The 68074-nt window shown below is 46.4% G+C and overlaps 1 protein-coding gene and 1 long non-coding RNA gene across 2 annotated transcripts; one reads left to right on the top strand and one right to left on the bottom strand.

Annotated features, from left to right (window-relative positions):
* Nucleotides 1-46793: 46793 nt before the first annotated feature.
* Nucleotides 46794-48219, bottom strand: LOC116982166 (zinc finger protein 239-like; the record flags this gene model as incomplete). The annotated part of the gene is made up of 1 exon (XM_033035476.1): nucleotides 46794-48219. A coding segment is annotated over exon 1 (1164 nt), but the record flags the coding sequence as incomplete, so codon positions are not given.
* Nucleotides 48220-55386: 7167 nt separating this feature from the next.
* On the top strand, nucleotides 55387-60448 carry LOC116982182. Its single transcript, XR_004414385.1, has 3 exons — nucleotides 55387-55398; nucleotides 57484-57486; nucleotides 60409-60448. It is a non-coding gene; the product is annotated as an uncharacterized LOC116982182 (long non-coding RNA).
* The last annotated feature ends 7626 nt before the right edge of the window (nucleotides 60449-68074 follow it).

The raw sequence follows: 68074 nt of genomic DNA on the forward strand, positions 1-68074 counted from the left end.
CTTTCATATGAAGAAAGACTGGATAGACTCGGCTTGTACTCGCTAGAATTTAGAAGATTGAGGGGGGATCTTATAGAAACTTACAAAATTCTTAAGGGGTTGGACAGGCTAGATGCAGTAAGATTGTTCCCGATGCTGGGGAAGTCCAGAACAAGGGGTCATAGTTTAAGGATAAGGGGGAAATCTTTTAGGATCGAGATGAGGAAAGCATTTTTCACACAGAGAGTGATGAATCTCTGGAATTCTCTGCCACAGAAGGTAGTTGAGGCCAATTCATTGGCTATATTTAAGAGGGAGTTAGATGTGGTCCTTGTGGCTAAAGGGATGGGGTATGGAGAGAAGGTAGGTACAGGATACGGAGTTGGATGATGAGCCATGATCATATTGAATGACGGTGCAGGCTCGAAGGGCCGAATGGCCTACTCCTGCTCCTATTGTCTATGTTTCTATGTTTCTATGTTCATTAACAACTGAAATTGTCTTTAGTCTGCTTTTTCGACATCATATCAGGAAAAGGGACAAAAAGAACTGCAGAATGGTCAAGGAAGCACGAAATGGAACTTCGAGAAGCAAAAAGAATGAGAAGGGAACGAGAGACAGAAGAAGAAACATCTCAACGCCGCGCAGATGACCAAGAAATAACACAAAGAAGAAAGGATCAAAAGGCGCAACCAAAAAGAACTGAACGTTTTGAGGATCAATGAGGAAGACCAGAAAGCACAAGGGATGATGAAGAGATGCCACGAAGAAGTGAGCGTATCAAGGATCGACAAGAAAGAGCACAAAGAAGGGATGAAGAGATACAACCAAAAATAACTCAATGTATGTATGATCAACAAGACCACAATGCTGTAGAGATGAAGACACACCACAAGGACAAAGTGTCCGTCTCAAGCATGAACGAGAAAGATCGCAAAGAAGAATGCTTCAAGAGACAGGAGATGAAAAAATTAAAAGACTGGCTGAACAGCAGGCCAGAGATACAAGATGACATGCACAACGGGGATGGAGACATATTTCTGCTGATGGTCAAATGACGAAGATTTGCCCTCAGTGTCGAGTGGACCGTTTCCCTGGAGAAACCATCAACTTTTGCTACATGAAGGGTCAGGTGAACATTGCTCCTGTGCAGGCACTGCCTGATGAACTCATGAGATTGTATACTGTTGACACTCCACAAGCAAACGAGTTCAGAAGGAATATTAGACAATACCAATGTCTTTTTCAAATGACATCATTCGTTGCCAAAGAAGTGGTGCCACCCAGATGGAATCCTTCAGTGATCATTTAAGGCCAGATTCATCATTAGATTGGTTCATTGATGCCTGACCCAGACCAACAAAGTCGATTCTTGCAGATCTATTTTATGGACCCCTAAGATTGCATTGAATTGCAAATGGGTATACTGCAAAATGCTGGGATTCAAAGGGAAATTGTTGCAATGCTTGAACGCTTGATAAGACAAAACAACCCTTACATTAAACACTTAAAATGGCGAAGGAAATAATTCGAGTAACATTAGCAAATTTGCAGATGGCACAAAGCTGGGTGGCAGTGTGAACTGTGAGGAGGATGCTGTGAGAATGCATGGTGACTTGGACAGGTTGGGGGAGTGGGCGGATGCATGGCAGATGACGTTTAATGTGGATAAATGTGAGGTTATCCACTTTGGTAGCAAAAACAGGAAGGCAGATTTCTATCTATATGGCGTCAAGTTGGGAAAAGGGAAAGTACAGCGGGATCTGGGGGGTCCTTGTTCATCAGTCTATTAAAGTAAGCATGCAGGTACAGCAGGCAGTGAAGTAAGCCAAAGCATGTTGGCCTTTATAACAAGAGGATTCGAGTATAGGAGCAAAGTGGTCCTTCTGCAGTTGTACAGAGCCCTAGTGAGACCACATCTGGAGTATTGTGTGCAGTTTTGGTCCCCTAATTTGAGATTAGATTTAGATTAGATATAATTTATTGCCACACAGCCAGGCTGGTGGAAATTTGGGTTGTCTGCAGCGATACAATAATAAAGAACACACAACCACAATAAAACTGTAACACAAACATCCACCACAGCATTCATCACTGTGGTGGAAGGCACAAAATTTGGCCAGTCCTCCTCCATTTCCCCCCCGTGGTCAGGACCAGAGTCCAGAGTCAGTCCATTATCGGCTCTTCCTCACCGGAGACCGCGGCTTTAAGTTGTTGTAGGCCGCAGGCCGGCGGTCAAGATTTAAAGTCCCCGCCGCAGCCAGAAGCACCGTAGACTGTAGGGCCGGCGGTCGAAGCTCCCCTCCAGGGGTGATGGTAAGTCCATGCCGGACCCACGGTAGAAGTCGGCCGCGGGCCGGCAGTGATGGCTTCTTCTTCCCCCGGGTCCCCAACGTGAGATCCCGGGCTGTAGACGCCGCACCAGCTGGAGCTCTGCAAACTTCAGGCTGCGACTTCAGGCTGCCGGCTGCCCCGGGTCAGTGAAACGGAGCGCTCCCCTCCAGCGAGCCCCAGCGAGGGCTCGCCCGCTCCACGCCGAGAGTCCACGCTGCGCCCGCCGCTGAAGCCCCGGGCGCGTCTCCGGGAAAGGCCGCGTCGATCCTTGATGTTAGGCCACGGGGGAGGCGACCTGGAAAAACTCGCCTCTCCGTGGAGGAGGCGACCGAAGCGGTTTCCCCCTCACCCCCCCACAACCCCCCCCCACATAAAACACACAAAGAAACATTAAATACAGACTTTAAAACATACTAAAAACATAAAAAAAGGTTGAAAAACTGACGAGCTGCATGACATGGCTGCTGCCAGAGCAGCGCCCCCTAATAGAGGAAGGACATTCTTGCTATTGAGGGAGGCAGGTTCTCTGGATGCTTTCAAGAGAGTGCTGGATAGTGCTCTTAAAGATAGCGGAGTCAGGGGATATGGGGAAAAGGCAGGAACGGGGTAATGATTGGGGATGATCAGCCATGATCACATTGAATGGTGGTGCTGGCTCGAAGGGCCGAATGGCCTAATCCTGCACCTATTGTCTATTGTCTGAAACGCTACCACGTATGGCTGTGATTTTTGGCCATCTTACTCGATGTCCCCCTCGCTCATCAGGTGCTGAGTATTTTTCCCATCGATGAAAAATATTTATAGTGTTACTAGTGTGTAAAAATGTTGAGATTCTCTCTCCTGTCATTCACGCCATGAAGGCCACGCCCCTTCTGATGGGAGGGACTATAAACCCACAAGTGTGGGCGTGGCTCTATTTCTGCAAGATAGAGGAGGGAGAGGTCACGACTCGCTGTCTTTAGTGGCCTTGCACCCCGCTTGAAATGGTATGAAACTGCACTTGAATTTGGAGGCCTTGCACCCTGCTTGAAATGGAATTTGAAGGTATAGCCGTGAGTCAACTGCCAGCCCACCAGCCGTGAGTGACTGAGCCGCCAGCCCAATAATCCATTCGGCCCACAATGTCCATACTAGCCCTTTGGAAACCAGCCCCTTCAGCCCACCACACCCATACTAGCGCTCCAGAAAGTCCCCCCCCCTCCACCAATATTGGATTTGGTGGAGAGGTGGAATATTGCGTTGGGAGACCAGCCCTCCCGTGTGAACATGGGATCCATTGGGTTGTATATATGTTTGAAAACCAGGACTTGAAGTTCCTTGTGCTTGTGCCTAATTCCCTCTGTGGTTTAATGAACTAAACTCAATGTGACCAATGAAACTGATGACACTTGAAAAGTATTATTATTTTTGATTCTGGTTTACAAGTTTACTGCTCCCTGACCGTTGTGCTAAGATGCATGTGTAGGAAGAACAGCTGGATCAGAAAGGACAATTCTCAGAAATCCCCAGGTCACAGGTTGAATTCCTGATACCAGATCTACAGGATTCAAACTGATCAGAGATCAGTGTCTTCATTGCGCTATTCAACTCAGCGTGTGAGTGGGACTGACATTGGTCACTCTTCCCCCTCGATGCCTTCAGTTCTGTGACATGAAATAGAAGTCACCGTGTTCCTTCCACTTACCCCATGTTCTTGTCCACTGAAATATCCCTGCTGTCTCATCATGAAGCCGAGACTTTCGACCCCTTCTTCAATCGCCGATTTCAGTCTCTCGCGATAGAATTTTGTCAGCTGGAACAATTGGTAGTCGTTCCACTGTGTCAGGAGCTCAAAGAATGCAAGAGTTAGATCTGTGTATTAAAAGAGAGAAACTAAACACCATCTATACGAGTCCCCTTGGCTCCCACTACAACAGCAACCCTCATCCTGACTGTTCCTGCCCCCTAATTACAATGATCAAAACAGAATATCGGAATAAGACAATGTGCTGGAGGAACTCAGTGGGTCAACCATCATCTCTGGAGAACATGGATAGGTGATATATCAAGCCTGGACCTTTCTTCATGCTGATTGTGGTGGAGGTGAGTGGGGTGAATGTGGACAACAGGAGGGACATGTCAAAGTCTGGTTAGCAAGGTGAATACAGGTGAAGGGAGTTTTTGATAGGCTGATAATTGGACAAAGGCCAGAGATGAAAAGACAGGTGTGAAGCAAAAGGAGTGAAGAGTTGCAAATTGTGAAACAAGGTGAATTAACGTATGTGGAAACGGAGGGAGAAGGGAGAAATCTGCGTGTGGAGTAAAAATCGTAAGTGTTTAGCAAAACAGTCGCTGAGTCAATGCTTTATCTAGCCAATTGCCATCCATTGTAACTCTCTTCCCATTCCCATAGCAACCTCTCTGTCCTTGGACACATGCTCACATACCAACATATAGCAAGACAACAACAATAAAAGAAAAACAAGACACCAAAATTAATCCCTCCCCAGTCACTGCCAGTGAGCATTTGCAAATATCAGCCTGTCACAGCAATAATCCCCGATAAATGAATGGGTAGACTGTTAATGTTAAACTGTGCTTGATGATCAAGCATTTACAAAGTCTGGAATGCATTTAAAAAAGGTCCCCACGCTTTCTGAAACCTTCCATTTGAATGTTGAAGTGAGTACCTAATTTTCTCGAGCTTTAGGCAGGACATACTATCTGTCAGCCATTGTGTATGAGTGGGCGGGGTAGGTTCCGTCCACCTGAGCAGGATTGTTCGCCGAGCCAGAAGAGAAGCAAAAGATATAGTGTGGCGTTTATCTGCAGTTAATCCAACCTCTTCACCAGTGACCCCAAAAAGAGCGATTAGAGGCCTTGATTCCAATTTAATGTTTAACACATGGGATAATGTATGAAAGACCTCTAGCCAGATCTTGTTAAGGCTGGGGCATGACCAATACATATGGATAAGAGAGGCTTCAGAAATGTTACATTTAACACAGAATGGACTAACCTCAGAGTAAATAGTAGATAATTTAGCTTTTGAGATATGGGCCCTATGTACCACTTTGAATTGAATCAGACAGTGACGAGCACATAGAGAGGTGGAATTAATCAGTTTAAGAATGGAACGCCATGTATCTTCTGAAAGAGAGGAGCCCAAGTTTTCCTCCCATGCTGCCTTGAGCTTGTCCATGGTGGCGCGCCTCAGATCCAACATCCTGCCATATAAAGTGTTCAAGAAGGAACTGCAGATGCTGGAAGATCGAAGGTACACAAAAATGCTGGAGAAACTCAGCGGGTGCAGCAGCATCTATGGAGCGAAGGAAATAGGCGACGTTTCGGGCCGAAACCCTTCTTCAGACTGATGGGGGGTGGGGGGGAGAAGGAAGGAAAAAGGGAGGAGGAGGAGCCCGAGGGCGGGGGGATGGGAGGAGACAGCTCGAGGGTTAAGGAAGGGGAGGAGACAGCAAGGGCTAGCAAAACTGGGAGAATTCATCGTTCATGCCATCCGGACGCAAGCAACCCAGGCGGAATATGAGGTGCTGTTCCTCCAATTTCCGGTGTTGCTCACTCTGGCAATGGAGGAGACCCAGGACAGTGAGGTCGGATTGGGAATGGGAGCAGGAGTTGAAGTGCTGAGCCACCGGGAGTTCAGGTAAGTTATTGCGGACTGAGCGGAGGTGTTCGGCGAAACGATCGCCCAACCTCCGCTTAGTCTCGCCGATGTAAATCAGCTGACATCTAGAGCAGCGGATGCAGTAGACGAGGTTGGACGAGATACAGGTGAACCTTTGTCGCACCTGGAACGACTGCTTGGGTCCTTGAATGGAGTCGAGGGGGGAGGTGAAGGGACAGGTGTTGCATTTCTTGCGGTTGCAACGGAAAGTGCCCGGGGAGGAGGTGGTACGGGAGGGAAGGGAAGAATTGACAAGGGAGTTGCGGAGGGAGCGGTCTTTGCAGAAGGCAGACATAGGGGGAGATGGGAAGATGTGGCGAGTGGTGGGGTCATGTTGGAGGTGGCGAAAATGGTGGAGGATTATGTGTTGTATTTGCCGGCTGGTGGGGTGAAAGGTGAGGACAAGGGGGACTCTGCCCTTGTTGCGAGTGCGGGGATGGGGAGAGAGAGCAGTGTTACGGGGTATGGATGAGACCCTGGTGTGAGCCTCATCTATGGTGGCGGAGGGGAATCCCCGTTCCCTGAAGAACGAGGACATTTCCGATGCCCTGGTGTGGAACGTCTCATCCTGGGAGCAGATGCGGCGTAGGCGGAGGAATTGGGAGTAGGGGATGGAGTCTTTACAGGGGGCAGGGTGGGAAGATGTGTAGTCCAGATAGCCATGTGAGTCAGTTGGTTTGTAGTGTATGTCGGTCAGAAGTCTGTCCCCTGGGATGGAGATGGTGAGGTCAAGGAATGGTAGGGAAGTGTCGGGAATGGTCCAGGTGTATTGGAGTGCCGGATGGAAGTTGGTGGTGAAGTGGATGAAGTCAGTCAGTTGTGTATGGGTGCAGGAGGTGGCCCCAAAGCAGTCGTCAATGTAACGGAGGTAGAGGTCGGGGATGGGGCACTGGTACGTATTGAACAAGGATTGTTCAACGTACCCGACAAAGAGGCAGGCGTAGCTGAGGCTCATGCGTGTGCCCATAGCTACGCCTTGTGTTTGGAGGAAATGGGAGGAGTCAAACGTAAAGTTGTTGAGGGTGAGTACCAACTCCGCTAGGCGGAGGAGAGTGTCAGTGGCTGGGTATAGGTTGCTCCTCTGGTCGAGGAAGAACCGGAGGGCTTTGAGGCCATCCTGGTGGGGATGGAGGTGTAGAGTGACTGGACATCCATGGTGAAGATGAGGGGGTGAGGGCCTAGAGAGTGGAATGCGCGGAGGCGGCGGAGAGTGTCTGAGGTGTCTAGAACATAGGTGGGAAGGGATTTGGCCAAGGGGGATAGGATGGAGTCAAGGTATGTGGAGATGAGTTCGGTGGTGCACGAATAAGCAGAGACAATGGGTCTGCCAGGAGAGCCGGGTTTGTGGATTTTGGGGAGAAGGTAAAAATGGGCCGTGCGGGGCTGGGGAACGATGAATTCCCACGCACTGCCTGACCAAGCTTCCAACCTCATCGTTCCCCAGCCCCGCTTGGACAACTGGGAATTAGTACGAACTGAGGCTGTGGGATGAGAGTATAGTAACCTGATCCATGAAATAAAGTTCGTTCCAAAACCAAATTTGTCCAGAACAGCCCATAGATTGACCCACTCAACGCGATCAAATGCTTTTTCTGCATCAATAGATACGACACACTCTGGGACATCCTCAGAAGCAGAGTAGACAATATCTAATAATCGACGTATGTTAAAGAAGGAATGCCTGCTCTTAACAAAGCCGGTTTGGTCCTCAGATATAACAGTAGGGAGGGCATTCTCTAGTCTACGTGCTAGAACCTTAGATAAAACTTTAGCATCCGTGTTTAGAAGGGAGACGGGTCTGTTGGAGGCGCATTCAGTTGGGTCTTTACCTTTTTTGGCGATAAGAGTAATACAGGCTTCGGCAAAGGATGGAGGAAGAGAGCCTTGTCTGTAGGATTCAGATAGAACGGAACACAACTGTGGGGAAAGGAGTAGAGATAACTTTTTATAAAACTCTGCCGGAAAGCCGTCAGGGCACGGACATTTGCCTGATTGCATTGAGGAAATAGCTGAAGCTATTTCTGCCTGTGATATGGGTTCATCCAATCTTTCCCTAAAATCTAATGAGAGTTCGGGAATATTTAGACTGTTCAGAAAGTCATGCATTACCTTATGATCCGGTTGAGATTCTGAAGTATAAAGCTGGGAATAAAAGTCTCTGAAGGCGTCATTAATTTGCAAGTGATCCGAAGTGAACTGGCCATTAATCGTGCGAATTTTAGAAATATTCTGTCTCGCTTTAGCACCTTTAAGTTGATTTGCAATAATTTGTCCGTTTTATCTCCATATGTATAAAACATGGCTTTATTTTTTAAAGTAGGTGTTCAATTGAGTGAGTAGTGAGTAGGTCAAATTTGATTTTGTGTTCCAATCGTCTTTTATAAAGAGTTGGATTTTGAGTTTGCGCATATTGCTTGTCAATTTCTCCAATTTGATGAGCCAGATCTAAACGCTCTTTATTGGATTTCCGCTTCATTTGAGCAGTGTAAGATATGATCTGCCCCCTAAGGTAAGCCTTAAGGGCATCCCAAACGATCAGGCTCGAGATTTCAGGGGATATATTAGTGGAAAGAAAAAAGGCTATCTCTCTTTCCATAAAATCTACAAACTTATCATCCGAGAGCAAAGTTGAATTGAATCGCCACTGTCTACTCTTTTGAGGGAGATCTGGAAGGGACAAGGCCAGAGCAATAGGGGCATGGTCAGAAATGACAATACTCTCATAGTCACAGGAATGAACCAGGGGTACAAGTTGGTTATCAAGAAATAAATAGTCAATTCTAGAATACGTATGATGGACATGTGGGAAAAATGAGTATTCCTTATCTTGTGGATGTAAAAAGCGCCACACTTCGCAGACACCATACTGGGAGAGAAAGGCTTGGATGAAACGAGCTGATTTACTTACAGTACTGGGGTTAGTAGAGAATCGGTCTAAAAGAGGATCTAAACAACAATTGAAATCACCACCGAGTATAAGAGAGTATGTATTCAGGTCTGGAAGTAATGAAAATAACCGCTCAAAAAAACTTACATCGTCTACATTAGGGGCATACACGTTGTCAAATACTACCAGTGTATTATATAATTTTCCAGTTACAATTACATACCGACCAAACTTATCAGAGATCACATTATGTGGCTCGAAGGAAATGTTCTGGCTGATAAGGATTGAAACTCCTCTGGCTTTAGCCTGAAAGGAAGAGTGGAACCCCTGCCCCACCCAACCTGACACGAGACGGCCGTTGTCTGAGCAAAGGATATGAGTTTCTTGCACAAAGGCTATTTCTGTTTTGAGTTGTTTAAGATGCGAAAAAAAACATTCTTCTTTTAACAGGATGGTTTAAACCTTTGACATTCCAGCTTACTAGCTTTATGTGTCTATCCATGTATAATAAAGAAAAGCGTTAAGTTGTAATGTAAATACAATGAACCAAATGGCCGGCTGAATACGAAGCAACAGGTCAGTGCAGGTTGAAAATGACTAGTGTGTAATGGTGTGTTTATATAAATTGTTAAAATGTTACTGGCAGTGACATAACCCCCCTCCCTACCCAAGAAAGCTGCTATGGAAAGAAGCAGCAAGCTCTTCCAAACAAACATTTTACAAATCGAATCTTCCTCTCTAACGCTGAACAATTTTTCCAGTATCATGTGCTAAAAAATAAATTTAAGCACCTCTATAATAACATTTTGGCTTATCCAAATAGCCCCCAAAACAGTATGGCTATGAAGACTGAATATCAACTTTGGAATAACTGAACAGTGCAAACCCAGAACTGTGTCAACAGTAAACTAAATGGTTAAATGTAACCGAAAACTCACATGGGTTAACATGTCCTTGAAAATATGATTGCAGCTTGAAAGTTATTTACTGGCCCATAAAAGCTTTTAAAGAGCCGAAGTTAGAACACAACAACATACAGATATAGGGCCAGGCCACATGTGGTAACAGCACACAAAAAAACAGCTGGAAAGCATTTCTAATTTATAGTGCACACATAGTAATATTTGGCTGTAGCCATTTTGTATAAGCATCTTAGCACAATAAGCAGCACACCCAGATGAATAAGCACGTTCAGCCATGTAAACAAACCACAGACGTTAGCTGACATGCTGCATTTCGTGCCAATAGGTAGAACTATACAGTGTTACCTCTCATCCAGTGGGTTCAAAGTCCCTAAACAGAATCTTCATTGGGGTTTAGGTGGCCGAGGGAGGCTGTACGTGTATTTCTGCGCCTCCTCGGCTGAGTTTATCAACTTTCTGGCTCCACCGAACAATGTGAGACGTAGTCGAGCTGGATATAGCAGAGCAGGCTTTAGTCCCAGTTTGTAAAGTTCTGCCATGACGTCTCTGTACTCTGCACGCTGGCTCTGAACTTCAGGGCTGTAATCCTCCACAATCCGAATTGGTTTGCCGCAAAATTCGAGATTCCCTCTCCGCCTTGCCTCTCTGATGAGGAGATCCTTTGTCTGGTACCGATGCAGGCGGAGAATGACTGGCCGCGGTCTCTGGCCGGAGGCAGGTTTAGCTTTTAGAGCGCGATGGGCTCTGTCAACTTCTGGAGGGTATGTCAACTTCTCGCTCCCGAAAACCTCTCGCAGCAAACTTGAGAAAAACTCAGTAGGCCGTCCGCGTTCAGTAGACCGAGGATGCGTATGTTTTGTCGGCGACTTCGGCCCTCCAAGTCGGCCACTTTAGCCTTTAGCTTAGTATTGTCACCACTCAGAGTGGAACAAATGTTCTCAAGGTCGACGACTCGCTGGTTAAGATCCTCTGCAGAAAGTTCCAGGGACGAGACATATTGAATATGATCCACCACTCTAAGCTTTATTTGGTCTTGCTTTGAGTCGAGCCGACCAAACAAAGTTCTAAACTCAGTGGCTAGTGCCTCTCGGTGTTGCTCGAACAGCGAGGTATTGGCCTCCAAGCTAACGTCAGCGTCCTCTTTTTTACTAGACCTTGTACCCTTTGAAGCCATCCAGAGAGACGGCCGCACTTGCTCTAAAAAAAAATGTCAGACGAGCAAAAGAGCTGACCTCGCCCCGGTGTAAAAGTTAAACGGTGGAATGTTGTGAAAAGTTTACTGGAGTTATGTAAACTTTACCGGAGCACTCGCTTGGTGCGTCTACTCAATCTACCTCTCAAACCGGAAGTCCCCGTAAATTCTCCAATTTAATGTAACAATCCAAACCACCCACCCGCCTTATTTCCCTCCCACTCTCTCCGCTGTCTCACACCCATTTCTCCCCTCCCCATTTCCTGCCTCCTATATTCTTTTCTTTATTTTCAATCTCCAATACTCAATCATTCTGTCTAACACCTTGATTTTTCATCTCTAGCCTTTGTTGAACCACCTACCTATCAAAAAAAACCTCTGCAATAATATCCATCTCACTTGCCAGGCTTTGTGGTGCCGCTCCTCTCGGTCAGTTTAGGGCAGCCCCCTACAATCAGTCTAAAGGATCGGGGAGGCTGAGGCAGTGTGTGAGCAGGGGAAACTTAGACACATAGAAACAGAAAATAGGTGCAGGAGGAGGCCATTCGGCCCTTCATGGCAGCACCGCCATTCATTGTGATCATGGCTGATCATCTCCTATCAATAACACGTGCCTGCCGTCTCCCCATATCCCTTGGCCCCACTCGCCCGTAGAGCTCTATCTTAACTCTCTCTTAAATCCATCCAGTGACTTTGCCTCCACTGCCCTCTGTGGCAGGGAGTCCATAAATTCGCAACACTCTGGGTGAAAAAGTTTCTTCTCATCTTAAATGACCTTCCTTTATTCTAAAACTGTGGCCCCTGGTTCTGGACTCACCCAACAATGGGAACATTTTTCCTGCATCTAGCTTGTACAGTCCTTTTATAATTTTATATGTTTCCATATGATCCCTCCTCATCCTTCTAAACTCCAGTGAATACAAGCCTAGTCTTTTCAATCTTTCCTCATATGACAGTCCCGCCATTCCAGGGAACAATCTCGTGAACCTATGCTGTACTGCCTCAATCACAAGGATGTCTTTCCTCAAATTAGGAGACCAAAACTGTACACAATACTCCAGATGTGGTCTCACCAGAGCCCTATACAACTGCAGAAGAACCTCCTTACTCCTATACTGAAATCCTCTTGTTATGAAGGCCAACATTCCATTAGCTTTCTTCACTGCCTGCTGTACCTGCATGCCAACTTTCAGTGACCGGTGTACAAGGACACCCAGGTCTCGCTGTATCTCCCCCTTACTTAACCTAAACCCATTGAGATAATAATCTGCCCCCTTGTTTTTGCCGCCAAAGTGGATAACCTCACATTTATCTATATTATACTGCATCTGTGTGTATAAATTTATATTATGGTATATGGAAAAACTGATCTGTTTTGTAGTAAATGCCTAATATGTTCTGTGTGCAGAAGCAAAGCAAGAATTTCATTGTCCTATCTGGGATACATGGCAATAAACTCAATTGACTTGACTTGATCTGCCATGCACTCTCACTCACTCAACCTGTCCAGGTCACCCTGCAAACTCCTAACATCCTCTTCACAGTTCACACTGTCACCTAGCTTTGTGTCATCCGCAAACTTGCTAGTGTTGCTCCTAATTCCCGCTTCCAAATCAATAATATATATGGTAAATAGTTGCGGCCCCAACACTGAGCCTTGCCACAATCCACTCGCCACTGCCTGCCATTCTGAAAAGGACCCGTTCACTCCCACTCTTTGCTTCCGGTCTGCCAACCAGTTTTCTATCCATGTCAACACCCTAACCCCAATACCATGTGCTCTAATTTTAGTCACCAGTCTCCCGTGCGGGACCTTATCAAAGGCTTTCTGAAAGTCTAGATACACTACATCCACTGGCACCATTTTACTTGTCACAACCTCAAAAAATTCCAGAAGATTAGTAAAGCATGATTTCTCTTTCATAAATCCATATTGACTTGGACTAATCCTTTTACTGCTATCCAAATGCCCCATTATTACCTCTTTAATAATTGACTCCAGTATCTTTCGCACCACCGAAGTCAGGCTAACTGGTCTGTAATTCCCCGTTTTCTCTCTCGCTCCTTTCTTGAAAAGTGGGATAACATTAGCTATCCTCCAATCTACAGGGACTGATCCTGAATCTATTGAACATTGGAAAATGATCACCAATGCGTCCAGTATTTCTAGGGCCACCTCCATGAGGACCCTGGGATGCAGACCATCAGGTCCAGGGGATTTATCATCCTTCAGTCCCATTAGCTGACCCAATACTATTTCTCACCTAATGAAAATTTATTTCAGTTCCTCTACCCCCTCTGTCATCTGTCCTCCAGTACTTCTGGGAGATTGTTTGTGTCTTCCTTAGTGAAGACAGATCCGAAGTACCCATTCAACTCTTCTGCCATTTCCTTGTTGCCCATAATAATTTCACCCGTGTCTGCCTTCAAGGGACCCACATTGACGTTGCTACTCTTTATCCCCTTAACATATCTAACTAAGCTTTTACTGTCCTTCTTCATATTCCTGGCCAGCTTCCCCTCGTACTTCATCTTGTCAGCCCGTATTGCCCGTTTTGTTTCCTTCTGTTGTCCTATGAAAGTTTCCCAATCCTCTGGCTTCCGGCTACTCTTTGCTGTGTTATACATCTTTTCTTTTAGTTTTATTCTATCCCTAACTTCTCTTGTCAGCCACGGTAGCCTCCTGCTCCCCTTAGAGTCTTTCTTCCTTTTTGGAATGAAATGATCCTGCATCTTCCGGATTATGCCCAGAAATTCCTGCCATTGCTGTTCCACCGTCATTCCTGCTAGGATCCCTTTCCAGTCTACATTGGCCAGCTGCTCTCTCATGCCTTCATAATCCCCTTTGTTCAACTGCATCACTGCCACTTCCGATTTAACCTTCTCCTTCTCAAATTGCAGATTATGATCGTTACCTCCAAGCGGTTCCTTTACCTCGAGTTCTCTTATCATATCTGGTTCATTGGACAACACTAAATCCAGAATTGCCTTTTCTCTGGTCGGCTCCATTACAAGCTGCTCTAAGTATCCATCTCGGAGGCATTCTACAAACTCTCTTTCTTGGGTTCCTGAATCAACCTGATTTTCCCAGTCTACCTGCAAATTGAAATCCCCCATCACCACAGTGGCATTACCTTTGTTACATGCCAGTTTTAACTCCTACTGCAACTTACACCCTACATCCGGGCTACTATTTGGGGGTCTGTAGATAACACCAATTAGTGTCTACTTGCCTTTGCAATTCCTCAACTCAATCCACAGTGACTCTACCTTGTCAGTCCCTATGTCTCCCCTCGCAAGGGACTGAATTCCATCCCTCACCAGCAGAGCTACCCCCCCTCCTCTGCCCACCTGCCTGTCCTTTCTATAGGATGTATTAACCTGAATATTAAGTTCCCAGGCCCGATCCTCCTGCAGCCACGTCTCAGTAATCCCCACAATGTCATATCTACCAACCTCTAACTGAGCCTCAAGCTCATCTACTTTACTTCTTATATGTTTACTTCTTATATGTCTTATATGTGACGTTGTGACCCAGGGAGCATGGGCCCCAGGGGATGGGACAGTGTGTGACCCGGGAAGGGTGGGCACTGGGGGAGTGTGATTATCTCAATAGCCGGTGTTCAGACAGATAACAAATCACAGCAAAAACACAGTAGACAAATGCACGGATGAAGAGGTGCAGATGCACTTATCACCCGAGGCAACACTGTAGTTGAAGCCAGCTAATCTTCCTAGGATTATCTTCTACATGCATGAACCACCCATCTTATTCATGTATAATGGACACACAATTGCTCTCCTTCAACCTAGTCTGTCCCACCCATCACCATCGCTCCACACTCTGTGGCCTCATGCTCCCTGGCTTTAATGATACTTTGTCATGTGTACACAAGTTCAATGACCATCCTCCTATACACAAGGATCAGGAGAGGAATAGTTACACTATCTGTTATATATAATAGATTCATGCACAGAGGAGGAGGAGAATCAAGAAACAAATGATAAAGGTTTCAGGTGGGGTCAGGGATTTTATGGTAAAATCAGTACTTGGATTGGATAGGTTTAGAGGGACATGGGCCTCACACAGGCTTGTGGGACTACAGTGGATCGGCCATATTTAGAAGGATGAGGGGGATCTTACAGAAACATATACAATTATAAAAGGTCTGGACAAGCTAGATGCAGGAAAATGTTCCCAATGTTGGAAAAATGTTCCCAATGTCCAGAACCAGGGGCCACAGTCTTAGAATAAAGGAGTGGTCATTTAAGACTGAGGTTGGAAACAACTTTTTCTACCCAGAGAGTTGTGAATTTATGAAATTCCTTGCCACAGAGGGCAGTGGAGGCCAAATCACTGGATGGATTTAAGAGAGTTATAAAGAGCTCTAGGGACCAGTAGAATCAAGGGATATGGGGAGAAGGCAGGCACGGGTTATTGATTGGGGCCGATCAGCCATGATCACAATGAATGGCGGTGCAGGCTCGAAGGGCCGCATGGCCTCCTCCTGCACCCATTTTCTATGTTTCTATGTTGTTTGGCATGTCCAAGGTGGGCCGAAGAGCCATATCCCATGCCTTGTGCCTCTATGACTCTGAGACACAACTTGGGCCATAATAACTCCAACAGTGCAGATTACACAGTCCAAACACAAGTCGCCACGATTCATTTTCCATTTCATACTCTTCACTTTCTCAGAAAGCCTCTCCCCAATCACTGCATTAATGCACATCTGAATCTTCAATGAGGATGATTCATCGCCTCCACGATCACTCCCTCTGTCCTTTCAACTACTGCCCGCAGATGTAGCATCTCTGACCCCTCTCACCCTGGCCACAAACTCTTTGCATCACTTCCCTCTGGAGACGACTCCGGATTATCAAAGCTGCCACAGCCAGACACAAAAACAGTTTTTATCCACGAGTAGTTGCTCTACTCAACAGCCAAAAATCTGTAGCCTCCCTTTGATATGGTATTTTGTTGGTTCGCATGCTTGATCAATGGCGTTTTATCATAAATATCTTATTATTATTAATGTTTAGTGTTTTCTGAGTCATTCGTAACTGTCACAGTATGTCATGTTGTTACCTGTGGGCGGAGCATCAAGGCAAATTCCTTATATGTGAATACTTGGCCAATAAAAGTACTTACTTTCTCAGTCCCTTCCTTAATCCCCAATCCTTCTGACCTGTGGACCATGCACTAGATGCAAACTAGATATCAAGACAACATTTATATCGTGAAGAATTCTGCAACACACCTGTGTTCGTCCTTGTAATTGAGGTCACTGGAGCCGCAGTGCTGTTTCCAACTTCAGCCGTGGTGTCGATAGGTGTTACCATATTCTGCTTCTCTGCAGTAAACTGAATAATAATAGTGGGATTAAACAATGACAAAGACAAGAAGGAAAAGATTGCCCAGTGAACTGTGAACCATTATCCACCACGTCAATCTCCCCGTGTTGGGGGTGGGGGGCGACTAGGTTTGGGGGTGGGGGAGGGATGTGGAATGTCAACATTGAACCAGAAACTAAACTGAATCACCCATTTCCATCCTGTAGCCTGGTGGTATAACAGTATTGAAATCTTGCACTGAGCAACTTGTTTCTTCACATTCAAACCATTCCCCATGGACCACAAGAGACAGCTCAAGGGATGTGACAGCTCCTACACCATCCAGGATAACACTGACCACTTGCCAGGCTGCCCATTCACTTGGATAAATGGGTCAATAACTAGACCGATGCTGCAAAGGCCAGTGCTGGGTCTCCATATTTTACAACCTATATAATTGACGCGGATAAAAGGGCTTCACATTTTAGCAGGCACTTGAAAATATGGCGCGCGGATTGTTTGGAGCATCAAAATAAGCTGATTGAGCAACTAATATAAAGGCAAGATAGAGAATTTACCATGAAAGGAAGCAGAAGGTGATGGTGGACAGTGTCTCAGACTGCAGGCCTGTGACTAGTGGTGTTCCCCATGTATTGTTGCTGGCCCCATTGCTGTTTGTGGATTATATCAAAGATTTGGATGAGTACACAGGCATGATTTATACGATGGTTATCAACTGTTGCAAAGGGGTCTTCTTCCGCTGGGTTGAGAAATGTTGAATGGAGTTTAAAACAGATAGGCACAAGGTGTTGCCTTTTGGAACGTCAAAGCAGGACAGGACCTCAGTGAATGACATCAATCAGAATATTGAGTATAGCAGTTGGAACGTTATGTAACAGATGTAAAATACTTTGGCGCGGTCAAAGTTAGAGTAGTGTGTTCAGTTCTAGACCCCTGTTATAGCAAATATGTTACTAAACTGGAATGGGTGCGGAGTTGATTGAAACATAGAAAATAGGTGCAGGAGTAGGCCATTCGGCCCTTCGAGCCTACACCCCCATTCAATATGATCATGGCTGATCATCCAACTCAGTATCCTGTACCTGCCTTCTCTCCATACCCCTGATCCCTTTAGCTACAAGGGCCACATCTAACTCCCTCTTAAATATAGCCAATGAACTGGCCTCAACTACCTTATGTGGCAGAGAATTCCACAGATTCACCACTCTCTGTGTGAAAAATGTTTTCCTCATCTCGGTCCTAGGAAAACATTTTTTATGTTTTATGATTGAAGAGCATGTTGCCAGGACTCGAGGGCCTGAGTAACATGGAGAGGTTGAGCACGCTGGCACTTTATCCTTGCTGTACGAGTCTATGACTTTATGATTTGGATTAATGAAGCCAAACCTGGAGATAATACATAGAACATAGAATAGTGCAGCATGGGAACTGGCCCTTTGATGCCCCATGTCTGCACCAGCAATATCACGACAATTAGATCTAATCCCATCTACCTGCTCATGGACTGGATCCCTCTGTTCCCGGACTGTGTCAGACATGTGTTAGCCTAAACAGCGTTTCCACTACCTCCTCATGTGGGACCTTCCAGCAAGCGACCAACGTCTGTGTAAAAAGCTAGTCCAGCCTGTCCCCTTTAAACATTCCTGTCTCCAGTCAGAGACATCCCCACCCTGGGAACAAGATTGACAATATCTATGCCCCTTATATTCTGTACTTCTATTAGGCCTCCACTCAGCCTTCATTACTCAGATAAAACAATCCAGTCTTTGTCTGCCTTAACAGACCATATTTCCAACTGATGTGTATTCTAGTGGATCATTTGACAGCTTTCCTCATGATCCACAATTCTGCAAATAGTTCTATTGTTTTTGAATTTACTAACTCGATCACCAACGTTTTTGTCCAAATCATGGACATGTTTAGAAATTGCAGAGGCTCCAGAACTGATCCTTGCAGAATACTATTGGTCACGAACCTAGTCAGAACAACACTCCTCCACCACTATTCCTCTCTCCTGTTTCCCCTCGCCCTAACCCCTTTGTTTTTTTCTCTTCCCAGTCCCTACAGTCTTCACCATTCTGCAGCATCCACTCCCCTCTCCTTTCACTCACCAGCTCCTTGGATGAGACTCAATGATTCCTTGTTTGGTGAATCTCGGTCATGATGTATTTCGCCACTTGGGTCAGTTCCAGGGCTGTGAACCAAGTCTCCTATTCCTCTCTCTCGGGACTGATATTGTTCACTTTCCTCTTCTGCGGCTTCACATTTCATTGAGGTTCCGCTCTCAATCCGACTGCTTTTCTGTCGGTGTTCCCGTGTTCCGACCATCTTACTTTGATGAGGTGCCAGGCCAAAGTCTTTTGAGGACCTTGCCCACTTGAGTAAATTTCCCACCTGAAAAAATAATAATGATTCCCGGTTGCAGAGTAATTTCAAATTGAGAAAACGACAGGTTGATAATAGCCGGCAGCAATCCGAGCTGACATTCTGGGGCAAGTGGAAGTTAATGGTCATCTTAAATACAGAGCAAGAATACAGGCCTTTGTTTCAACCTAACCAAAATCCCCCATCAATCCACGGTTTGACCATAATATCTCTAACCCACACTGTCCAAATGTATTTTGGTAAAAAGATTTAATAGGACATAATAACAGTTGAGGCTGGGACTTTCCCAACGTTTAAAAGACAGTTAGACAGGTACATGGATAGGACAGATTTGGCGGGGTATGTGCCAAAGGCGGGCAGGTGGGACAAGTGCTGCTGGGACATGTTGGCCTGTGTGGGCAAGTTGGACGGAAGGACCTGTTTCCACGCTGTATCACTCTATAACTCTATGACGCGTTATTATTGTACCCACTTTATTTGCCACACCGGACAGCTTGTTCCAGAAACCCACAATTCTGTGTGAAGATGTTAACCGCCAAGTTCCTATTAAATGATTCCCCTCTCACCTTCGCCATTTAGATTATTCTACTGTGAGGAAAGAAATACCTGTGCATACACACTTTCTATTTCCCCGCAGTGTTTTATGCATCTCTATAAGATCATCCTTCAATCACAATATTCAATGATTTTCTCATGTACCTAGGTGCAGTGAAATGCTTTGTTTTGCCCAAAACCTAGTGAAATCATACAGCAGACCTCACCTTGGCCGTACACAAGAGTTGCCGCGTTAATCAAATATTACCTGCCACGGCACGTTGCCACAACTCCCGCCCCCCCCCCCCCCAACCCCAACGCTTGTGTGTGTTCCTTTGTTTTCACCATCCACCTCTGGGCCCACCTTCGTTATCCGTGACCTCCCCTAGGTCCCCCTGTTTTTTGTTGGCCTTCTGTCTGGTCCCACATTTCTTCTAGGCGACCTCACCCACCCCAACCCCCACCGGACGCTCCTCTCCTATAGCCAACAGGAGGAAGAGAGATTCCAAGAGGAGAAAGGGGTGACTGTGGCTGACAAGGGACGTCAGGGTCAGTATAAAAATTAAAGCGAAGAAGTACATCGTAAAGATGAGCGGGTAGCAAGAGGACTGGGTAAAGTTTAAAGTGCAACATAAGATAACTAAAAATGCAATACGGGGAGAAAGGATGAGGTACGAAGGTAAGCTAGCCAAGAATATAAAGCAGGATAGTAAAAGCTTCTTTAGGTATGTGAAGAGGAAGAAAATATTTAAGACCAAAGTTGGACCCTTAAAGAATGAAAAGGGTGAATTTATTATAGGGAAAAAGGAAATGGCAGATGAGATGAACAGGTACTTTGGATCCGTCATCAGTAAGACGACACAAACAGTCGTCCTGATATAGTAGTGGCCAGAGGATCTGGGATCTTCAGAATTGAAGGAAATCAATATTAGGCAGGAAATGATGTTGGGTAGACTAATGGGACTGAAGGCTGATAAATCCCCAGGGCCTGATGGTCTGCATTCCAGGGTACGTAAGGATGTGGCTCCAGAATTCGTGGATGCATTGGTGATCATTTTCCAATGTTCTATAGATTCAGGATTCATTCCTGTGGATTGGATATAATAACCATATAACCATATAACAATTACAGCACGGAAACAGGCCATATCGGCCCTACAAGTCCGTGCGGAACAACTTTTTTCCCTTAGTCCCACCTGCCTGCACCCATACCATAACCCTTCATTCCCTTCTCATCCATATGCCTATCCAATTTATTTTTAAATGATACCAACGAACCTGCCGCCACCACTTCCACTGGAAGCTCATTCCACACCGCTACCACTCTCTGAGTAAAGAAGTTCCCCCTCATGTTACCCCTAAACTTCTGTCCCTTAATTCTGAAGTCATGTCCTCTTGTTAGAATCTTCCCTATTCTCAAAGGGAAAAGCTTGATCACATCAACTCTGTCTATCCCTCTCATCATTTTAAAGACCTCTATCAAGTCCCCCCTTAACCTTCTGCACTCCAGAGAATAAAGACCTAACTTATTCAACCTATCTCTGTAACTTAGTTGTTGAAACCCAGGCAACATTCTAGTAAATCTCCTCTGTACTCTCTCTATTTTGTTGACATCCTTCCTATAATTGGGCGACCAAAATTGTACACCATACTCCAGATTTGGTCTCACCAATGCCTTGTACAATTTCAACATTACATCCCAGCTTCTATACTCAATGCTCTGATTTATAAAGGCTAGCATACCAAAAGCTTTCTTTACCACTCTATCTATATGAGATTCCACCTTCAAGGAACTATGCACGGTTATTCCCAGATCCCTCTGTTCAACTGTATTCTTCAATTCCCTACCATTTATCATGTACGTCCTATTTTGATTTGTCCTGCCAAGGTGTAACACCTCACATTTATCAGCATTAAACTCCATCTGCCATCTTTCAGCCCTTTTCCAAATGGCCTAAATCACTCTGTAGACTTTGGAAATCCTCTTCATTATCCACAACACCCCCTATCTTGGTATCATCTGCATACTTACTAATCCAATTTACCACCCCTTCATCCAGATCATTGATGTACATGACAAACAACAAAGGACCCAACACAGATCCCTGAGGCACCCCACTAGTCACCTGCCTCCAACCCGACAAACAGCCATCCACCATTACCCTCTGGCTTCTCCCATTCAGCCACTGCTGAATCCATCTTGCTATTCCAACATTTATACCCAACAGTTTAACCTTCTTAACCAACCTTCCATGAGTCACCTTGTCAAAGGCCTTACTAAAGTCCATATAGACAACATCCACTGCTTTACCCTCGTCAATTTCCCTAGTAACCTCTTCAAAAAATTCAAGAAGATTAGTCAAACATGACCTTCCAGGCACAAATCCATGTTGACTGTTCCTAATCAGACCCTGTTTATCCAGATGCTTATATATATTATCTCTAAGTATCTTTTCCATTAATTTGCCCACCACTGAAGTCAAACTAACAGGTCTATAATTGCTAGGTTTACTCTTAGAACCCTTTTTAAACAATGGAACAACATGCGCAGTACGCCAATCCTCGGGACTATTCCCGTTTCTAATGACATTTGAAATATTTCTGTCATAGACCCGGCTATTTCTACACTAACTTCCCTCAATGTCCTAGGGAATATCCTGTCAGGACCTGGAGACTTATCCGCTTTTATATTTTTCAAAAGTGTAAGTACTTCTTTTACTTTGAAACTCATAGTATCCATAACTACTCTATTCGTTTCCCTTACCTCACATAATTCAAAATCCTTCTCCTTGGTGAATACCGAAGAAAATAAATTGTTCAATATCTCCCCCATCTCTTTTGGCTCTGCAGATAGCTGCCCACTCTGTTTCTCCAATGGACCAATTTTATCCCTCGTTATCCTTTTGCTATTAATATTGCTGTAGAAACCCTTTGGATTTACTTTCACCTTACTTGCCAAAGCAACCTCATATCTTCTTTTAGCTTTTCCAATTTCTTTCTTAAGATTCTTTTTACATTCCTTATACTCCACAAGCACCTCGTTTACTTCATGCTGCCTATAATTATTGTAGATCTCCCTCTTTTTCCGAACAAGATGTCCAATTTCCCTTGAAAACCAGGGCTCTTTCCAATTTTTACTGTTTCCTTTCAACCGAACAGGAACATAAAGATTCTGTACTCTTAAAATGTCCCATTTAAATGTCCACCATTTCTCTTCTACATCTTTCCCATAAAACAAAATGTCCCAGTCCACTCCTTTTAAATCATCTCGCATCTCATCAAAGTTAGCCTTTCTCCAATCAAAAATCTCAACCCTAGGTCCAGTTCTGACCTTCTCCATAATTATATTGAAACTAATGGTATTGTGATCACTGGACCCGAAGTGCTCCCCAACGCATACCTCCGCCACCTGATCAGTCCCATTTCCTAACAGGAGGTCCAGCACTGCCGCTCCTCTAGTAGGCACCTCTATGTATTGCTGCAAAAAACTATCCTGCACACATTTTACAAACTCCAAACCATCCAGCCCATTTACAGAATGTGTTTCCCAGTCTATGTGTGGAAAGTTGAAATCTCCCACAATCACTACCTTGTGCTTACTACTAATATCTGCTATCTCCTTACTTATTTGCTCTTCCAATTCTCGTTCCCCATTTGGCGGTCTATAATACACCCCTATAAGTGTTGCTACACCTTTCCCACTTCTCAGTTCCACCCAAATAGCCTCCCTAGATGAGCCCTCCAATCTATCCTGCCAAAGCACTGCTGTAATATCTTCCCTGACTAGCAATGCCACACCTCCACCTCTTGCCCCTCCAATTATATCACACCTGAAGCAACGAAATCCTGGAATATTTAGTTTCCAATCACAGCCCTCCTGCAACCATGTTTCACTGATCGCCACAACATCATACTTCCAGGTGTCTATCCAGACTCTAAGCTCATCCACCTTTCTTACAATGCTCCTAGCATTAAAATATGCACATTTAAGAAACCCCCCGTCTCTTCTTCTCTGTTTATTTCCTTTTTTTTCTTTCTCCTCTTGTGTCCGAGTGCTTCCCTTTTCTGCTTCCTGCCTCCCATTCTGTCTACTAGCTTTCTCTATTTGAGTCCCTCGCCCCAACCATTCTAGTTTAAAGTCTCCCCAGTGACCTTTGCAAATTTCCCCGCCAGGATATTGGTCCCCCTCGGGTTCAAGTGCAACCCATCCTTTCTGTACAGGTCCCACCTTCCCCAAAAGAAGTCCCAATGATCCAGAAACTTGAATCCCTGCCCTCTGCACCAGTCTTTCAACCACGCATTTATCCTCCACCTCGCTCCATTCCTACTCTCACTGTCGCGTGGTACAGGCAGTAATCCTGAGATTGTTACCTTTTTGGTCCTTTTCCTTTACTCTCCTCCCAACTCCCTAAATCCTCCCTTCAGGACCTCTTCACTTTTTTTACCTATGTCATTGGTACCTATATGTACCACGACCTCAGGCTCCTCTCCCTCTGATTTCAGGATATCTTGGATGCGTTGAGACACGTCCGAGACCTTGGCACCAGGGAGGCAGACCACCATCCTGGTCTCCCGACTGCGTCCACAGAATCGCCTATCCGACCCCCTAACAATAGAGTCCCCAATTACTATTGCCCTCTTCTTTTTTTCCCTACCTTTCGGAGGAACAGGGCCGGTCTCTGTGCTGGAGGCCCGTCCGCTGTTGCTACCCCCGGGTAGGCTGTCACCCTCATCCGTACTCAAACGGGAGTACTTATTTGCAAGGTGTACCGACATTGGAGTCGATAATGTTATCCCACTTTTCAAGAAAGGCGGGAGAGAAAAAACGGGGAATTATAGACCAGTTAGCCTGAAATCGGTGGTGGGAAGATGCTGGAGTCAATTATAAAAGATGAAATAGCGGCACGTTTGGATAGCAGTAACAGGATCGGTCCGAGTCAGCATGGATTTACAACAGGGAAATTATGCTTGATTAATCTTCTGGAATTTTTTGAGGATGCAATTGAGAAAATGGACAAGGGAGAGACAGTGGATATAGTGTACCTGGATTTTCAGAAAGCATTTGAGAATTTGACTACCAGAAAGCATTTGAGTGTAGAGGGACTGGCAGCTGGCAGACTCATCTTGGTTCAAAGAACAATTTCTGCACAGTATGACCCATGATTCTGGACACTGATATTCTGACTTAACCTTTGTGATAACATGAACCAAAATGTAGCGATTTATCACACAGTTCCTGCATCCGTCCACATGTGACTGTGCGGTCACTGCAGATGTAAATTGTCTGCTCAGCCCCTTCCCTATTTCCACTTCTTTTGTTAACCTCAGTGTTTGCAGCAACTCCACGCCCATTGTCAGGACAACATTTATATTTCACAGACGGTTCGACAAACCTTTATGTTGACTTGACGTAGATGTCCCTGTATCTCCTCTCCAATCGCCACCTTCAGCCATGATGATGACAAGCGTTCCAACATTCTGTGGTTCTGGAATGAACAATATTAAGATAATCGTCAAGCAACAATTGCATGCGAAGGAAAACTTTACTTGGTGAACCAACACACACAATATCTGATCCAATCAACCCGTCCTCCAAAGGTCATAGACAATCTGGGCTCACACAACGACCGGCAAAGCCATCTGAAATTGCAAATTCAACGCATCAACTAATTCCCGCTTTTTTATTCTAAATGTTATCTCCTCAGAGAACTGGAAGATGATTGCATCATTTTGCCTGAAAACCGACAGAAAGTGATTGTTTAATTCCTCTGCCAATTACTCACGGAGCTTTTTAAACACTTAATTTACGTTATGTTAGAGGGATCCAGGTTTTAGACTGGAACTGGAGTTACTGTGAGGAAGTGGCAGAATAATTTAATTATCACATGTCTTCAGAAGTGGAAAATGAAGTGAGTTCTGCATCCACTTTGGATACATTATCAACTGACGGAGTACATGATTATAATTGAATCGTGATTCCCAAAACATATTACAATGTTCCCACTTTCCTCCAAACACCATATTATTTACTGCCACTGACCTATCCACGTAAACCTTTCCCAGGCACAGTGTCCTGAATCCACAGTAAAGGTGCGGTGAATCATACCGTGGTAACAGGCCACAGCAACAACACGCATGTCACCAGTGGACGGAAATCATTGGGTGGGTGGGGGGGGGGGACGTCCCTCGTGCTTTGAGAGATGGGGGACAATTCCCCCCCACCCCCCCCATGTTTTGTAATCCGGACTTCATCAGACGCTGTCTAAGGGTTGAATCGGCCCGTTCGCGGGGCCTTTCAGCGTCCGGCGAGGCTTAAAATCAAACTGAGAAAGCTCCACATGAGAACTAAGAAAGCTTTTGGTGTGCTGGCCTTTAATAAAGCAGATCATTGAGTATAGAAATTGGGATGTAATGTTAAAATTGTACAAGGCATTGGTGAGGCCAATTCTGGAGTATGGTGTACAATTTTGGTTGCCAAATTATAGGAAAGATGTCAACAAAATAGAGAGTGTTCAGAGGAGATTTACTAGAATGTTGCCTGGGTTTCAGCTAAGTTACAGAGAAAGGTTGAATAAGTTAGGGCTTTATTCTTTGGAGCGCAGAAGGTTAAGGGGGGACTTGATAGAGGTCTATAAAATGATGAGAGGGATAGACAGAGTTGACGTGGATACGCTTTTTCCATTGAGAATAGGGAAGATTCAAACAAGAGGACATGAATTGAGAATTAAGGGACAGATGTTTAGGGGTATCATGAGGGGGGGGGACCTTTATTCAAAGAGTGGTAGCTGTGCGCAATGAGCTTCCAGTGGAAGTGCTGGAGGCAGGTTCGACTTTATCATTTAAAAATAAATTGGATAGGTATAAGGACGGGAAATGAATGGAGGGTTATGGTCTGAGTGCAGGTACATGGGCCTAGGGGAGAATAAGTGTTCGGCACGGACTAGTAGGGCCGAGCGTTGTGTGAGACTCACAGCTCAGTGTATGTGTGCAAGTACATCTACATTCCTTAGTTGCTGAGACCAAATCCAACCGGTTCGGCAACACAGTGTTAGTCAGCTGTAAATACAATGGATTTAAATATGTTCTTTAACATTTCTGAAGGACACACTTGGTGCCATTAATCACGTTTATTAGATAGAGTACATTTCCGATGGACCATTTTATTAAATTTCCGCTGTAATGCGGTTTTCTGTCGCGTTACAGGTGAGGGGTGTTTGAGGTGAAACTCGTACTGCGGCGGGCAGCACCATTCACACACAGGGCGGAGCTGAGAACCAAAGAACTTTGCTGACAACCTCCCAATGCCTCGGGCGGATCAGATTCACAGCTTGGGATTCGTTCAATTAAAACAAAGACACTCGCCCCATTGGCCCGAATGGAATAGCAAAGGCAGAAGTTGTGAGATCTACACGGAATGTGTAGATAGGATACGTTTGTCTTTGACGTCTTTGACGTTGCTGCCGATGTTTCAGACAGACTGGATAGACTCGGCTTGTACTCGCTAGAATTTAGAAGATTGAGGGGGGGATCTTATAGAAACGTACACAATTCTTAAGGGGTTGGACAGGCTAGATGCAGGAAAATTGTTCCCGAAGTTGGGGAACTCCAGAACAAGAGGTCACAGTTTAAGGATAAGGGTCTTTTAGGGCCGAGATGATAAATATAACGGGTATTTTAGGCCCGAGATGAGACAAAACATTTTTGACACAGAGAGTGGTGAATCTGTGGAATTCTCTGCCACAGAAGGCAGTTGAGGCCAGTTCATTGGCTATATTTAAGTGGGAGTTAGATGTGGCCCTTGTGGCTAAAGGGATCAGGGGGTATGGAGAGAATGCAGGTACATGATACTGAGTTGGATGATCAGCCATGATCACATTGAATGGCGGTGCAGGCTCGAAGGGCCGAATGGCCTACTCCTGCACCTATTTTCTATGTTTCTACGTTTCTTCCATTTGCCCCATTCCCCTTCTTCCCGCTTTCTGACCTGTCCTAGACCACTGGTCCGGTAGCTCTGTGAGAGTGGGTGGAACCTGAACCTCGGGGCGGAATCAATTCTAGTTAACCCTTTCTGCTGCTGGGAATGCTGGAACAGAGCCGGATGTTAACACAACCTGTTGGAATTCTGTCTGCGGCATCCCAGGCAACATGTTTTCGCACTCGCTCTGCCCACTGTTGCTGCCATTAGCCAGCAGTCAGCCAAGTCCGCGTATTCACCGCCTCCCACAGACATTACTAAGCAGTCACTGGACACCATGCGACTTGGATTACTGGGATTTAACCCATTCTATTCCATTGGTATTTTCCACTTACACTGTAATCCCAGCTGACCGGACTTGTGATCCGGTTCGATGAGTGGAGAGCGAACTCTTCGGATCATTGCCGGGTGAATACGCTGCGCGGGTCGGTTGTCCGTCTTCATCCCGCACACGGTTAATCAGCCCGAGATTACCCGACCGCAAATAAAACAACCCGCAAAGAGAAACGTGATCTCCGATACATCAGAACAGTTCATGTATGTGGCTTTAGCTGCGATCAGAGGTGAACACAGAAAGATAATGGTTCCGCGATAGACTCGCGTTAATGAAACCATTAAAAATATAGCAGGAAGAAGATTGCTGTACGCTTAAATTGTATCCATTGACATACTCCCTCACAAGGCTAGAGACGTCTGTACTGAACTCTGGAGAGCAGAGTTCTGTCACCAGTCTTTATGTAATAAATAAACATAGTGAGTAACTGCGGGCAGGAGGACGACGGAGACTTTTCCAGGAATGGCGCAGACAGAATTCCTACAGCCAGGTTATATTCAAATCCTCTCCGTGTTACTGCATTCCTGCCCGCAGAAAGGGTTAACAGGAATTTTAAAAGAACATTATTCACAGTATATAATAATAGATTGTCAAACCGGTTGGTCGTGGTTTCAGCAGCGAGACCGCTCCCAGTTCTGAGTAATGTGAGGATTAATGCACCTTGTGGACAGGCAGCTGCTTGCCCGCAGATACTGATCGCTGCATCTCACAGAACTACAGGCCGCACCTCACAAATCAATATTCACCTGTAGCTGGAATGAAGCAAGGAGGAAACGAATTTAATATAAATCCGTGCGGTCAACACATCCTTGCGGATTTGGGAGGTCAATACAAGTACGAGTTGGAAATCAATACTCAGGAACATTAGATATTGAAAATGGAACACCTCAAGGGAGCATAATAAGTCCTTTACTATTTTTAGTAATGATAAATGATGTATATGAAGAAATTGTAAATGAAATGGGAGTTTCACTGTTTGCGGATGATGGGGCAATCTGGGAAAGGGGGAGAAATGTGAAGTTTATTGTGCAGAAACTACAGAGGGCTATAATAAAGGTACAAGAGTGGTCATATAAATGGGGATTCAAATTTTCTGTGGAAAAGACAAAGATAATGTTTTTTACTAGGAAGAAAATTGGTAGTGAGGTTAAACTAAAATTATATAACCAGGAATTGGAGAGAGTAAAATACTATACATTTTTAGGTTGATGGTTTGATGAGAGGATTACATGGATGGTTCATATTCAGAAAGTAGTGGACAAATGTAAGAAGGTACTTAATATAATGAGATGTTTAGTTGGATGTGATTGGGGGGCAGATAGAACAGCTTTGAAGGCTATATACACTGGGTTAATTAGATCTGTGTTAGATTATGGTTGTGTGGTGTATGGGTCCGCATCAAGTACAATTCTTAAGAAAATAGACAACATTCAATATCGGGCATTGAGAATATGTACAGGTGCAATAAAAACAACTCCAACAGCAGCATTACAGGTTGAAATGGGGGAGATGCCTCTAGAGATGAGAAGGATGCAGCTTTCATTGAATTACTGGATTAACCTACAGGGCCACAGTCAAGAACACCCAGCACAAGTTACTATCAAACCATGCTGGGAAAAGGAGAGAAGGGAAACAAAAAGTTTTGGATGGACAGTGACCCAGAGAGCATTACAAATCAGCATAGCACAATTAAATATGGTTCCAACGGTTCCATTACCTTCAATTCCACCTTGGATACTTCCAGATGCAACAGTAGACTTTACACTATTAGATCAGAAAAACAAGGATAAACAACATATGTTTAATTCAGTCATCATACAGGAATACATTGACAGACACTACAGTTTTGTCCAAATTTATACAGATGCATCAAAAGATTCAGTAGATAAAGTAGGAGTAGCATTTATTGTACCAGAATTTCACATCAAAGTAGGGAAGAGGATCAATAATGAGGTCTCAGTATACACAGGTGAAATGATTGCAATATTGTTAGCGGTACAGTGGGTCGAGGATACTAGGCCTTTAAGGACAGTTATTTGTTCAGATTCAAGTTTAGCAATAAAGAGTTTACAGCACAGCCATTCAGACAGTAGACCAGACATTTTGAGTGAAATACAACAAACACTATTCAGAATTCAAATGATGGGGCTTACAGTCATATTTTTATGGGTACCAGCACACATTGGCATTAGAGGAAACGAAATGGCAGATAAGGTCGCAAAAGAGGTAACAAAAAGAAGTAAGATTGATTTAAGTATTAACATAGGTAAAACTGAAATCAAAGACATTATTAAGCAAAGACTGAAGGAAAGATGGCAAAAGCAATGGGAGGAAGAGCGGAAAGGATGGTGGTTCTACAGAGTCCAAAGGAAAGTGGGAAAAATGAGATGTGCAGGAAAAAACAGGAAAGAGGAGACAGGAATTTCAAGAATCAGATTTGGACACATTGGTCTGAACAGTACACTTTTTATAATAGGCAAGCATAATACAGGCAGATGTGAATACTGTGGGCAAGAAGAGACAATAGAGCATGTCATTATACATTGTGAGAGGTATGAGGAGGAGAGAGGACGGATGAGTGAGCAGTTCAGAAAAGAAAGAGTACAATTTGATTTGGTAGATATTTTGCAAGGGAGTTCATATAAGTGCTATCAAATCCTGTTGCTTTTTCTTAGGGTAACCAATTTGTTCAGAAAGATATAGGTTATTAGTATATGTAATGGTGTTGTTTGATCCACACTCCATGCCAGTTGGTGGCGGTAATGCACCAAAAAAGTTGTTTGCCAACCGCCAAAAAACACTACATAGAAGAAGTAGAAGTAGGACATCCTTGATCACACCCTCTATCGCAAGCAGTACTTGGAACAGCAAGTTGACAAAGCCCATCTGTCACAAACCATAGAAAACTGGGGACATTTGAAGATCTCCAAAGACCTTGGCACATCAACCAGAAACAAGTAGAATAACTGTAGAGGGAGAAACAGCAGCAGGCGAGAAGATTCTACATTCACCTCAAAATATCAAACACTGGATGGACAGGGCCTGGAAAAATAACTCTAGGCCCAATGTTTCAAGGTCAGTTTATCGTCACATGTACCAATTAAGGTCCAGTGAAATTCAAATGTGTCTGCAGTAGTGAATCCTACAGGGTAGAAGAATACATTGACTATTTTCATGATCAAACTGGCACAGCAACATGCCAGCTATATCAAAGACAACACTTCACACAAACAGTGAACTCCCTGACCGAGTTGCCCAATGGTGTAACTCTTACTATGGGCATCAAACCCTGTACACAAACAGTGAACTCACTGACTGAGCTGCTCAATGCTATACTTTTTATTATGGGCATCCTGCTTGACCCGCTGAGTTACTCCAGCACTCTGTGAAACGTCACCTATCCATGTTCTCAACAGATGCTGCCTGACCCACTGAGTTACTCCAGCACTCTGTGAAACGTCACCTATCCATGTTCTCCACAGATGCTGCCTGACCCGCTGAGTTACTCCAACACTATGTGAAACGTCACCTATCCCTGTTCTCCACAGATGCTGCCTGACCCGCTGAGTTACTCCAGCACTGTGTGTAGCATCACCTATCCATGTTCTCCACAGATGCTGCCCGACCCGCTGAGTTACTCCAGCATTTTGACTTTTGAGCAAGAGCATGCAAATATCTTCACAAAACTCTACAACATTCTGTCCAGTCCAAAGCTCAACCAATGACCACTCCACACATCACACACATTCCTTTCACCTGAAAGTCCTTCACAAGAACTCATAATAAACAAGCTTTGATTAGGGTAGTTAACATTAACCAGTTCACACTAGTGGCTAACAACGAGTTCACATTAACTTTCCTCAACCAAGTATAATGTGGATACAATTTAAATTCCTCGCTGTCTTCTTATTCATAAGAATTAGTCATCAAGTGAAAACCAGTCTTCATAAAGTGAATGCCCCAATTAAAACACAATTGGACAGCTATCCAGAAGACAAATTCATTCTTGCTACTGCCTTCATGAAGTAAACAGAACCACACCCAGAAATCAGTCTGAAGGCACCCGACCCAAAATCCCACCTGTCCATGTTCTCCACAGATGCTGCCTGACCCGCTGAGTTACTCCAGCACTTTGTGCCTTGTTTTGTAAACCTGCACATGCAGTTCCTTGATTTTCATCCCAAATCTTCCCTGGTTTCAGGGCTTTTATTAAGTTTGGCATCTGGACAATGGGTGCATTATGGGGAAAGGAAGGGGGTCACAGAGCAATAAAGAACCATTTTGCAGTGAAGAGCACAAGATCTAATTTGTAGACAGCGCTCCCAATGTGCTGTGAATTCACACAACAGGTCGCTCCAATTTGTGGTCAACCCTCCCACCGTGTGGTTTAAGAAAGAATTGCAGATGCTGGAAAAATCGAAGATAGACAAAAATGCTGGAGTAACTCAGCGGGTGAGGCAGCATCTATGGAGAGAAGGAATAGAAACATAGAAAATAGGTGCAGGAGTAGGCCATTCGGCCCTTCGACCCTGCACCGCCATTCAATATGATCATGGCTGATCATCCAACTCAGTATCCTGTATCTGCCTCCTCTCCATACCCCCTGATCCCTTTAGCCACAAGGGCCACATCTAACTCCCTCTTAAATATAGCCAATGAACTGGCCCCAACTACCTTCTGTGGCAGAGAATTCCAGAGATTCACCACTCTCTGTGGAAAAATGTTTTTCTCATCTCGGCCCTAAAAGATTTTACCCTCATCCTTAAGCTGTGACCCCTTGTTCTGGACTTCCCCAACATCGGGAACAATCTTCCTGCATCTGGACTGTCCAACCCCTTAAGAAGATGGGGAGTAAGAGCAGAGCTGCGGGATATAGAGGAGACCATGATAATAGTGCTGGAGAAACTCAGCAGGTCAGGCACCATCTCTGGAGGAAAAGGATGGGTGATATTTTGGGTAAGAACCCTTCTATTCCATCCCAAAATCACTTGTTTCTCCAGAGATGCTGCCTGGCCCACTGAGTTACTCCAGCAATGTATCTATCTTTGGTATAAACCAGCATCTACAGGTCTTTGTTTCTACATTTACATCAGCCAGATTCAATTTCAGTTGTGATAAGGTTAGGGTATCATCACTTTAGTAAAGATACATCCTTTTATTCTGAGACTGTGCCCTCTGGTCCGAGACTCTCCTACTAGTGGAAACATCCTTTTAGTTTGGAGATACAGCACAGAATCGGCATAATTCCAGTTGCACCAGAAAAAATAATCATTAAAATCCCTGGACACTTCAAATGACAACAATTAAAAGGAAAAGTCAGCAGAATTAATCAAAGAAACAAACACAATTCAGGAGAAAGCGATAGTGTTCTCACCGACCTCATGCCCTGGAGATATAGATCCACATCAGACACAAGGGGAGGCTCCCTGTCTCTACGCTGAGCTCTGCTCCCAACGACAGCCAAGGACCACTGCTCCCATCCACAGCCAAGGACCACTGCTCCCATCCACAGCCAAGGACCACCGCTCCCATCCCCAGCCCAGGACCACTGCTCCCATCCACAGCCCAGGACCACTGGTCCCATCCACAGCCCAGGACCACTGCTCCCATCCACAGCCCAGGACCACTGCTCCCATCCACAGCCCAGGACCACTGCTCCCATCCACAGCCAAGGACCACCGCTCCCATCCCCAGCCCAGGACCACTGCTCCCATCAACAGCCCAGGACCACTGGTCCCATCCACAGCCCAGGACCACTGGTCTCATCCACAGCCCAGGACCACTGGTCCCATCCACAGCCCAGGACCACTGTTCCCATCCACAGCCCAGGACCACAACTCCCATCCACAGCCCAGGACCACTGCTCCCATCCACAGCCCAGGACCACAGCTCCCATCCACAGCCCAGGACCACTGCTTCCATCCACAGCCCAGCACAACTGACACCCGCACTAATCAACAATCTATCTATCTCTGCCTTAAATATATCCACTGACTTGAGGCCTCCACCGCCGTCTGTGGCAACGAATCCCACAGATTCGCCACCCTCTGGCTAAAGAGATTCCTCCTCATCTCCTTCCTTTAATTCTGAGGCTGTGTCCTCTGGTCCTAGACTGTCCCACTAGTGGAAACATCCTCTCCACATCCACTCTATCCGGGGCCTTTCACTGTTCAATGAGCCCCCCCTCTCAACCTTCTAAACTCCAGCGAGTTCAGGCCCAGTGCTGACAAACGCTCATCGTACGTTAACCCACTCATTCCTGGGATTGTTCTTGTAAACGCTAACTCTTTTGTCTTGCTGATGTTGAGGGATGGATTGTTATCCTGACAATAGGCACAGGAGTAGGCCATTCGGCCCTTCAGGACAGAAGGTTCTCAATGTCTTTCCCATATTCTATCTCATCTTTGCTGCTCAAGTGGCTGAAATAGTATTCAGACCAGTGGACGGACGTCTGGATCCCATTGGCCTGAGACCTGGCCACTAGTTGTGGGTGGCAAGGTCATGACCCTGAGGGACATTGGTGTCAAGGGTCACGGTGGAGGGAATGTTCTGACCAATTCTAACGTATGAGAAGTGAATAGTGATGATTTGTTAATTCATCGTGGGTGAAGCAGGTGGGCTCACTTCTGACTATACTTTACTGTGGATTTAAACAGGAAAGGTCAACTGTCTTTATTAAAAATGAATGACCCAGAGAAAGGAGAATGTTGCTCCTGGAAGTTCATAGAGTCACAGCATGGAAACAGCCCAGCATGGAAAGAGGCCCTTCCTTCGGCCAAACCTGCCCCATCTACACTAGTCCCACCCCAGCCAACATGCCCCATCTACACTAGTCCCACCCTGGCCAACATGCCCCATCTACACTAGTCCCACCCCGGCCAACATGCCCCATCTACACTAGTCCCACACCGACCAACATGCCCCATCTACACTAGTCCCACCCTGGCCAACATGCCCCATCTACACTAGTCCCACCCCGGCCAACATACCCTATCTACACTAGTCCCACCCCGGCCAACATGCCCCATCTACACTAGTCCCACACCGACCAACATGCCCCATCTACACTAGTCCCACCCCGACCAACATGCCCCATCTACACTAATCCCACACCAACCAACATGCCCCATCTACACTAGTCCCACCCCGGCCAACATACCCCGACTACACTAGTCCCACCCTGATCAACATGCCCCATCAACACTAGCCCCACCCCGACCAACATGCCCCATCTGCACTGGTCCCACCCGAACATGCCCCATCTACACTAGTCCCACCCCGACCAACATGCCCCAGCTACACTAGTCCCACCCCGACCAACATGCCCCATCTACACTAGTCCCACCCCGACCAACATGCCCCATCTATACTAGTCCCACCTGCCCGCGTTTGGCCCATATCCCTCCAAACCTGTTCTATCCAAGTGTCTCTTAAACGTTGTGATAGCCCCTGCCTCAACTACCTCGTCCGGCAGCTCATTCCATACACACACCACCCTGTGTGGAAAAGTTGCCCCTCAGATTGACATCAATCCTGAATACGGGTGCTGTCTGTACGGAGTTTGCATGTTCTCCCCCTGACCTGTGTGGGTTCGCTCCAGGTGCTCCGGTTTCCTTCCGCATTCCAATGACCTGCTGGTTTGTAAGTTAATTGGCTTCTGTAAAATTGTCCCAAATGTGTGTAGGATGGAGCTAGTGTACGGGGTGATCACTGGTCAGCGATGACTAGTTGGGCCGAAGGGCCTGTTTCCGCGCATCTAAACAATACCCGGTGACTTGGCCTCCAACACCCTCTGTGGCAATGAATTCCACAGATTCACCACCCTCCGGCTAAAGAAATTCCTCCTCATCTCCTTTCTAAAGGCATGGGTGGGAAAGGAAGAGAGGGTGAGGGGCCAGACGCAGGCATGTGGGACTAGCTTCAATAGGCATGGCTATGTGTTTCTGTGCTGTGGGACTGACGGGGCTCAACAGGGTAGTAGTTTGATGCTTCAGCCTGCAGCAACCCAGGAGAACTGTGTTCCAGATGCTTCATTAGTTTGTTGTTCTGCACATCGACCGGGAGGTGATGAAATCTCCCGTTTACACGCAGCCGCCAGAGCAAACAGTGTACATACAGTGATGCCAAACACAATAAATGCAATATCTAGTGCAGAACAGTGTTGCAGAAAGCCTGGGGTAGCACGGACGAGAGGGGCCGAAGGGCCTGTCTCCGGGCAAGATGACCACCAACGCTGTCCGTGTGGAGTTTGCACGCTTCGTGGTGGACCGGGTCAGGGCAGCGGAGACAAACTCAGCCGTCCAAGCCTCAATCCAAGCTCAGCCGTCCAAGCCTCAATCCAAGCTCAGCCTTCCTCCCGCGCATCCTAGCCCCGATGGGCCGAGTGCTGCCGCCTTCCTCCCCGGACAACAACTGAGGTGAAAAACACAGACAAAACCTCTTCCAACCACCCGAACCCCTCAGGGAATGCCCCTGTCTTGTCTTTGAAATCAAGCCGTCACAATTGTGCACGATCAGTCAGCATTATCCTTTTTTTAATATATAGACGAAAGCTGATCAAGTTCAAGTTGGAATTTATTGTCACATTGTCACCAATAAGGTACAGTGATATTTGAGTTACTGTACAGCCATACTGAGTAAAAAGCAACAAGACACAGCCACATAAAATAAAATCTAACATAAACATCCACCACAGCGGAATCCACATTCCTCACTGTGTTGGAAGCTAATAAAGTTCAATCATCTTCCCCGTTTGTTCACCCGTGGTCGGGGCTGTTGAACCGTCCGCAGTCGCCACTCACTGCCAACACACTACATAAAAGTCCCTTTAAACATCCATGATCCAAAGACATCCTCATGAAGAAGGCCTACGCATGGACAGCTATCCAGCCAGAAGATGCGAAAGCATTGCGGGAGTTTGCGATATGTCTTAGAAGTATGAAAGAAATGACTACCCTCTTAGACCACATGCATGAAATGAATGTTGTTAGCAATATGAAAATGATCACTCTAAAACTGCCCTATAGACTTAGAGAAAAGATAAAGCTGGTCTGTTAGAGGAAAATGAGAATGGAGAGGCCATGCTTCCTGATCTGGTGACTTCATAGAAAAGGAAGTACGGTTCATGTCAAATTTACGCTATGGGAATATTCAAGATCCTAAACCAATCACAACTGTCAAAGGTTCTACCTTTACTAAAACAAAAGGAAGATCAGGACCTAAGGGAAGTAGTTTTGTTTCCGCTCTAAATACCTGCAGAAACGAAACGCCAAAAGGAAGTAGATTCATCTACTGTTAAACCAAGACGGTTCTGCTTGTCATCCAGCGAGAAGAAGACAGAGGAATGACAAAGAGATGGCCCCCGAGGGAAGGGACTGGTCAGCTCGGACCTTGCATCCCATCCCAAGAATGGACACAACATTCTTGACATGGCCAAGGAGAGCTTATAATAGGAACACTTCTCCATCCGTTTCCCACCACGGATGGCCGACCTGCTGAGTTCTACTGGCGCTTTGGTGGGGAATGGACAGGTGACGTGTCGGGTCTGGACCCTTCTTTGGGCTGATGGAGTCGGGGGAGAAAGCTGGAAAAAAGAGATGGGGTTGGGACAGACTCCAGGACTTGAGCAGGAAGAGGGAGTTTCCTGGGGAGGAGAGAAGTGAGTCAGTGCAGGGAAAACAGTTGAAAAGTAGAGGCAAATCACAGGCAGACTACTCAGAGCTGCTATAGATTTGGAAGCAACAGCAGGACAAGATTAGCAAGAGATAAGATGTCTGAAGAAGGGTTTCGGCCCGAAACGTCACCTATTTCCTTCGCTCCATAGATGCTGCTGCACCCGCTGAGTTTCTCCAGCATTTTTGTCTACCCAAGAGATAAGACTGATTGGCTCTAGCCCAAGTGGGAGGAGAGAAGTGAGTCAGTGCAGGGAAAACAGTTGAAAACTGAGGAATTTGGTTTGTAAATTGGTAAATTAGGCAATTTATCAGTCAATTATCAGTCAATTTATCAGCACGACTGCTCTTGGGGATTGGCAATGAGGAGCGGCCTTGTGAGGGAAATGCCCTGTGTGTAAAGTGTGAGTCTTTGGCGAGGAATCTGAGGCGAGGAGACTACGCAATACGCTTGAGAGGTAGAGACGAAAGAAGGAGATGTCAGGCAAGCTGATTCAGTGCGATGCTTGCAGTATGTGGGAGGTCAAGGACACCGCTGGTGCCTCTGGCTGCTACAAATGTGACAAGTGCATCCAGGTACAGCTCCTCAAGGACCGTGTTGGGGAACTGGAGAAGCAAGTGGATGACCTCAGGTTCGTCCGAGAAACTGAGGCGTTCCTCGACAAGTCCTACAGTAAGGTTGTTACACCTAAGGTATTGGAAGAGAGAAGGTGGGAGACAGTGAGAAAGGAAGGGAAGCATGGAATGCCAACGTCCCCGGGTGTTGTACCTCTTGTGAACAGGTTCACCCACTTAGAAGCTGTTGGGACAGAGGACGTTTTTACACTGAGCGGCGGACTGGCTTGCGAAGCGAATAGGGCTGTTGAGCCAAAACCAAAAAGGCCTAAGTCAGGCAACGCCATTGTAGTGGGAAACTCCATTGTGAGAGGTATGGACAAGGGTTTCTGCGGCAACAGACGGGATGCGAGGATGGTGTGCTGCCTTCCTGGTGCCAGGATCCAGGATGTCACGGACAGATTGCAGAAAATCCTCAAGGGCGAAGGTGAACAGCCGGAAGTGGTAGTGCATGTCGGCACAAACGATGTTGGAAAGAAAGGGATGAATATTCTGCAGCGTGACTTTAGAGAGCTCGGAAAAATGCTGAAAAGCAGGACCTCCAGGGTTGTTATCTCCGGTTTGCTTCCAGTTCCTCGTGCTGGCGAGAGCAGGAACAGGGAGATACGGGACCTGAACGTGTGGCTGAGGAACTGGTGCACGGGGCAGGAATTTAGATTCTTAGATCACTGGGATCTGTTTTGGGGTAAAGGGGAACTGTACAAAAGGGACGGATTGCATCTTAACATGTGTGGGACCAGCATTCTGGCAGGCAGGTTTGCCACTGCTCCACGGGTGGTTTTAAACTGAAGAAGGGGGGTGGAGTGTCGAATGGGATAGTTGAGGATGGAGTTAAAGGGAAAGGGTTTCTTAAATGTGTGAGCGTAGAGACAGAGGGGTGTAAAATGAGGGTAGAAGCAATAGGTAGCAAGGTGAAATGTGGCAGGCAGACAAATCCAGGGCAAAAATCATAAAGGGCCACTTTTCAACATAATAGTATAAGGGGTAAAAGTGTTGTAAAAACAAGCCTGAAGGCTTTGTGTCTCAATGCAAGGAGCATTCGTAATAAGGTGGATGAGTTGAATGTGCAGATAGCTATTAATGACTATGATATAGTTGGGATCACGGAGACATGGCTCCAGGGTGACCAAGGCTGGGAGCTGAACATCCAGGGATATTCAATATTCAGGAGGTATAGACAGAAAGGGAAAGGAGGTGGGGTAGCGTTGCTGGTTAGAGAGCAGATTAATGCAATAGAAAGGAAGGACATTAGCTTGTAGGATGTGGAATCGATATGGGTAGAGCTGCGAAACACTAAGGGGCAGAAAACTCTAGTGGTAGTTGTGTACAGGCCACCTAACAGTAGTAGTGGAGTTGGGGATGGCATCAAACAGGAAATTAGAAATGCGTGCAACAAAGGTAAAACAGTTATAATGGGTGACTTCAATCTACATATAGATTGGGTGAATCAAATTGGCAAGGGTGCTGAAGAAGAGGATTTCTTGGAATGTATGCGGGATAGTTTTCTAAACCAACATGTAGAGGAACCAACGAGAGAGCAGGCTATTCCAGATTGAGTAATGAGGAAGGGTTAGTTAGCAGTCTTGTTGTGCGTGGCCCCTTGGGCAAGAGTGACCATAATATGGTTGAGTTCTTCATTAGGATGGAGAGTGACATTGTTAAGTCAGAAACAAGGGTCCTGAACTTAAAGAAAGGTATCTTTGAGGGTATGAGACGTGAATTGGCCAAGATAGACTGGAAATTGATTCTTAATGGGTTGACGGTGGATATGCAATGGAAGACATTTAAAGACTGCATGGATGAACTACAATTGTTAATCCCAGTTTGGCAAAAAAATAAATCAGGGAAGGTAGTGCATCCGTGGATAACAAGGGAAATCAGGGATAGTATCAAAACAAAAGATGAAGCGTACAAATTAGCCAGAAAAAAGCAGCCCTACCAGAGGACTGGGAGAAATTCAGAGTCCAGCAGAGGAGGACAAAGGGCTTAATTAGGAAAGGGAAAATAGATTATGAAAGAAAACTGGCAGGGAACATAAACTGACTGCAAAAGCTTTTATAGATATGTGAAGAGAAAAAGATTAGTTAAAACAAATGTATGTCCCTTGCAGTCAGAAACAGGTGAATTGATCATGGGGAACAAGGACATGGCAGACCAATTGACTAACTACTTTGGTTTTGTCTTCACTAAGGCAGACATAAATAATCTGCCGGAAATAGCAGGGGACCGGGGGTCAAATTAGATGGAGGAACTGAGTGAAATCCAGGTTAGCTGGGAAGTGGTGTTGGGTAATTTGAATGGATTAAAGGCCGATAAATCCCCAGGGCCAGATGGGCTGCATCCCAGAGTACTTAAGGAAGTAGCCCCAGAAATAGTGGATGCATTAGTGATAATTTTTCAAAACTCTTTAGATTCTGGAGTAGTTCTTGAGGATTGGAGGGTAGCTAATGTAACCCCACTTTTTAAAAAGGGAGGGAGAGAGAAAACGGGGAATTACAGACCAGTTAGTTTAACGTCGGTAGTGGGGAAACTGCTAGAATCAGTTATTAAAGATGGGATGGCAGCACATTTGGAAAGTGGTGAAATCATTGGACAAAGTCAGCATGGATTTATGAAAGGTAAATCATTTCTGACGAATCTTATAGAATTTTTCGAGGATGTAACTAGTAGAGTGGATAAGGGAGAACCGGTGGATGTGTTATTTCTGGACTTTCAGAAGGCTTTCGACAAGGTCCCACATAAGAGATTAGTATACAAACTTAAAGCACACGGTATTGGGGGTTCAGTATTGATGTAGATAGAGACCTGGCTGGCAGACAGGAAGCAAAGAGTAGGAGTAAACAGGTCTTTCACAATGGCAGGCAGTGACTAGTGGGGTACCGCAAGGCTCAGTGCTAGGACCCCAGCTATTTACGATATATATTAATGATTTGGACGAGGGAATTGAAAGCAACATCTCCAAGTTTGCCGATGACACGAAGCTGGGGGGCAGTGTTAGCAGTGAGGAGGATGCTAGGAGGCTGCAAGGTGACTTGGATAGGCTGGGTGAGTGGGCAAATGCATGGCAGATGCAATATAATGTGGATAAATGTGAGGTTATCCACTTTGGTGGCAAAAACAGGGAAGTAGACTGTTGTCTGAATGGTGGCCGATTAGGAAAGGGGGAGATGCAACGAGACCTGGGTGTCATGGTACACCAGTCATTAAAAGTAGGCATGCAGGTGCAGCAGGCCGTGAAGAAGGCGAATGGTATGTTAGCATTCATAGCAAAAGGATTTGAGTATAGGAGCAGGGAGGTTCTACTGCAGTTGTACAGGGTCTTGGTGAGACCACACCTGGAGTATTGCGTACAGTTTTGATCTCCTAATCTGAGGAAAGACATTCTTGCCATAGAGGGAGTACAGAGAAGGTTCACCAGACTGATTCCTGGGATGTCAGGACTTTCATATGAAGAAAGACTGGATAGACTCGGTTTGTACTCGCTAGAATTTAGAAGCTTGAGGGGGGATCTTATAGAAACTTACAAAATTCTTAAGCGGTTGGACAGGCTAGATGCAGGAAGATTGTTTCCGATGTTGGGGAAGTCCAGAACAAGGGGTCACAGTTTAAGGATAAGGGGGAAATCTTTTAGGACCGAGATGAGGAAAACATTTTTCACACAGAGAGTGGTGAATCTCTGGAATTCTCTGCCACAGAAGGTAGTTGAGGCCAGTTCGTTGGCTATCTTTAAGAGGGAGTTAGATGTGGCCCTTGTGGCTAAAGGGATCAGGGGGTATGGAGAGAAGGCAGGTTCAGGATACTGAGTTGGATGATCAGCCATGATTATATTGAATGGCGGTGCAAGCTCGAAGGGCAGAATGGCCTACTCCTGCACCTATTTTCTATGTTTATTTGGAGAATTCAATGCTCATGTCATTGGGCTGTAAGCTATGAGGTGCTGTTCCTCCAGATTGCGTGTCACCTCACTCTGGCAATGTAGGAGGCCCAGGACAGAAACATCAGTGTGGGAGTGGGAAGGGGAGTTAAAATGGTTGGCAAACGGGAGATCCAGCAGGCCTTGGAGGACTGAGCACACGTGTAGGGTGAAATGCACGCCTAGTCCTGATACAATAGACATTAAACAAGAGACAATAGGTGCAGGAGTAGGCCATTTGGCCCTTGAACCAGCACCACCATTCAATGTGATCATGGCTGATCATCCACAATCAGTACCCCATTCCTGCCTTATCTCCATATCGCCTGACTCCGCTATCTTTAAGACCCCTATCTAGCTCTTCTTGAAAGTATCCAGAGAACCGGCCTTCACCGCCCTCTGAGGCAGAGAATTCCACAGACTCACAACTCACAAAAAGTGTTTCCTCATCTCCGTTCTAAATGGCATCCTCCTTATTCTTAAACTGTGGCCCCTGGTTCTGGACTCCCCCAACATCGGGACCATGTTTCCTGCCTCTAGCGTGTCTAAACCCTTAATAATCCTACATGTTTCAATGTGATGCCCTCTCATCCTTCTAAACTCCAGAGTGCACAAGCCCAGCCGCTCCATTCTCTCAGCATATGACTTCCCCATCCCAGGAATTAACCTTGTAAACCTACGCTGCACTCCCTCAATAGCAAGAATGTCCTTCCTCAAATCAAGGGACCAAAACTGTACACAATACTCCAGGTGTGGTCTCACTAGGATCCTATACAACTGCAGAAGGACCTCTTTGCTCCTAAACTCAACTGCTCTTGTTATGAAGACCAACATGACATTAGCTTTCTTCACTGCCTGCTGTACCTACATGCTTACTTTCAGTCACTGATGAACAAGGGCCCCCAGATCCCGTTGTACTTCCACATTTCCCAACTTGACACCATTTAGATAATAATCTGCCTTCCTGTTTCTGCTACCAAAGTGGATAACCTCACATTTATAACCATAACCATATAACAATTACAGCACGGAAACAGGCCATCTCGGCCCTACAAGTCCGTGCCGAACAATTATTTTCCCTTAGTCCCACCTGCCTGCACTCATACCATAACCCTCCATTCCCTTCTCATCCATATGCCTATCCAATTTATTTTTAAATTATACCAACGAACCTGCCTCCACCACTTCCACTGGAAGCTCATTCCACACCGCTACCACTCTCTGAGTAAAGAAGTTCCCTCTCATGTTACCCCTAAACTTCTGTCTCTTAATTCTGAAGTCATGTCCTCTTGTTTGAATCTTCCCTATTCTCAAAGGGAAAAGCTTGTCCACATCAACTCTGTCTATCCCTCTCATCATTTTAAAGACCTCTATCAAGTCCCCCCTTAACCTTCTGTACAACGGGATCTGGGGGCCCTTGTTCATCACAGACCTACAAGACTACAGTTAGTAAAAGAAGTACTGACACTTTTGAAAAATATAAAAGTGGATAAGTCTCCAGGTCCTGACAGGATATTCCCTAGGACATTGAAGGAAGTTAGTGTAGAAATAGCCGGGGCTATGACAGAAATATTTCAAATGTCATTAGAAACAGGAATAGTCCCCGAGGATTGGCGTACTGCGCATGTTGTTCCATTATTTAAAAAGGGTTCTAAGAGTAAACCTAGCAATTATAGGCCTGTTAGTTTGACTTCAGTGGTGGGCAAATTAATGGAAAAGATACTTAGAGATAATATATATAAGCATCTGGATAAACAGGGTCTGATTAGGAACAGTCAACATGGATTTGTGCCTGGAAGGTCATGTTTGACTAATCTTCTTGAATTTTTTGAAGAGGTTACTAGGGAAATTGACGAGGGTAAAGCAGTGGATGTTGTCTATATGGACTTTAGTAAGGCCTTTGACAAGGTTCCTCATGGAAGGTTGGTTAAGAAGGTTAAACTGTTGGGTATAAATGCAGGAATAGCAAGATGGATTCAGCAGTGGCTGAACGGGAGAAGCCAGAGGGTAATGGTGGATGGCTGTTTGTCGGGTTGGAGGCAGGTGACTAGTGGGGTGCCTCAGGGATCTGTGTTGGGTCCTTTGTTGTTTGTCATGTACATCAATGATCTGGATGAAGGGGTGGTAAATTGGATTAGTAAGTATGCAGATGATACCAAGATAGGGGGTGTTGTGGATAATGAAGAGGATTTCCAAAGTCTACAGAGTGATTTAGGCCATTTGGAAAAATGGGCTGAAAGATGGCAGATGGAGTTTAATGCTGATAAATGTGAGGTGTTACACCTTGGCAGGACAAATCAAAATAGGACGTACATGATAAATGGTAGGGAATTGAAGAATACAGTTGAACAGAGGGATCTGGGAATAACCGTGCATAGTTCCTTGAAGGTGGAATCTCATATAGATAGGGTGGTAAAGAAAGCTTTTGGTATGCTAGCCTTTATAAATCAGAGCATTGAGTATAGAAGCTGGGATGTAATGTTAAAATTGTACAAGGCATTGGTGAAACCAAATCTGGAGTATGGTGTACGATTTTGGTCGCCCAATTATAGGAAGGGTGTCAACAAAATAGAGAGAGTACAGAGGAGATTTACTAGAATGTTGCCTGGGTTTCAACAACTAAGTTACAGAGATAGGTTGAATAAGTTAGGTCTTTATTCTCTGGAGCGCAGAAGGTTAAGGGGGGACTTGATAGAGGTCTTTAAAATGATGAGAGGGATAGACAGAGTTGATGTGATCAAGCTTTTCCCTTTGAGAATAGGGAAGATTCAAACAAGAGGACATGACTTCAGAATTAAGGGACAGAAGTTTAGGGGTAACATGAGGGAGAACTTCTTTACTCAGAGAGTGGTAGCGGTGTGGAATGAGCTTCCAGTGGAAGTGGTGGCGGCAGGTTCGTTGGTATCATTTAAAAATAAATTGGATAGGCATATGGATGAGAAGGGAATGGAGGGTTATGGTATGAGTGCAGGCAGGTGGGACTAAGGGAAAAAGGTTGTTCGGCACGGAATTGTAATAATAATAATAAATTTTATTTAATGGGCGCCTTTCATACAAAATCTCAAGGACACCTTACATAGTAATCGGAATAAAAACATATAATCGGAGTAAAATCAGTAATTAAAGACATCACAATGACACAAATTAAAAACAGAATTCAATCCAAAAACAGAAAATCAAAAACACAGTGTGAAGAGAGAGCAGCGGCAACCAAATCGTGCCAGCGTCCACTCTCTCTTCACGGCAGCCATCTTGGACACAGACCTACAAGACTACAGTTAGACAAAAAAAATCATCCCCCCACAGTGGATAGCACTGTGGAGGAAGGCACAATGTCCAGTCCCCACCCCATGTTCACCCCAAAGTCAGGCCTATTGGGGCCACCGCAGTTGCCTCTACGGAGGCCCGATGTCCCTGGCCGTTCTCACCGGTTGGTCTTGCCCCGGCGTCGGGAGAGTCCTTTCGGCGGCTGGGCCACCTGGAACGGCCGCTTCTTGGTTGGAGCCCGCGGCTGCCGAAGCCGACAATTGTAGGGCCGAGATGGCCTGTTTCCGTGCTGTAATTGTTATATGTTATATGTTATTCAACCTTTCTCTGTAACTTAGTTGTTGAAACCCAGGCAACATTCTAGTAAGTCTCCTCTGTACTCTCTCTATTTTGTTGACATCCTTCCTATAATTGGGCGACCAAAATTGTACACCATACTCCAGATTTGGTCTCACCAATGCCTTGTACAATTTTAACATTACATCCCATCTTCTATACTCAGTGCTCTGATTTATAAAGGCTAGCATACCAAAAGCTTTCTTTACCACCCTATCTATATGAGATTCCACCTTCAAAAACTATGCACGGTTATTCTCAGATCCCTCTGTTCAACTGCATTCTTCAATACCCTACCATTTACCATGTACGTCCTATTTTGATTTGTCCTGCCAAGGTGTAGCACCTCACATTTATCAGCATTAAACTCCATCTGCCATCTTTCAGCCCATTCTTCGAAATGGCCTAGATCACTCTGTAGACTTTGGAAATCCTCTTCATTATCCACAACACCACCTATCCATCTTGCTACTCCTGCATTTATACCCAACAGTTGAACCTTCTTAACCAACCTTCCATGAGGAACCTTGTCAAGGGCCTTACTAAAGTCCATATAGACAACATCCACTGCTTTACCCTCGTCAATTTCCCTAGTAACCTCTTCAAAAAATACAATTTAGTTAGATGCACAGAATCTCTTGCCCAGAGTTGAGGAATTGAGGACCAGAGGACACGGGTTCAAGGTGAAGGGGAAAAGATTTAAAAGGAAACTGAGGGGTAACGTTTTCACACAGATGGTGGTGGGAGTATGGAACAAACTGTCAAGAGGAGGTAGTTGAGGCTGTGACTATCCCAAGAAACAGTTAGACAGTTACATGGATAGGACAAGTTTGGAGGGATATGGACCAAACACAGGCAGGTGGGACTAGTGTAGCTGGGACATGTTGGTCGGTGTGGGCAAGTTGGGCTGAAGGGCCTGTTTCCACACTGTATCACTCTATGTCTAACACAAAGTGCTGGATTAACTCAGCGGGTCAGGCAGCATCTGTGGAGAACATGGATAGGTGACATTTCAGAATGCCAGAATAATTCAGCAGGACAGGCAGCATCTCTGGAGAGAAGAAATGGGTGACGTTTCGGGTCGACACTGAAGAAGGGTCTCGACCCTGAAACATTACCCATTCCTTCCAGCATTTTTGTGTCTACCTAAACAGTGCCTATCCACATGGCGGTGTGCCAGCAGGGTGGAGGAGCGGGCAAAGGCCTTGCCGCAGAGTGGGCAGGTGAAGGGGCACTGGCCGGTGAGGACTCGCCGGTGCTCAGCAGGTGGTCAAGCTGGGTGTAACACTTGCCACACTCAGCACACACAAAGGGTCTCTCTCCGGTATGCATCCGCTGGTGCTCCTGCAGCCCCCATGCTCTCTTGTCACAGTGGGAGCAGCTGCTCGCTGGCATGGGTCCTCCGGTGCTGCCGCAACCCCCGCGAGCTGTCAAACTCCTCACCGCAGTACGGGCAGTCGTAGGGCTGGCCACTGGTGTGCACGCGTTGGTGAGACAGGGCGAGGGAGGCCATGGCAAAGCTCTCTCCACACACCGGGCTGGAGATGGGACGATCGCCGGTGTGGGTGCGCTGGTGGGACAGCAGCTTGGTGGAGCTGGTGAAGCCCTTGCCACACTGGACGCAGGTAAAGGGGCGCTCGCGGGTGTGGGTGCGCTGGTGCTCCAGCAGGCTGCTGGACTGAGTGAAGCCCTTGCCGCACTGGGCGCAGGTGTAGGGACGCTCGCCGGTGTGGGTGCGCTGGTGGGACAGCAGGCCAGTGGAGCGGGTGAAGCCCTTGCCGCACCGGGCGCAGGTGTGGGGGCGCTCGCCGGTGTGGATGTGCTGGTGGGACAGCAGGTGACTGGACTTAGAGAAGCCCTTGCCGCACTGGGCGCAGGTGTAGGGGCGCTCGCCGGTGTGGGTGCGCTGGTGGTACAGCAGGGTGTCGGAGCGGCTGAAGCTCTTGCCGCAGTCGCTGCAGGTGTAGGGCCGCTCCCCGGTGTGGGTGCGCTGGTGGGACAGCAGGCTGGTGGACTGGGTGAAGCCCTTACCGCACTGGGTGCAGGTGTAGGGACGCTCGCCAGTGTGGGTGTGTTGATGCCCCAGCAGGTTTCTGAAGCGGGTGAAGCCCTTGCCACATTCGCTGCAGGTATAGGGCCACTCCCCTGTGTGCAAGCCCTTGTGCACCTTCAGGTCTGGCGACGACTTGAAGCCTTTTCCGCAGTCAGAGCAGGTGAAGGGCAGCTCACTGCTGTGCACCCGCTGGTGCACCTGCAGCCCATACAACTGGGTAAAGCTCTTGCCGCAGGTGGAGCAGCCATAGGGCTTCTCGCCCGTGTGTAGTTGTCGGTGTCTCTTCAGGTTATTCAAAATCTTGAAGCTCTTGCCGCAGACGGAGCAGGTGAAGGGCCTCTGGCCAGAGTGCACGCTCTTGTGCCGCTGCAGGTTTTCATAGCGGGAGAAGCTCTTGCCGCACTCCGAGCAGTCGAAGGGGCGTTCTCCTGTGTGCACCCGCTGGTGGATCTCCAGCAGACTCGGGCTCCGCCAGGCCTTGCCACACACGTCGCACTCATAAAGCTTCTCCTTGTTGTGACCCGTCATGTGGTCCTCCATCGAAGCTCAGCCGCACTCCGAGCAGATGGGTGGGGGTGGGTGGGGCTCACCGGCACCCTGGCCGCCTTCAATGGCCGCTCGCGTCCCTGTCTCTCCGTCCACAGCAACGGCTCCTAAACCCTGCAGGAGGGGAACACAGAGGGTCAACAAGCTGGCAAACAGGACATTACTAGCACATATTGGGTGCGTTTATGACGGAGGAAACTTATATAATTATGCGCGGCACAGTGACGCAGCGGTACAGTTGCTGCCTCACCGCCAGAGACCCGGGTACGATCCTGACTATGGGTGCTGTCTGTGCGGAGTTTGCACGTTTGATGAAGCTGAATTTTAGTTAAAATATAAGAAGATATTAAATTCGTTTCTGGTCTAGCTTACAGCTTATATTTGGTCTCAAATTAGGCTTGCCTCAGGTTGCGGGTGTGTGGGATAATAAATCCTATAACATTGTCTCCCAAGTGAGGAAGTGACAGAGAAAGAAACAGCTAGTCACATCTTTGAAGTAAGATGCCATAAACCAAATGGCCTATGTTTATGAGGGACCAAATGACAGCGATGAAGCAGCGAAAGAGCTAGGGTGATCTCTGTGAAGATAAAATGGCATTATCCAAATAGCCAATGTTTATGAAGGACGAGAGAGGAACAGGGAAGTGGAAAGATAAAATGTCGTAAACCAAATGGCCAATGTTATCTTGTAACATGTAAACAAAAGGCCTTTGATGTGATGCATTCTGTGGAAACCTTTTCCTGTACCTCTGACCATGACTAATGTCTGTGAAATGTGCTAAGGGGACAAAAAAAACCCTATTTAATGCAATGTAATTCTGTTGTTCAGCGAAGTGGACAGAAGACGGTCAAGTGTCTGTATTGGTCACTTGACTGGAATTCTCGCTCCCTTCCATCGGCCGATGTTAAGTAAAGTTTTGAACTGGTCTACCAAACAGTTTGTGTGGTGTCTGTTTATTAGATTAGATTAGATTATTCCTTTAATAATCCTTTTCAGGAAATTACAGTGCCACGACAGCTTCAAGACAAACATAACACCACGCTTTCATACATAACAAGTTAAAATACGTTAAAATACAAGTTAAAATACAATTAATTTTTAAAAAAGTGCAGTTATTTATTAAGAAGCGAACCTGGTTTAGTAGTTAAGAAAGTAGCTTTTTCATTGGCGTAGTTATGCAGGCCTCGCTGGGACCACATCAACGGCTGACTGTGCAAGAGGTTGCAGAGGTTGCCGGGATTGGAAGGGAGATAACTGAGCTCTATCGGCCCCCTTGTCAGACCGACTCCCTAGAAACTCCCGGGAACATCTGTGATCCTTCATCAGACATTGAAATGGTTCCCTGCCGAGGTTCTTAGAAACAGACAAAGGTAAGACCAGTTGGGCTTTATATGGGTTTTTTTTAAGAAGGGATTGTGTATGTATTTTTAAGACAGAATTGTGTATGTATTTTTAAGAAGGAATGGTGTATCTTTTTAAGAAGGACTTGAGCGGTTTCTCTTTCTCTCTCTCTGTCTATCTCTCTTTGTTTTCTTTTTTTATCTCTCTCTACTAAGGGCTCATCGGCCTCGTTGAGACATCCGTGATTTGTCGGGTTGAGATACGGGGGTTGAGGTTTGCGTCTGGCTTATTGAGACATCCGAAGAGTTGTCGGATTGAGAAATAAGTGGCGTTGTATATTAAAGAGTTAAGAAGTCTGCCAGGTTGAGAAACGGGGGTCCCGGATAGCGGGTCTGCTTCGTTGAGACACCTGGGGCTTATTTTAAGAGTTAAGGAGTCTGCCAGGTTGAGAAACGGGGGTCACGGATAGCGGGTCTGCTTCGTTGAGACACTTGGGGCTTATTTTAAGGGATAAAACGTCTGCCAGGTTGAGAAACGGGGGTCTTGGTTAGCGAGTCGGCTTCGTTGAGACACTTGGGTCGTATATTAAAGAGTTAAAAAGTCAGCCAAATTGAGAAACTGGGGTCTCGAGTAGCGAGTCGGCCTGGTTGATATATTTGGAACGATTCGGAATTAAGAAGTCTGCTTTCTTTTTCTCTTTCTTTCTATCTATCTATGGGGAATGCTCTGGATAACAGTCCAACATATGTGTTATTTGAATCGTAAGTATAATAAGATATTTAGAATGTTAAGTTACAAGTTGACCAAACGGTTAGGGGATGAAGCCTGGCCAGTAAGGGGAACATGGAATGTAGAGACATTTATATGGGAAAGGAAGGCGGGAAAGAAATGGAAGAAAGGAATTAAAACATGGGACGCAGAAGCAGTGAAGAAGCATGAGGAGAGTATAGAGTTTGAAGTTGGATGGATGTTGCATGTCAGAAGGGGATAGAGTTAAGAAACAAGGATAGAACTCGGAAAGGATGGAACGTATTGCAACTAGAATGCCAGTGGGCAGAGGAACAAGAGGAAATAATTAAAAGACAGACAGGAGGTGAGAAACAGGTGATGGTTAGTAAAAATAAACCCAGTACTGGTAAATCCTCTGGAGGAGACTTCATGTCTGGCACGACGACCCTATTTGGTAGTGAAGATGAGGAGTTAGATAATTTTGGGAGATGTCCACATGTCCACCTATGCCCTACCAGTAGCAATGGCATCTTTACCTGGGACAGTTCCGTCAGTAACATCCCTATACCTTGATGTTCTGACCTTACAAAGCTCCCCAGGATTGGGAGCACGGGAATGCCTTTCTGTGCGTAATTTGTTTAATGCATTGATGCTACCAGAACAGCTGGTCATTGTTAAATGTACTGCACACACTGGTGCTGGGGACCCTATAGCAAAAGGCAATGAGTTGCTGATAATGTATCCAAGCAAGCAGCCTGTACATCCAAATGCGTAGTGACAGCACGTAAACAGATGCTAGCAAATAGAACGGTCCTGCCAAACATGAAGGAGGTATGTACATTACAGAGGGACGCCTCTCATATATAATAATAACTATGGAAACAAGAGGGCTGTGCCATTGATTCAGCACACCCCGCTTGGACAAGTTGGTGTATTCGATACATTTTTACTCGTCTTACCCATGCTGGTAAGGAGGGAATGATAGGATAACAAAGGAAACGTGGTGGCAGGCCTCTGAATGTAAAATTTGCCAACGAAATAATCCAGGCAAATCAATTAAGATACCCTCAGCGGTGACGCCAATGCCATCACGACCGTTTGAATGCATACAGATTGATTTTATTGAAATACCAAGGGCCCAGTGTTATAAATATTGCTTAGTGATTTTAGATTTATTTAGCAGGTGGAGTGAAGCTCTACCAACCACTAATAATACTGCTGAAACTATGGTAACATTGTTGTTAAGAGAAGTTATTCCCAGGTTTGGCCTAGCTAATGTCATAAGCTCAGACAATGGTCTTCATTTTATTGCCACTATTAATAAGGAAAAATGTGCACATTTTAATATTCGACTGCAATTTCACTGTGTACACCACCCACAGGCATCTGGGATGGTGGAAAGAGTCAATGAGGATTGCAAAACAAAATTACCCCGGAGGTAAATCCTTTTTCTGACAGGCAACTATGTTATAAAAAAATTGGGGATGAAGGGAAATTTGATGGAGAAATGAGGAAAGAGCTAGGGAGACTGAAAAGTCAAGGGGAGTCTGACTAATCATGATCTGGATCAATGTCCAATTAGGGTTAGGTAACCAGGATTTTGGTAAACAGAAGTCTTGTCAGAAAAAGGGAAAGTAAATTACAAAGAGATGTCTTTGAAGATGAAATATTATATACTGCTGGTAAAACAATGTTTTTGTATATATACTGCTGGTAAAACAATGTTTTTGTATATGTACTGCTTGTAAAACAATGTTTTTTATGTGGAATGTGTGAAATTCGAAGCAATGAGCAAAGTTGTGTGTCGCTTTAAGAAGTTTGTCCTTTAAAATGCAAATGGGACAGGCAGTTTATGGTGTGCTCCGTTAAGAAACAGGCATGAATGGGGGGCGGAGCTATACTCGAATGATAAAATGTGTTGGTTGATTATAAATCTTTTGAACCAAGTTTAAAAAAGACTCATCCCGATTAAAGTGTTAAATGAGATTGGCAATGACAAAATTACAGAGAAAAAGAAAATGTATTATTGATTACTGATTCTGAGTGAGTTCTTTTGGGAAAGGTTGTTTTGATATGATAACAGAGGTTTTCTTTTAAAACGCAAATGAAGCAAGTTTACTGTTTGCAAGCAAACAAAAAGATGTTGAAGCATGTGCTGTGTGAGGGAAATTAGGTAGATGAAAAATTGTCTTATGACTTACAAAAGGGGGTTTGAGGGAAGTAGATTGGGGAAGAGAACATATTTGGAGAATTGAATATTTAGGTGGGGAGAGCCTCTTCGGATATAATCGAATTAAAGAATAAATTCAAAGGGAAGTGTTAGGAAGGAACTGGAGATGCTGGCAGATCAAAGGAGGCCAAAAGTGCTGGAGAAACTCAGCTGGGAACAAGATTTACAACTTTTTATTGATACAGGAAAAGCTGTTTGATCCACCCCCTGGAGAGTGGGGGGAAGCCACTTACAGGCCCTGGGCAATTAACTAATTATGTATGGTCGGCAATTAACCCATGTCTTGCCAGATCTACATTCCCAGGTTGGAGGAGTTTTTGCTGGAAACCAGTGACCAAGGCCATAAAAGCTATACGATGATGGTGCTGGGACAAGAAAAAATTGAGACTGTGTTGAAAAGAACAACCAAGTGTTGCTAACAACATGAACTGCTGTAAAGATTGAAGATCATCGTCGCTGGATACATTTGATTGACTGTGAAGTTTGTGGAAACAAGGACGATGGGCTATTGATACTCCCTTTATTCTGGGGTGGCCCAGCCCACATGGACTGAACTTTCTTCAGAATGGCAAGCTTGTGGACTAACCCACATTCAAAGGATGGTACACACCTTTTAAACAAGATTGAAGTCAAACATGACAAGCGCAGCAAAGATAACCTGACTACAGACAGTAAGAGGTCTGCAAAGGCCAGTTAAATCTACCTGTTTTTGCCACAACCAAGGCACTGGTGTATTTTTAGGAAACAGTATATTTGTGACAGGTATTGTTATGTTGCAAATGCAGTGCCACACAAGAGAAGCATGAACCAGTTACACCAGCACACGGGGAGTTCCAAGCGAAGCCGAATAAAGGCTGAGCAATTTTTATGATCCTTTTCCTGTCCTATGGTAGTATCTTAGTGTCACGTTCGGGGGAGGTTGGTGGCCATTTAAAATGTTTGGAGGGACTTGTGGAACGATTGTCCACTATGAAATTATTGTGTTACCAGTGTACTATTAATTTGTCTGATGAGATGCTTATGGTCTTTCGTATGTACTCAGCAAGGACTGTAGTTGTAATCAAAAATGTTATAAAAGGATGGAATGATGAAGCTGAATTTTAGTTAAAATATAAGAAGATATTAAATTGGTTTCTGGGCTAGTTTACAGCTTATATTTGGTCTCAAATTAGGCTTGCCTCAGGTTGCGGGTGTGTGGGATAATAAATCCTATAACATTGTCTCCCAAGTGAGGAAGTGACAGAGAAAGAAACAGCTAGTCACATCTTTGAAGTAAGATGCCATAAACCAAATGGCCTATGTTTATGAGGGACCAAATGACAGCGATGAAGCAGCGAAAGAGCTAGGGTGATCTCTGTGAAGATAAAATGGCATTATCCAAATAGCCAATGTTTATGAAGGACGAGAGAGGAACAGGGAAGTGGAAAGATAAAATGTCGTAAACCAAATGGCCAATGTTATCTTGTAACATGTAAACAAAAGGCCTTTGATGTGATGCATTCTGTGGAAACCTTTTCCTGTACCTCTGACCATGACTAATGTCTGTGAAATGTGCTAAGGGGACAAAAAAAAACCTATTTAATGCAATGTAATTCTGTTGTTCAGCGAAGTGGACAGAAGACGGTCAAGTGTCTGTATTGGTCACTTGACTGGAATTCTCGCTCCCTTCCATCGGCCGATGTTAAGTAAAGTTTTGAACTGGTCTACCAAACAGTTTGTGTGGTGTCTGTTTATTAAGAAGCGAACCTGGTTTAGTAGTTAAGAAAGTAGCTTTTTCACGTTCTCCCCTTGACCTGCGTGGGGTTTTACTCTGGGCGCTCCGGTTTCCTCCAACATTTCAAAGACGTTCAAGGTTGTAGATTACTCGGCCTCCGAAAAATTGTTAAATTGTTCCTAATGTGCGTAAGATAGTGCTAGTGTACGGGGTGATCACTGGTCAGCGCGGACTAAACCAAACAAGGGTCTCGTCCCAAAACGTCACCCATTCATTCTCTCCACAGATGCTGCCTGACCCGCTGAGTTACTCCAGCACTTTGTATCTATCTTCTCCACAGATGCTGCCTGACCCTTTGAGTTACGCCAGCACTCTCTCTCTGTCTCTCTGTTTCTCTCTCTCTGTCACTCCCTCTCTCTCTCTGTCTCATGTCTCTCTCTCTCTCAGTAACTGTCTCTCTTTCTCCCTCTCTCTATCTCACCAGGGCTGCCAACTCTCATGCTTTGAGCGTGAGAATCACGCATTTGAACAAACTCTCACGCCTCACGCGGACCAGAAATTTCTCACGCTCTGTGGTGAGAAATTCTGTGATCAAAGAAAATGTCAAAACTCAGATAAACTGCATGGTCCGCGGGTGTTGGAGAGCCGGGGCTGAGGGAGGGATGGGAGCAGAACCAGCGGCGGGAATAGATGCTGGGAGCCGGGGCTGGCGAGTCGCTCGCTGCAGCTCCGGCCACGGAGCAGTGCAAGAGTCCCGGGCCGTCTGGAGATGTCGGAAGCGTTGCACAGCTGCCGTGAGAGTGTCTGTGCCGAAGGGACTGACTCTCAAAGGGAGGTGGAGAGAGAGAGAGAGAGGGCAAGGAGACAGTGGGGAGAGAGAGGGGTGAGAGGAGGGAGAGGGGGTGTGAATGGAGAGAGAGAAGAGGGAGAGGGGGGAGAGAGGGGTGAGAGTGAGGTGGGAGAGGGGGGGAAGAGGGGTGAGGGAAGAAAGAGGGGAGAGAGAGAGAAGGGGTGGAGAGGGTGTGAGAGAATGGGGAAGAGGGGTGGTAAAAGAGAGAGGGGGACGAGGGAGAGAGGAAAAGAGAGATGGTGGGGCAAAGAGAAAGAGGAGAGACAGAGGAGAAAGAAAGAGCGGAGAGAGAGCAGGGGGAGAGTAAGGTAGGAGGGAGAAATGGGGGAGAGAGAGGGGGAAGAGAGAGGTGAGAGAGAGAGAGGGGAGCGAGAGAGAGAGGGGAGAGAGAGAGGGGGAGATAGAGAGGGAGGGAGAAAGAGAGAGAGAGCGGTAGAGAGGGGGAAAGCGAAGGAGAGAGTGGAGAGAGGGGGGGAGAGAGAAAGAGGGAGGGGAAAGAGGGGGAGTGGAGACAGAGGTGAGAGAGAGAAGGGGGTTGAGAGAGAGAGCGGAAGAGAGAGAGAGGGATGAGTGAGGTGGGAAGGAGAGAGAGAGGTATGAGAAGGGGAGAGAGGGGGAGAGAGGGAGAGAGAGAGAGGGTGCGTGAATGGAGAGAGAGAAGAGGGAGAGGGGGAGAGAGAGGGGAGTGAGGTGGGAGATGGGGGGAAGAGGGGTGAGAGGGAATAGAGAGAAGGGGTGGAGAGGGTGTGAGAGAATGGGGGAAGAGAGGGGTGGTAAATGAGAGAGGTGGAAGAGGGAGAGAGGGAAAGAGAGAAACGGCGAAAGAGAGAGATGGTGGTCAGGCGATGCTCGAGCCTACAGTTCATCCAGGGCTAACCTGAAGGGGGGCCCTCACCAACCCCTCACACTCACCCCAGTCGATGTGTATGCGGCACTGAGTAGGATTAATGCACGTAAGGCTGCTGGCCCTGACGGCATCCCCGGGCGCGTCCTCAGGGCCTGTGCTGCGCAGCTGACAGACGTCTGGACTGACATCTTCAACCTGTCACGTGCCCAAGCAGTTGTCCCCACATGCCTTAAAACCACCTCCATCGCGCTGGTGCCAAAACACTCCACTGCGGCAAGCCTCAACGACTTCCGCCCCGTTGCACTTACTCTCATCATCACCAAGTGCTTCGAGAGGCTGGTCCTGGCACACCTCAAAGGCTGCCTACCCCCCACACTGGATCCCTATCAGTTTGTCTACCGCAAGAACGGGAGTACGGAGGATACCATCTCAACGGCACTTCACTCCGCCCTCGCCCCGCCTGGAGGACCATCTGTCATCCGCTCGCCCTGCCTGGAGGACCATCTGTCATCCGCTCGCCCCGCCTGGAGGACCGGCCCGAGCCGAGCGCGCACCCGGAATGACGTCACGGACACGCTGCCTTGCACAAGACAAAGGTGAAAGGTTATAGAGGAGCTCGAGTATCTTTGCCACAAGCGACCTGATCCCTAAAGATTCTTGCTTATCCCGTCTTACAGGGCCCACACAGGCCGGGCCGGGGGTCCCAGCCCCTACAGGGTCCACACAGGCCGGGCCGGGGGTCCCAGCCCCTACAGGGCCCACACAGGCCGAGCCGGGGGTCCCAGCCCCTACAGGGTCCACACAGGCCGGGGGTCCCAGCCCCTACAGGGCCCACACAGGCCGAGCCGGGGGTCCCAGCCCCTACAGGGCCCACACAGGCCGGCGGTCCCAGCCCCTACAGGGCCCACACAGGCCGGGGGTCCCAGCCCCTACAGGGCCCACACAGGCCGGGCCAGGGGTCCCAGCCCCTACAGGGTCCACACAGGCCGGGCCGGGGGTCCCAGCCCCTACAGGGCCCACACAGGCCGGGGGTCCCAGCCCCTACAGGGTCCACACAGGCCGGGCCGGGGGTCCCAGCCCCTACAGGGCCCACACAGGCCGGGGGTCCCAGCCCCTACAGGGTCCACACAGGCCGGGCCAGGTGTCCCAGCCCCTACAGGGTCCACACACGCCGGGCCGGGGGTCCCAGCCCCTACAGGGCCCACACAGGCCGGGGGTCCCAGCCCCTACAGGGCCCACACAGGCCGAGCCGGGGGTCCCAGCCCCTACAGGGCCCACAGGCCGGGCCGGGGGTCCCAGCCCCTACAGGGCCCACACAGGCCGGCGGTCCCAGCCCCTACAGGGCCCACACAGGCCGGCCGGGAGGTCCCAGCCCCAGGGTGAGAGCAGCAGAGGGTCCCGACTGTCTCAACCCCAGACACAGTGAGTAACTCACAGGACAACTTTCAGCAGCACACACAGCCCTGTCCAGGCAATAACAGGCAGAAACTGGCAAAAGTAAGAAGGCACCTGTCGAGTAAATCACATATTCTCACAGATTTGGTTCAACTGTGTTTATTGAGTAACACATGAAAGAATGAGAAATTGCGAGGGAGCGTAGCGACGGGGGGGGGGGGGGGGGGAGGACTGTGTGCAGTTTTGGTCACCTAATTTGTGGAAGGACATTCTTGCTATTGAGGGAGTGCAGCGAAGGTTTACAAGGTTAATTCCCGGGATAGCGGGACTGTCATATGCTGAGAGAATGGAGCAGCTGGGCTTGTACACTGGAGTTTAGAAGGATGAGAGGGTATCTCATTGAAACATATAAGATTGTGAAGGGTTTGGACACGCTAGAGGCAGGAAACATGTTCCCGATGTTGGGGGAGTCCAGAACCAGGGGCCACAGTTTAATTCTCTGCCTCAGAGGGCGGTGGAGGCAGGTTCTCTGGATGCTTTCAAGAGAGAGCTAGATGAGGCTCTTATAAATAGCGTAGTGAGGGGATATTGTGAGAAGGCAGGAACGGGGAACTGATTGTGGATGATCAGCCATGACCACGGTGCTGTATCGAAGGGCCGAATGGACAACTCCTGCACCTATTGTCTATTGAGGCGTCGACTGTGCCTGAGACAAAGGGGAGCCCCCAGCTCTAAGATCTGAACTATAGTGAAAGTTCGGGCAGACTTTAATACAATTCTCAGTACAAAGAGTCAATATGTTGATATTCTGCATTAAATAACAGAGGGAGAAAGAAATGCTTTTGCTCTATAGATCTGTCATCAACACGCATGCGCCGGATTGTTCCCGCCCCCTCTGTGTCTCCGCCTCCACTATTGGCTGAGACCAGTGACGGACACCGCCGGTAGCCAATGGGAACAGAGGGGCGGGCACAGCGAGCGCTGACGGTTGGAGGGTCAGGTGACCGGTGGCGGCGCGCGCGGCCGTCAAACCGTCTCCGCGCCTGCGTGACGCGCACGCGCAAAGGGCGCGCCTCAGGAGAGCGATGACGAAGCTGCCCGGTGATTGACAGCGCATGGGGGCGGGGCCAATCAGCGCATCACCGCCCAGTGCGGCAGGTTCAATCCCCACCCCCGACCACAGCAACACATCACATCCAATGCACCCTATACATGGATAATATTTAATTAATGGAAACTGACATTCATCACCTGCTCGACCTTGGAAGGTGGCAATAAAAGCTCAGATGGAAGCAAATATTAATGTAATTTGCCATGTAAAGTGCTGGAGTAACTCAGCAGGACAGGCAGCATCTCTGGAGAGAAGGAATGGGTGACCTTCCTGGTCGAGACACAGAATCAGTCAGGGTAGGCTGTGGGCCGAGGAGCTTTATTCTGCAGTTTCGTGACCCAAGTCACCAAACTACATGAGATTTTCACATATTGTGTAAAAATAATTATATAAATCACCCCTGAAACTCGATATGAAGAAGACTTGCACATTTTTATTAAATTAGAGAAAAAACGGAAGATTTTCAGGTAATTTTTAGTCCAATCAATGCACGTTTAACATTGAGTTGTCTGTCAGTTGTTTCAGGCTAGCACACAACATGGCTGAGGGGGCTTCACAGATGCCTGTTTTACTGGAGATTCCGATTTGTTGTTCTGTGGAATAAATGTCATGGATACTTGCAGCAGGTAATTGTATTTAGTGGGAAAAGCATTAAAAGGCTGAAGAAAGTGCTGCGAAGTGGATTAAAGTGCAAGAAAGCCTTGAAAGCAAAGTCCCTGCTGAGGTCCTGGAACACAAAGATTTAGACAGCCAGGGACCAACTCTAACTAAAAGGTAAGATCTAACGTCTGAATTTATGAAAATCTATCTGTATGGAGTTTAATTAATTTAATTGCACCCTTTTATAATGTGAATAAATTCATTCATTCATTCACTTACTTCATTTATTCACTTACTTTATTCATTCATGAAATTGAGGGCCTAAACTATATGTATGCAAAACACAGTAAATTAAACAATGTCACTAATGCCAGCTTGCTGTAGAGTAATAAGTCTTTAACAGCTAATCTCGGAGCTGCCTGCGAAAACGTACCGGGAAAAAGTGCTCGCGGTAAAGTGAAGCCGCGGTCTCAATTAATAAGCGGCCGATTCGCGAATGCGGAGCCGCGGATCATCTCCGCGGCAGGGGGGGCGGCCGGGGGGGTGAGGCTGTACATAGTGCCGTCTATAGCGGTCATTTCAGACCCCGACAACGGGGAAAAATTTTTGAGAAACTTTTGAGAACGTTTTGGGGAAATTTTGGAGAGATAGAGGGAGAGATAGAGAGAGAGAGAGGGAAAGAGGGAGAGAGGGAGAGTGAGAGAGCGAGGGAGTGTGTGAGGGAGAGAGGGATGAGGGACGAGGTAGAGAGAAGTATTCACTTCTCCCTCCCTCTCTGGTCGTTATGGTGGCCCAGCGGTAGAGTTCCCGCCTCACGGCGCCAGAGACCCCGGTTCGATCCTGACCACGGGCGCTATCTGTGCGGAGTTTGCACGGTCTCTCCCTGTGACCTGCGTGGGTTTTCTCCGGGCACTGCGTTTTCCTCCCACATTTCAAAGACGTGCGGGTTTGTAGGTTAATTGACGTGTGTGTGTGTGTGTGTGTGTGTTAGTGGTAGTGTCCGTGGATCGTTGGTCGGCAAGGACCCGTTGGGCCAAAGGGCCTGATTTCGTGCTGTCTCTCTAAACTAAACTAGTGTGTGAACGGGCGATTACTGGCCGGCACGGACTCGGTGGGCCGAAGGGCCTGTTTCTGCGCTGTATCTCCAAACTAAACTAGTGTGTGAACGGGCGATTGCTGGCCGGCACGGACTCAGTGGGCCGAAGGGCCTGTTTCCGCGCTGTATCTCTAGACTAACTGGACTAAACTGATTGAAGAACATAATTCAAACATCAAGTTGTCCACAAAGTGTAAAAGATGTTTTCATTTTATTTGGAAAGGACACTAAAGAAAACAGAGAAAGAGTTGAGTATAGGAGCAAAGAGGTCCTTCTGTAGTTGTACAGGGCCCTGGTGAGACCACACCTGGAGTATTGTGTGCCCACACATACGCACGCCCTCCACACGCGCACGCAAGAATGCCACCACTCTGAAGTTAACTAACGATTGAATTTAATAGGTGGTAGACACAAATGCTGGAGAAACTCAGCGGGTGAGGCAGCATCTATGGAGCGAAGGAAATAGGCAACGTTTCGGGTCGAGCCCCATCTTCAGATGCTGGGGTCAAACTTGCAAATCTGCTTCGAAAGTGAAAACTGCAATTCCTTTAAAATTCATCCCTCTCTCTCCCCTCTCCTCTCCTCTATCTTCTCTCTCCTCTTTCTCGAAAATCGAAGGTAGACACAAAATGCTGGAGTAACTCAGCAGGTGAGGCAGTATCTACGGAGCGAAGGAATAGGTGACGATTCGGGTCGAGACCCTTCTTCAGACTCAAGAACCATTTCCTTCGTTCCATAGATGCTGCCTCACACGCTGAGTTTCTCCAGCATTTTTGTCTAACAACAAGTGAAATCACCTTCACTGGATAATAGACAACAGGTGCAGGAGTAGGCCATTCGGCCCTTCTAGTCAGCACCGCCATTCAATGTGATCATGGCTGATCTTCCCCAATCAGTACCCCGTTCCTGCCTTCTCCCCATATCCCCTGACCGCTATCTTTAAGAGCCTTCTTAGAAACATAGAAACATAGAAAATAGGTGCAGGAGTAGGCCATTCGGCCCTTCGAGCCTGCACCGCCATTCAATATGATCATGGCTGATCATCCAACTCAGTATCCTGTACCTGCCTTCTCTCCATACCCCCTGATCCCTTTAGCCACAAGGGCCACATCTAACGCCCTCTTAAATATAGCCAATGAACTGGCCTCAACTACCTTCTGCTGGCAGAGAATTCCAGAGATTCACCACTCTCTGTGTGAAAAAAGCTTTTCCTCATCTCAGTCCTAAAAGATTTCCCCTTATCCTTAAACTGTGACCCCTTGTTCTGGACTTCCCCAACATCGGGAACAATCTTCCTGCATCTAACCTGTCCAACCCCTTAAGAATTTTGTAAGTTTCTATAAGATCCCCCCTCAATCTTCTAAATTCTAGCGAGTACAAACCGAGTCTATCCAGTCTTTCTTCATATGAAAGTCCTGACATCCCAGGAATCAGTCTGGTGAACCTTCTCTGTACTCCCTCTATGGCAAGAATGTCTTTCCTCAGTTTAGGAGACCAAAACTGTACGTAATACTCCAGGTGTGGTCTCACCAAGACCCTGTACAACTGCAGTAGAACCTCCCTGCTCCTATACTCAAATCCTTTTGCTATGAATGCTAACATACCATTGACCTTCTTCACTGCCTGCTGCACCTGCATGCCTACTTTTAATGACTGGTGTACCATGACACCCAGGTCTCGTTGCATCTCCCCCTTTCCTAATCGGCCACCATTCAGATAATAGTCTACTTTCCTGTTTTTGCGACCAAAGTGGATAACCTTGGCGGATCTCTTGAAAGCATCCAGAGAACCGGCCTCCACCACCCTCTGAGGCTGAAAATCCCACAGATTCACAACTCTCTGGGTGGAAAAGTTTCTCCTCATCTCAGTCCCAAATGGCCACAAATTCATAACTCTCTGGGTGGAAAAGGTTCTCCTCATATCAGTCCTAAATGGCCGACCACTTATTCTTAAACTGTGCCCCTGGTTCTGGATTCCACCCAACATCGGGAACATGATTCCTGCCTCTAGCATGTCCAAACCCTTAATAATCTTATATGTTTCAATAAGATACCCTCTCATCCTTCTAAATTCCATAGTGCACAAGCCCAGCTGCTCCATTCTCTCAGCATAATGACAGTCCCGCCATCCCGCGAATTAACCTGGTGAACCTACGCTGGGCTCCCTCAATAGCAAGAATGTCCTTCCTCAAATTAGGAGACCAAAACTGCAGACAATACTCCAGGTGTGGTCTCACCAGGGCCCTGTACAACTGCAGAAGGACCTCTTTACTCCTCAACTCCTCTTGTTATGAAGGCCAACAGGCAAAAACTGCACACAATACTCCAAGTGTGATCTCACTAGGGATGGAGGGAGGGAGGGAGAGAGGGAGAGAGGCAGAGAGAGAGAGAGGCAGAGAGAGAGGCAGAGAGAGAGAGGCAGAGAGAGAGAGGCGGAGAGAGGGAGAGAGAGGGAGAGGGGGGAGAGAGAGGGGGGGAGAAGGGGGAGAGAGAGAGAGAGGCAAAGAGGGAGGGAGAGAGAGAGAGAGGTAGAGAGAGACAGAGGAGGGGATGGAGAGGCAGAGAGGGGGAGAGGAAGGCAGGGAGAGGCAGAGAGAGGGACAGAGAGAGAGGGAGGGAGAGAGGGGGGTGAGAGAGGGAGAGAGAGAAGTGGAGGAGAGAGAGAGGGGGTGAGAGGGGCAGAGAGGAGGAGATGGGAGAGAGAGGGAAGGAGAGGGAGGGTGAGAGGGGGAGAGAGAAGGGGGAGAGAGAGTGGGGAGAGAGAGGGGGGGAAATAGGTCAGCCATGGTTGCAAGGCGGAGTGGGATCGGTAAGTTGGCGATATGCAGAGTACTGCCCTGCTGACTACAAATTCAGAAAGGTCCAATTCAGACAATGTCAAGTGTTGGCTAGCAGGAGTGAAATGGGCCGAAGAGCCTTTCCCGGACGCTCTGGGCTCCCCACATCCACGCCGTTGCCCCGCAAGGTCGGCTTGGTGCCTTTGGGGGAGTTATTGGGGCAAATGGTTTGGAAATGAGACAGAAACCGGCCTGCAGGGCCACATTAAGTGTTAATTCATGGTTAGTTATAAAGTGTGGGGAACCGCCTGCCAGCGCTGGCATGCTCCCCCTGCTGCATTCAAGGGAATGCATGCATCACTGGCTGCATTGCTGCCTCCCCCGCTGCATGGCAGCGCTGTCACCCTTACCCAAAGATACTAGAGAAGCTCCTCTATATACTTTGCCCTTACCTGCTCGTCACAGCATTCCCGCACCACTTCCGGTTGGCTGGCGAACCGCTTGTCCACAAGGGCGCTTCCGGTGGGAGAGGGGACGCTTTAGGGCGGCGCACCGGCGCTGGCACAGCGGGACGGCGGGTCTCACGCTTCCGGGTGGAGGGCGAAACGCCGCATGTTGGTTCCGGGTGGGATTTGTGGAGAGAGAGAGAGCGCGCGCTCTGTGTCGTCACGGTGGCCCAGCGGTGGAATTCCCGCCTCACGGCGCCAGACACCCCGGTTCCATCCTGACCACGAGCGCTGTCTGTGCGGAGTTTGCACGTTCTCTCCCCGTCACCTGCCTGGGTTTTCTCCGGGCGCTCCGGTTTCCTCCCACAATTCAAAGACGTGGGGGTTTGTAGGTTAATTGGCTTCTGGCAAAGATTGTAAATTGTCCCCGTGTGGGTGTGTGTGTGTGGGTGGCTATGTGGGTGTGGTGGTGGGGGGTGGGTGTTTGAGTGTGTGTGGGTGTGTATGTGTGGGTGTGTGTGTGGTTCGTGGGTGTGTGTGTTCGTGGGTGTGGGTGTGTGTGGGTGAGTAGGGAGGGGTGTGAGTGTGTGTGGGTAAGTGGGTGTGTGTGAGTGAGTGGTGGTGAGTGAGTGTGTGTCTGAGTGTGAATGTTAGTGGTAGGGTGATTTTTGTAAATACACTGTTAAACATTAGATCTGTTGAACTTGTTAACAGGACTTGGTGACCTGTTTCCAAATGTTTGTGTTAGCTAAGAATACTATTAACAATTAAGAATTACTTAAGCTCTACAGTGTCTCAGGAATGTCTTGTAGATTTAGCCAGGCTAAGTATTGAATCTATCATTGCCAGAACAATACATTTTTATGCTGTGATTCAAACATTTTTACAAAAAAGGCCAGGAAAACTCTTTAATTAAAGTAAATAATTATGTCTTTTGATGATCTGATCTGCTTTGAAATACAAAAGGATGGTTTTGTGTGAATTCTTCCTCCTTATCTGTATTGTAGCATTAAAAAAATATGTTCAAAACAAATGTTCTTTCTTCTTTCTGATCATTTTATTTTAGTTGTATTTATCATGGAGGGAGTATAGGAGCATGAGGCCTCAAATGCAGAAAATCAACAGAGCGCTCCATTCCACCCCTCTCATCTTTCATACCCCTTTTTGCTTTACAGGCTACAGCTCATGGCATAAACGGGCAGTGGATATAAACAGGATGATTAATGGAGAAGGGACGGGGCCCGAAAGAAACGTTGTACCCACTGATAAAATTCCTCTCAGAGGCCCCGTGTACAAGCACGCCCAGGTCTCGTTACACCTCCCTTTTTTCTAATCTGATACTATTCAGGTAATTGTCTGCCATTCTGTTCTTGCCATCAAAAAGGATGACCTCACATTTATCCACACTATACTGCATCTGCCATGCATCTGCCCACTCACCCAACCAATCCAAGTCACCCTGCAGCCTCATAGCATCCTCATCGCAGCTCATGCTGCCACCCAGCTTTGTGTCATCCGCAAACTTGGAGATGTCACATTTAATTATTTTGTCTAAATCATTTATATTGTAAATAACTTGGGTCCCAGCACTGAGTTTTAGTCACTGTGTGCTATTCTGTAAAGGACCCGGTAATTCCTACTCTTTGCATTCTGACTGCCAACCAATTCTCTATCCATGTCAATACCCTACCCCCAATAGCATGTGCTCTTATTTTGCATACTAATCTCTTGTGTGGGACCTTGTCAAATACTTTTTGAAAGTCCAAATGCACCACATCCACTGGCTCTCCCTTATCCATTCTACTTGTTACATCCTCAAAAAATTCCAGAAGATTAGTCAAGGAAGATTTCCCCTTCATAAATCCATGCTGGCTTTGACCGATCCTGTTACTGCTTTCCAGATGCACTGCTATAACAGCTTCCCCACTACTGGTCTATAATTCCCTGTTTTTAGGCTGTGGGCCAAAGTGCTTTTTTGTTTCAGTTTGTGACCCAAATCACGTAACTACCTGAATTTTTAACATATTGTGTAAAAATATTATAGAAATCATACCTGAAACTCGTCAAGAACAAAACCTGCACATTTAAAAAATATGAGAAAAACCTCCAGTTTTCCGAGTAGTAATTGTCCAATCAAAGCACCTTTGACATTGAGATCAGACGCCAATTGACCATTCACTCGCTTTGTTTCATGGTCGCTAGGTAGCGAGCACTCTGGGATCATGGCTGCCTCCGAATTACATCAAAACAATGGCAAGGTTTCCAAGGAATAAAGGTAATGCTAACCTTGCTGATAATTTTGTTTCAGAATTGATTTATCTTTATAAAGTTATGATGTGAACTGTTAAATAAAAATGATAAATAACAAATGTAGAGCTGGGGTTAGGATTAGGATTAGGGTGAGTCAGTCAGTCAGTAGGAATGTTACAACATTTTGAGATTTTAAAAATCAAGCCTGTAATTTATCTAATCAGATAAAGCACAAAAAAAACTTGATACCTAATTCACTTTCATATCTTCAGTATTAATAATGTTATGGTCATTTTCATACTCAGAAATTAGCATCTTGTTCCCTATTGCTTTTCCATTAATTTAACACAAAAGCTGTGATCAAGGACAGTCAATTGACATAAAAGCCCATACTTTAATAAAATTAAGAGAACTGAATAAAATGTTCAGTTATTATAGATTGAAGCATTCTGAAACAAATATGATGCATCTTACTTTGATGGGCTGAAATTAAAGTATATAATGAGTTAATTACCTAATTAAGTAGCTAATGACAAAATTAACCGTTGTGACGGAAATAGTAATAAACACCCAGACTGCCTTAAAAATTCAAAAATGTGATATTCTCAAGATCAGAACTTTAATATTAATCACAGCAATGAGGGAGGAAACTATATCCTGGCCTGGATTTCACAGGGAGCAAATGAAGGGAGTGAGAAACATACTGGAGTGAGGTTTAATGCTTGCAGGGAAAATACTTACTGATGAGCCTGGGCTAGTACATGCCTGATGGGCCAAATGAGCACTTTAAAAAAAATCTGAGCAGATTCTCAGTGAAAGGCAATTTGTCTGGATTTTTCCTGGCCTGGCACGGGCCTTTTGGGCCAAAATGCTCCTCCTGGGCTAATAAGGGCATTTGGGGCTAAAGGGACCAGTTTCTCGGCTAATAGGGGCCGTGGGCCGAAATTAGTGGTTTCAGGCAGGCCAAACAACTCATTACATTTCATTTCCAATTGCATTGCAGATTCAAGCTCAGGGCAGGCTGAATAGCTCATTGCATTTTCATTTCACTTCCATTGCCATTGCACTTTCAAAACAGGGCAGGCTCAAGCCAAATAGCTGATTGCATTTTCACTTAATTTCCATTCCAATTGCAGTTTCAAGCACAGGGCATGCCCAAGCCAAACAGCTGATTGCATTTTCACTTCATTTCCTTTGCCATTGCCGGTTCAAGCACAGGACAGGCCAAACAACTCATTTCATTTTCATTAAGGGCTAACAAATCATTTATTCAAGTACATTGTAGACTCACAGTGTTCTGTAGTTTCCCAGCTCAGACAGAGAGTTGTGACCTCTCCCTCGCTATCTTGCAGACAGACTGAGCCACGCCCACACTTCCGGGTTTTATAGTCCCTCCCACCAGAAGAGGCGTGCCCTTCATGGCAGTGATTGCCAGGAGAGAGAATCAAAAAGTTGTAAACACTGCCCAGGCCATCACCAGCTCTGACCTCCGCACCATCGAAGGGATCTATCGAAGTCGCCGCCACAAAAAAGGCAGCCAACATCATCAAAGACCCACGCCATCCTGGCCACACACTCATTTCACCATTGCCATCAGGAAGAAGGTACAGGAGCCTGAAAACTAACGTACAGGTTCAGGAACAGCTTCTTCCCTACATCCATCAGGCTATTAAACACAACAACAAATAAGCTCTGAACTGCAACAAACTATTACTATTATTGCACTATATTTGCTATTTATTGAGTATGTGTGCATGTGCATACACACACTGAATGTTTTCTTCTTCTCCCGTTATGTATTATGTTTACATATTCTGTTGTGCTGCAGCAAGTAAGAATTTCATTGTCCTATCTGGGACATATGCCAATAAAACACTCTTGATATAAGTGTGAAGAAGGGACTCAAGCTGAAATGTAACCAATTCCTTCCCTCCAGAAATGCTGTCTATCCTGCTGAGACAGTAGACAATAAGTGCAGGAGTAGGCCATTTGGCCCTTCAAGCTAGCACTGCCATTCAATGTGATCAAGGCTGTTCAACCCCAATCAGTACCCTGTTCCTGCCTTCTCCCCATATCACCTGACTCTGCTAACTTTAAGAGTCCTATCTAGCTCTCTCTTGAAAGTATTCAGAGAACCATCTCCATCGTCCTCTGAGGCAGTGAATTCCACAGACTCACAACTCTGTGAGAAAAAGTGTTTCCTTGTCTCCGTTCTAAATGGCTTACTCCTTATTCTTAAACTGTGGCCAAATATAAGCTTGTTTTATAGCTTCTTCCAGTTCTGATGAAATGTAATTGAAAACAAAAATAAGTCTCTTGGTTATAAACCCTGGTTGGGAACAAATAAATTGCAGAATAATTAAATGCTGTTCAGTTCTATCTCCACAATGGATGGCACAATTATAGCCCTGTCCCATGGTACGAGTTCATTCCAAGAGTTCTGCCGAGTTTGCCCTGATTCGAACTCGGAAATTTACGATAATGGCCACTCGTCGGTACTCGGGGCTCTCGTGGACATTTTTCATCATGTTGAAAAATCTTCACGAGTCTTCCCTTGCTTTCCTGCCGTTAGCGAGTCTTCCCGAGTACCTACCATTAGCGCTAAGAGATGTCCCCGAGCTCCGACGTACCCGCTACGTTCATTCACCGTGCTTACCACAAGTTTGATTTTTTTTAAACTCGGGAGAGCTCTTGGAATGAACTCGCACCGTGGGACAGGGCTATT

The sequence above is a fragment of the Amblyraja radiata genome, chromosome 16 (genome assembly GCF_010909765.2).
Source record: "Amblyraja radiata isolate CabotCenter1 chromosome 16, sAmbRad1.1.pri, whole genome shotgun sequence".
Classification (NCBI taxonomy): Eukaryota; Metazoa; Chordata; class Chondrichthyes; order Rajiformes; family Rajidae; genus Amblyraja; species Amblyraja radiata.